We start from the raw sequence: 71112 nt of genomic DNA on the forward strand, positions 1-71112 counted from the left end.
TTTACCAATTCTAGGACGTTGTAAGGCAAACTAATGTATCCATGAAGCTATTTTCCTTTTCATGTCGATTTTTAAGAGGCAAAAAAGTAGCCTTTTACTGATTTGATAATCACTTCGACAGAAAGTAATCTTTATGGTGGACTTCATTATTAATATTGGGAAAACTTTGGGGAATTTTGGTATGATTTGAAAAATCTCCACCTTTTTGTGTTTTATTATTTTTTAGATAAATGGTTGGTCCCCTTCCGATAGACCTTATGAGTTAATATGCTCGAGCAATAGAGAAGTAATGGAGAAGAGAATTATTGCAACAATGAGAAAGCCCAAAAGGGACGTAAATCTCCGGGTACAAACCCGATAAAATGTAGAATGCAGCCTTCTTTCACTAATCATTCATGCATGAATCGAAACCCAATTCATTACAAATAGTTGACAATCAATATTCATGCAAAACCTACACATGCACGCGAGCAGCTGCTCAGTTTTTGTGAAGGATGCTATTGGTTAGTCCCCCCCTAAGATAGCGGTGTTGAGCTTCTAGATGCTTATCTGCCAACCAACAAAAGTGGAATTCACTTGGTATGTTCCTCAAGGTTGAATGTTAAGCTCGTTGTCCAAGGCATTCCTATATATTTCAAGGAGGTTTTACGTAGAATCTGTATTTGCTGTGAAAAAAAAAAAATTTAAATGTTATGACCAGTAAGTTATTGAAAGGCTCCATCTCATACATAATGGAAAGCTATTTGTTTGGCTATCTGCTTGTATTGAGAGCAACTGAAGTTGTCATGTTTATTATTTCTAGTGAAAGCAAGCATGTTCTAGGAAGCTTAGGTAGCATTTATTAGTTTATTGCCTTTATGCAATTCATGTATTATCTTTGTCTTAACAGTTCATTTTATTTGCATTAACTCCTGAATACTATTATTTTCAGTAAAGTTCTGGTTTTGGTTTTGAAAGAAAAAAAAAAATGCAGCCTATAATATGAGATGCTCGATAAATATGCCATCATAATCCGAAATTGTGGCAGCTATTTATGGGACAAATTGTGTTCAATCATAATATGTCCTGAAACCAAGGATGTAAATGGGTCGGTTGATCCAAGGTCGAGCCCAAATTGGGTCCATGTAGTTAGATCCGGCAACTCCTAAAGGATTTGAACCTGGGCCTGAATCCAAAATACGGTAAATGGCTTGGGGTCAATTATACATAAAATTTTTTATCTTAGATGCAGATTTGATTTTAAAATTTCAAGTATGAATGCGAACAGGTGGTATGACTTGAAATGGAAGGGCGTAAAAGGGCTATATGGATCTTTCCTTATACTGTTAGGAACAAGAACCCCAAAGATTAGAGCAGAATTTGAAGCTGTCATCGTTGGCTACCCATTACATCTTTCATCTATGAGTCATCATTAAGTGATTATTTTTAACATTAGTTTGCATGTCACTGTTTAAAAAAAAATGGTGAAAAGGGGTGTTCATATTTGATGCCTAATTAATATGTTAGCAAGTTTTTTGTGGTAGTTTTTAAATGACTGCCTGATTAGCACGTGAATCTGGAGGGGTAATCTACATAATTACCAGTATGAAAACAAAATATCTAAAGGAAAAAAGAAGAATAGAATAATAAAAAAAAAACCATCACTATCTTGCCAAACACAATTAAGGGTGGGCATCGGTCCGGGCCGTCAGTGGCCTGGCTTGGGCCAGCATTTTTCGGGCCTGGGCCAGGCTCGGGCCCGATAGGCCGGCCCGGTTCGTCCGGTTTTAGTTTTAAAAATATATATTTTTTAAATTTTTTATTTTAATAATATATATTTATTATTAATAAATATATTTTATAATTAAAATTTATTTTTTATTTTTAAACTTGTCAGGGGCCGAGACCCGGGGTATCATGACGGGTAGACCGAGGTTCATTGCAACTTCCAATGCCCGTCACTTGCTGCCAGCCCTTGCAGGACAAGGAGACTGGCTCTCTAGTGAGTGTTAAAATAATTTTGACATTTTTTTAATTTATAAATAACATGTTTTGGATTTGTAAGGAGAAGTCGGTAAATTATTCCATTAAAATTCGTGTTTTAAATACAGAAGCATCAATTCAAGAATTACAGTCAAAGCTTAACAACCTACTTTAGAAGGGGAGCGGTTTTTTGTAAATTTCTTTTTTAAACGACATTTATTCACTTGCATCTCTAGTTTTTCTTTTTCATTTTATTTCCTTTTTTACCATTTGGAAGTGCTGGGAGGTATGATCTCTACTTTTATTCACAGCAGATGGATGTGTACACTGACAGTGATTCGAGAATTGCGGTCAATAACTATACAACCTACATTAAAAAAGGTGGGCACCATTTTTGTAATTTTTTTTTCTTTTTTATTGTAAACCACATTCAATCACTTGCATCCCTAGTTTCTTTAAGCATTATGAACTATTTATTGAGTAAATAAGAATAGTTCAATGCTCTGCATATGTGGCAAAATGTTGTATGCATCTTCGAATCTATATACTGATGGTGACAACAGTAAAATGCCAACGTGAAGATATTCAACCAAGTGTCATTTTTATCCCTTTGTATATTTGCTTTTCATCTTATCTACTGCTAAACATGAGCCGTTTGTATGTTAATCTATAAGAGGGGGGAGGGCATGAAAGACCTCCCGCTATGGACGAGCCGGAGAAGATATTATCGAGAATTGTTTTTAACATTTAGCTGGTTTTTTGTGAAAACCTGCTTTAATATAGTCCAGAGGAAAAGTATTCCAACCGAAATGGTTGTTTCTTAAGGATATCCTCTCTTTCTAACAAGTCGGATTTAAAAGGATAAAACAGAGTAACTGACACGAATATGTTTCGAAAAGTCTTCGAACAATAATGAAGGCTTGTCGCCTCCCATTTCCACCCCCAAAAGTTGGGACCCGAGATGAATATTCTGCAAGTCAGAGATGAATTGCTATTGAAGAAATTTACCAATGAAGGTTCGACCTGTGGCGTTACTATTAATGTCAGTAAATACAAATAACTGCAGGAGTTTCTAAATTATTCTACAAACACATTCTTGATGAATAAAAATACTAAAATATACTCAGAAGATTAACTTATTCAAAAAAAATAGACAATCATAAATTATGCTTTTTTAAGTCACTTTTCTCTACAATTTTGCATTGCATCACATACTTCCTCTTCGCTTGCAAGCACATTAATAGAAAACCGAAATCGTGAAGAGACCTACCTAGAATTGTGAATTGCGAAGTACTTCTTATATTAAAAGTATTCTCTTGTGATTAGGAGTAAAATGATTTTTAATTCTTTTAATGTTTCCAAATTCTTTTAATTTCCAAAGATGAAAGCATTTACATGATTTTTGTATGATATTAAAGTAGTTTGTTCAAGCCTCAAAGGTTCTAGTTGGGATATTGCCGTCTTTACTTTGATTCCCGTGAGTGTTATTCCTTTGGGCCCTGTCGAGCTGAAAGAAGCCTGTTGATCACCTTGGCTCTTACACAACCCAGGATCCCAAATCAGGATTGGTTCACCCTGGCCCTTGCACAACCCAGGACCCTGATTTAGGAGAAACTAAGGGTTCTTCATGCTTCTTTTCTGCACAGTAGGGTGTTAACCTCTCACCCACTTGTAAAATTCAAAAAATGGTTTGTTCAAAATGAAGTGTCCATATACAGTTCGAATGGATTTTGTTGTGAATGCTTAGATGCGATTGAAATCAGTAGCAAAGATTTGGGAAATGCCCATGAGGTTAGTTTTTGCAGGTTTGATACAGAGTTGAAGTATCGTCTGCAGGGTGGGTTTCCACTGATGTTAAGATTTAATATGGGTTTGAGGATGCAACAACCGCTTCATGCAAGGGGCTTTAGGCCTCCAGGTTGCGATGTTAATTCGGTCTTTGACGTAATCCTGTAGCTTGGGTGTTTCACTGCTTAATTAGCTTTTGTTACTCATATTTCTGTCAATACTTTTCTTTGGTCAACAACTTACTCTTTGGTAGATAATAGAAGGGGATTTTTTTTTTGTCGAACCCTGCAATGCCATTCTAATGCATACGGATCACATATCTGAGACTTCGCCGAATCTGGGCCCACTTATATGACCCAGAACCAGTAGCTAGGTGAAAAAGGTTCAAAACAAATACAAACCAATAACATAACTGTAAGCAATGGTATCACAGTACTGACTCTTAAGGTTGAGTTTGGTTCCCCACATATCAAGGATGCAAGGGAATCTCAAATCTAGATAGTAGAAGTCTATAGTTGTATCAGATCTCAGATATGAGGGAATCTCAAATCCATGGTAGCTAAAATCTATAGTTGTAGCAAACTGTGGATCTCACTCCTAGCATGGATTTTAAATCCATACTTTAATGCAAAAAGCATGAATTTAGGGGGACTTGAAAACCTCATATTTCAAATCTTTATGGATTTGAGATGTGCGGTAATCAAACACAACCTAAGGAAAGAAGTTGACACGGTAGAAAGGAAGCATGTTGGAATCGAAGAGGCAGGTCCTACCAATCAATAAGGAGAGAGAGAGAGATATTGTCCCTGAACTTCTGATCTCATATACAGGGAATCCAGTGTGGCACCCCTTCTCTCTCTTCCCAATATTTCCAAAATATTCATGGGCACTTGCAGCGTTTGTTTTCCAAAGCTTGAATTAAAAGACCATTTAATAAAGAGCAATTACTAATGGGAATAAGAAAAGAGTAGTTATTGCTGTAGAGGTCAGGAATATATTGAAAGATTCACGCATTTCTTTTACCCATTTCACATGGATAGAAGATTGGTCAAATGTGACTTATTCTACGTTAATTTGACGAAGTGGATATTGCTCAGTTGTTCCTAGAGTCAGACTTCTATTCAGATATACAAAAAACCGAAGCAAGAGTGAATTAAATAAGCTTCACACTTAATCCGATTTAATATATGTAAATTTAAAACTGGCATTGAGAATTCGGTGGGAAAATCCTGTGCCGAATTCACATTCGTTTACAAGGTAGAGATAGTTTTTATTAATATCTGATATTACACGTAAGAAACAAGCTCTCTGATCATGCATATTTTCCCGAGAAAAACAAGCTTTCAGGGAAAACGTCACCATTCAAAACCTGAGAACTATTTTGTATCTTTGGTTCTCACAATCTATTGCATGTCCAGGCATCCTCCTCGTTTCAACACTTTGCGTATATAATATTATTCAGCTATACATTTTACTAATCTGAAGCTATTTATGGCATGCATAAAGCCGTGTTTGTGTTTCATATGTATATATATATATGAAAACCCAAAAACAAAAAACAAAAGAAAGAAAGAAAAGATGAAAAAGTATGTACTAAGCCAAGATTAAGAAGGTTCACAAATTGCACGAACGAAGAACGTAACTACAAAAGATGACATCACCAGTGCCTCGATTAAGCGAAGAAATTGAGACGGTAGACAGGTCGCATGTCGAAATGGAAGAAGCCCCACTCCAGCTTATCCGCCGGATCCTTCTCGGAACTGAACAGAGCAAACAGGTAAGCCTCGATCGGCGTTAGTGGATGCTTTCGGGTAGCCTTCCTCTTCGCCAGATGTCTCACCAGGTTCTGGCCGTAGGCCTACTCAATGGCAGTTGTGGTGACGTCGGGATCATCACCAGCGGACGGTAGGCCGGCATGGACAGGGCAGTCGCATGCGGACTCAAATTTTGTTTCAAAACCGCAACACCGTTCATGTCCCCGAGTTTACTACAGGAGAGAATGATTTGTTTGTTCTCTTCCTTTTTTTCCGTTTGAGCATTTGAGTTTGAAGGAAACTCCAGAGTTGAATGCGATGTGGTGACTCACTGGTTTGTTCACATAAAGTAAATGGCCGTATGTTTAGATGTTGATGGTGACCATTGGCGGAGATACATATGGAAAAATTTCAAAACCATATTGTGAATAAAAATTATATAGGATGTCTACATCATAGGGTTAGGGTTAGTAACTGGACTGCCTCTCAACCAAAAAAATCCCAGTTCCACCATTGATGGTGACTATTATTCTTCAAGAACAGCGATTCATGTCTTGCTCCTGCTAAGAACCCTAAGTCGGTTTTATTAACCTGTGGAAAAGACCGTGCCAGTAACTAAGAAATGCGAATGTTGAACAAGAATCTGGAACGTGTGCTCAAGCCATACACAACGCAGCACCCCAAAATTTGGTTTCAAATTAAATTTAATGTTCTGTAGAATGCACATTTTTGTAGATTACGATACTATCTTTGAAGGGGTAATTGCTTATTAGTTTCTCATGAAGGAAGGAAGGAACGCTTTTACAATCTCACTCAACCTGACTGCGGTTAACTAAAGAGGTTTTTTAAGACGTCCAATGGCAAGGACAGAACGAAGGCGCCAATTAATAAAATAAAAGAGAAAAAGCGTTACATGCATCTATCATGCAGATTTGCATGTCAACCAGATTTCAAATCCGAAAAAGAAACCTGTGAATTACAACCTGAATATGGTAGAACTTAACGATAGTTGGACTTGGAAACCACTTCTCAAAAATCATATTCCTAGTTAGTTAAATAAATGTAGTCTTATTTAGATCTTCTAAGGTCAAACTTGATAATGCCTAGATGGATTAGTGTAATCGAAAGAGGGACACACATATGGGCTGGTGTAGGCAGTTGCCCATGGAAGTCCTTCACTGTTTCTTTATTTCTATATTAATATTTTCAAATATTTGTTCTGTATACATAGTGCCCCTTTAAAAATAAAATCTATGAATGGTGTAGCCCGCTTAAACCCTTAAGCCATGTTAGTCAGGCTTGGAACTTAAATCTAATGATGTCAAAAGCTAGGCCAGAATTGAAACGTATGAGACACCATTTGGTCTCTCTATGTCTCTTAAATCTGCTTTCTTAATTGCTCATTGGTTTTTCCATTTGGAGAATGGATTGTATATATCCAAATCATTGATTGGATTTTGAATTGATTTAATTAGTTTTCTATAAAAAAAATCTAGATCTCAATTGTATAAAAATCCAACCCTTGTGGTGTGAATCCACGACATTCAAATTGCGCTCCCTCTTTCCTTGCTCATCGGAGTCCAAATCTCAGTTAGTCATGAAATCAAATCTCTCATCTCTCTCTTTCTTTTCCGGTATGCAACTGCACGGGGTTTGTCTCCCATATTTTCTTTTCATTACCTCCTCTCCTCTCGCTTTTTCCTTTTCAGTCTCTCTCTCTTTCCATTTTCCGTCAGGGCGACCATCCTCATATGCTCTATAAAGCCTGAAAGAACGTGCCTTCGGCTTCTTCCTTTTCCGTCTCATTCTCCCTCTCTGTTTCCTGCGAGAGACGAGTCTCAACCACCAAGATCAATGTCGACTCCGTCCGGCAAGAAGGGAGACAAGATCCTGCAGATTGTCCACCTAAAAAGGGTGCTGAAGAAATGGCGGACCTTCTCTTCCTCCTCGACCACCGCCGTCAGCGGCAGCAGCAGCCCCTCCACTCCTACTTGCAGCATGTCGCCCAAGAAGTTCAGGCGCCGTTCTTTCTCCTCACACGACGGCGACGAAGAGGATGACATCTACCGGGACGCCCACCGCCACCAACGTGAAGGCAAGATCCCTGCCGGCTGCCTTCCTGTCTACGTCGGGTCGGAGCACCGCCGCTTCGTGATCCCCACGCGCTACCTCAACCTCCCTGTCTTCGCCGCGCTTCTGAAGCAGGCGGAGGAGGAGTTCGGTTACCAGAGAAGCGGCGCCCTCGCCCTCCCCTGCGACGTCGGGTTCTTCGCCGCTCTCCTCCGCGCGCTCCAGAAGAAGGAGAAGGCATTCGTCTCCCTTCCTCTCGAGGACGCCCTCCGCTTCGTCGCCGACGCCGAGGCTGGCGGCTGCAGCAAGCAAGCCGGCGCCGTTTCCTCCTATCCTTCTCCAAACGACAAGGGTTTCCTCACCCCGTTGCTTCACAAAACCAGGGCCTAAACATAGGGCTCTCTTTGGCGCTCCTACCTTTTTCGGTTTGGGTTCAATAGCAGTGAAGGGAAAAACTATGATGCTTTCCTTCTAAAAGTCCTTTTTCCCTTTTCGTTTTCTTTTTCTGTAGATCTTCTTCGCAAGTATAGAAAGCAATGTACCATCCATGAGCCCGTTGTTTTAAGGGTTCACTGAGATGTAGTTTTCCTCTCATCTTGTTTTTTCTTTTCTTCACCACCATGAACCCTATAACTCACAGTAATGGAAGACAATGTTCTTGACTCTTTTGCTTTCGGCTATCACCGCTTTTCATGATTTCATGTGTATCAAAGGGGATCGATCCTTTCGTTTATTCTCTGCCCAAGATGGAATATGCAGTCTTGTGTTTTATTCATATAGTTTTCCTTGTTCTAGTGTTGGATTCTCTGCTTATTTTTGTATCTTAAGTCAGAGTGGTAACAGATATATTGGAGATTTTGCTTTGCAGGAACTATCTTTATAGATTTGCTCTGTAATTACGTTACGATTTTTTTTTCCACTGTCGGTCATTTGGAGAGGAGTCGTCGTTGTGTTCTGACAGGAAAGGCATCTTTCTAGTGGAAAAAGTAATGTACGAGAAGATTGGTTGTGGGTAGGTTGTGGCATTTCTTCTATTGTAATAGGAAAAAAAAAAAAAAAAAGAGGCCATGAGATGTAAAGGGGAATATGCTTAATTACGATGATCCTACCCTCTCCTTTGATTGGAAAACAAAAAAAGGATTTCCTGGTTCATGAATCGCAAAAAGAAGCAAAACTTTACCATTACCCGAAAAGTTGCAGTGTTGAGAGAGAGAGAAAAAAAAAAGAGGGAGAGGGAGGGAGAAGACTTCAAGTCTTCAACCACCATGCATGATGAGGATAACACCCTCTCTAGAAAGTAGAACTCTGCAGATCGATATGGTTAGAACTTGATTTTTATTTTTTCATCTTAACATCTTCTACGTTTCACCTCTTTACCATATGCAAATGAGTCAAAGTAAATTCATCCGAGACAAAACCTTGGTATCAAACCAGAACACTTGCATGCTAAGCTTCGTCTAGGGCTCCACGTCTCTGTGGATGAACCAATCCCAGCCTGTTGATCATTTCCTGGTGTCAAACTGAGCCAAACTCAAGCCGACTGCAGAGAGTGTTGTATATACTTTTCTTGAATGAACTGATAAAATAAAGGCAGTTGTGGAAGATCTCTTTCTAACAAACAATCGGTTGAAGATCAAGATGGAAGATCACTTCTTAAAATCAAGGTTGAAGATCAAGACGAAAGATCACTTCTTAAAATCAAGCAATCGGCAGAAGATAAAATTTAAGAGTTTCCTTGTTTATCTAAATCAACATCCATGGATCTTAGTAATAACTCCAACTATATATATCAGCAAAGAACTCTTTCTTTGCAGCATCGAGAAGAGAGAGAGTTTTCTCTTTTTAGGCTGAGTTTAGCCAAAGTTTATTGGAACACAATATTTTAGGGTTTCTTCGTCGATCCTTTGTCATGTCGATGAAGTTCACACGGTTGCTTAACAAGAGATGACCTCCAAACCGCAGGGTTTTAAGAATGTTTACATTCAATGAACCGCAACTACTTCCAAGGCCATGTGCTCCAACCAACCAAGCGAACCACTCAAGCCCTCCCACCCACATTTTTACGCAAGCTTTAGTTTTATTTACTCTAAAAGTTAACAGGCTCGCCTCACCAGCAGGCCATTCCATGGTCGGACCTAAAGGTGGGTCAGACTTCGGGCCAGGAACCAAAACCACGCAGGGGTAAAATGGTCATTCATAAAAGGGGCAGGATATGTCATTTGGGTAGTGGTCAAATGGACAAGGCCATGGTCAGTGGGGACTCGAGTGCCAAGGCGCAGGTCTCGTGGACTCCATTAATATTTTTGCTGCGGCTCCAATTTCCAGGCGAAAAAGTTTTTAACGGCAGAAACGGGAAACACTTGCAATTTTGAATGCGGGCATTTGGCACTGGGGAGGGGAGACTCTAGTTTAGAGAGAGAGAGAGAGGGGTATTATGGTAATATTATTATTTATTCAGTGGCAAGATTGTCCTGGCCCTCGCGGTTTCATACTTTTAAATATTGGGGCGTCGTAAGTACGGTTCCGGTATCCTTTCGGCCCCTCCGCCCGTACGGACCCAAACGACTTTTTATGATAAATATTTTCAGCCGTTTTATAATCCGACACAGGATCCGTAGTACAGAGGAGAGAGAGAGAGAGGGTGGTTCTTGTAAAATAATGGTACCCGGACGTCGGATCGGTCCCAACCCAGATTTTTCTTTCAAATGAACGGGTTAAGAAATCGAAAATGAGTGTTTTTTATTTTAAAAATTTATAATAAGAATATAAATATATATAAGTAAAATGATTTTTTTGTATTATGTTGAAATTAAGTAATTAATGACACATGACAACCTTGTTTTGGCGGGTGAAATTGAGGACTTACCACCGGTGAATTTGAATCGGTCATGCAAATTTTATGACGGTGGTGAATAGACAGATGCAGTTACAGTAAAACTGAAGAAGAAAGAAGCATAACTACACTTTGGCGTTCACATGAGTAACAAGAATCTGTACATGCTTTGCATAGATCAGGGGCGGAGTGAAGTGGGGGGCTGCCTAGGCCATGGCCCTACTGCCTAGGCACCACCTCAGTCAAGAATTTTTTTTTATATTAAAAAAATAATATTTTTTAATTAAGTAATATATTTTTTGTATTAGAATTCAATTTGACCCTAGACTGCCGACCAGCTCCTAAAAAAAATCATGGCTTCGCCCCTGGCCCAAACTAATAGACTAATGCAAAGGCCCAGGCATGGGAAAGAATGGTCCTCACTCTTGAAAAAGAGTTTTTTGCTGCTGGGGAGTGTTAAGTCTCCTTGTATTTCAACTTTTATATTAGTAATCTACTACCAAGATCAAGGGGGGGACTGTGCTTGATCTTAAATTTGTAGATGTTGCAATCCAGCATTCTTACATGACATCTGAGATGAAATTATGGAGTGTTTATATATATATATATATATATATATCCAGATTATGGTTGAGAGAAAAACAATGAAAAAAATATATGAACTAATACTATATAACAAAAATGTCACCTTCTTTTCTTTATTTTTTTCTTAATCATCCATCATATTAAATTGAACGGCCTTAATTAGATGGCTGAGTTGTCACCATTCAATTTTCCTCTCACTCTTTTATATATATATATATATATATATATGTATATATATTCACTAATACTACATATTTATTTATTTATACATTATAAGACGAACAGGTGGATAAAAGAAATGTTGAAAGTTTTTCCTTTTTCTGAAATATTAGAAATGCAGCAAATCACAGAATGAAGAATGTCCCACCCTAAGTCTGCAGTCGAATCTCAGTACACGGCTCATATTTGAGGTAATCTGAGAACTTGGCATTAAAAATAGATTTATGGTTTACTACATAAAGTTGTGAACATTGCATCTCCAATCCACACGAGAAAGTGATTAGTTTGCTGGATAAATGGGATCTCAGATCCCACGTTTTCCAGATCTGCTGTTCAACTGTAGATTTGAAGCCATCCCAGATCTCAATCCCAGGTAATCAAAGGCTACCAGAGGGTGTATTTTCCAGCAACTTTTCTACTTGGAAGGATATGAAATCACGGCAAGTATTTGATGATACGTACGAAGCGAAAGCTCCACAACGGGAAGCAAGTTTACGAACCAAATCACCAACGTTGTAAATTTTTGTATCAGCGTCCGGTATCGGCTGTATTGATTTTTACTTTGAACTATTTTAATTTATAAAAAAATTGAAAAATATTATGTAAGAGAGAGGGAGAGAGAGAGATGTAGAAGAGGAGCTAATGAAGCTGTCACAGTTTCAAACACATGAAGCATCTTAACTGTCGGTTTCCTATTTATTTTGCTACTTGAATGCCTTAATCGTCCAATAATGGCAGTCACATAACTTATGTTGTTGTCATTGTGTAATGTGCGAGATTGAGAGAGCTAGAGAGAGAAGCTTTGACAACAAAGATGCAAAGCCGGCTTGTTCATTTTGCAAAGTTTTAAATTGATTGAGCAAACTGTCGATATCCTCAAGGACGACAAATAAAGGAAACTGAGTTGGTTTGTGAAACTGATGGATCAGAATAGCTTTTCTAATTCACCTCCTCCTCCTCCCCTTTCTCTTATATTGAGTGCACTGAACACAAGCTCCGTTGGTTAACTTGTCACAAGACCACCTGCCCCATCACATTCTCTCTCTCTCTCTCTCTCTCTCTCTCTCTCTCTCTCTCTCTCTCTCTCTCTCTCTAAGTATTCTCTTTGCCTACCTAACGCCTTGTTGGTAGGAAGTTAATGTATTCTTTCCTTCTTTTTTAATGTTTACTTAGTAAAAACCCCCTTCGTGTAAAACCCTCAACTCAGAAGTTACGCTTGCTATCATTTTCAGCCCAAGAATAATACACCACCAACGTAATAGCAATCACATAATTCGAGCCTCGGATCCCTTGAGTGTGAATCGCCTTGCTGCCTCGCTGTACTATGCCCTTTGGGCGGCTATTTTTCTCCCTCTCTTGGTTTTTTTTGTGTTTCGGTTGTAGGGAGTTTCTGTTTTTTCTTGATCATGTATTGTGTCGGTGTCACTTGGTTCTCTCGCTGGTTGGGGCCTGTGTCACTCCTTGTCTTGTGGGTTTTTTGAGATGGTTCTCTTTTGGCACCTTTGATTGGGTTGCATGCAGGGGCGGAGCCAAGGTATGGTTCGCTTGGGCCTGGCCCCACCTCAATTTAAAAAAAAAAATACATGTAAATTTTATAAAAATTCACTTGTTCTATATAAAATTTTGAAAAATGATATTTCGGTCTTAGTTAAAATTTAGAAACTTTAATTTGACCCCTATCATCAAAAATTTATGGCTCCATCCCTGATTGCATATTTTTGCTTCTTTTTTGTTTGGTGTGCAACATAAAAAGATAAAGGCCAACTTTGTTCAACTGTCAAGTTCAATCATCTACTTATATATACAAAGGGAGAATCATTTCATCGAAAACCATTATTCTTTTATTAATGTAACAACTCCAGCCCTACTCCAAATGCCTTCCATTATTGTCTTAGAAAACTAAATTCATTGTCTCCTATATATGTTTTGAATTGACAACAACCCTTTTGGATGTTCCTACATAACCCATCGCTTCATGTAACTCCTTCGGTTCTTCATTTTCTCACATTTGCTTATAAACTTGGATGAATAATGTTCTAATTAGTTTTTAAATCACAAGTTGTGTATCCCTTTACATCTTTTGGGCAGATAAAGTGTTATTACATTGCTCAATGAGTCTACTCTATCCAGCCTCATCTTAATGCTTCAAGTTCTTATGTTTTTATGTGCATGAGCGTGCGGTGTGGTTAGAGGTGGCTTGAATTGAATGATTTGTACTTGAAGCTAGTTATGTGTGCCACCCCGTGCATGAATTTTTTGTGCACCAAGTGCAAAATAGTTGAAAATTTGAAAAGAGGAGAAGATAAAATTCTAAAAAATATCGATCCATTTTTTTCTAAAAAGACTAAAGTACCTGGTGATATATCATTTGTTGCATCAGGGTGGTGCATGCAACTCCATCTAATTTAAACTGACCAATCATTCGACAGATTGGCTTGAAAAAGGGTGTCACACATCACAGATTGTTTTCTTTTGTATCAGAAAACTGAACCTAATTCATAGCTATATGGCTTTGGAAACAACCCGTACACACAATGATGGTCTGCTACAAGGCCAGAGCCAGATATTTTTCATTAAGAGGGTCGAACTATAGTTTCAAAATTCTAATAGGAGTTGATATAAATTTTTTTTCAACATTTTTATAGAAGCTAAGTGAAATTTTTTTAAAATTACATGCAATTTTTTCCTTAATTTCCTTAGACAGCTAGTTAGCAAGAAAGTTGTTGCTGACTAAGATCCAAGCCCTTCCAAATTTTTTAGATGAGATTGTTCAAGGATTGCTACACTGTCTCCAGTCAGATGTTTTGTTTGCTCATAAGAAGATATACGGGACTTGATGATCATATGGACATTATGTAAAAATATTAATCTCTCAGGGTGTGATGCTCCTACGACATTCCTCCCAGGACCATTCATTCGTCGGATCTGCGCCAAATTCTTGTGAGAAGAGGCCAGGGTCCAAGCCACTTGCGGGCTTGTGCGGGCAGTTGCCTACACGGCCCAGTAAAATTCCTCTGTTTTACATATTGGATGGCCCCAGACATTTGCATATTGATATATAATTAAGGTGTGCCGTCAAGCGTTTACTTGGTGTTCTCAATCAATTTGCTGTATCTAATCACTTTCACAGTATGCCCGCCTCTTGGAAGGATATGTTGAATGCATGAAAGAGATCCGGTCAAATTCTGGGCAGCCGGGTACCATTTATTTTTTTATAGAGGTTAAACTGAACTTTTTTGAAGATTTACAAGTGCTTTACTATGAAATGAAAATGTAAATGGGAACATTTTTGTACATTTTGTGGCTTACAGCCATGATAGGCTCCCATTTTCTTTTTGTGTATAATATCTTTTTGTAGCATCTCATGGAAGTCTGGGCATTGGCCGGTTCGGCCCGACACCCAAAACTCGGGCTCAAGCCCAGCCCAATCATTAAAACCCAAACCCGAGCTCGGCTTGAGCTCTGTTTGGGCCCGACTAGATTAAATTAAAAAATATAATTTTTAATATAAAATAATATATAATTGTAATTAATTGTAATAAAATGTTATATATATATATATATATAATAAATATTAAAAAAGAAATTATGGAGCCCACCCGAGCTTTTCAAGCGCAACCAGGCCTTTTCGAGCCCGAGTCGGACCTTATACCAGGCACCTACCAGTGGCCCGATAAATTATCGGGCCGACCCAGTGCCCTTTTTTTCAGGCCCGAGTACCAGGTACCTGCCTGTGGCCCAGCTTGGTACCCAGCCTTAATGCCATGCTCACATTGTCATGACTCAAAAATTACATGTTATGCCCATACCAAACTTATGTCGCCAACTCAGGTGCCCCTTTGCAAAAAAATTCTTTCTCTACCGCTGGGCCGAGGCCTACTCCCAGCCGCTGATTGCCAAACAATTTACAAGTAATATTTTTTTCTCTACAAATCTAATGAGGGCCGATAGCCCCTCCCCGCCCCCGGGCCATCGGCAAGGGGACCCCGGTTGCAATCGTCTCAGGTTTGTTCGTCGAAATAGAACAGGCAAAGCGTTGTCAGTGGAGAAGACGACTTCTTCATATGGCAAAACAGCCCTACTCTCCAATGTTTGGCATCGAAGCATATGGCAGAACGTCAGAATCTCAAGTAACTATGAGGACGACAAGGTGAAGAAACTTGGACTTTGTTTGGCTTCAAGTGCTCGCTATGTTCAAAGGAGAGTGACAAATGAGAAACCACAATTTCTTTAAACATAGTTATGCAAGAACGTGGTAACCAATGTTGGTGTTAGCCGGAAACCTCCAACAGGGATGAAGTACCGATCAGGTGGGAACAGATTGATTCTGTGTTTGAGGGTTGTATCGTGTCTGTGTCTTATTCGAGTCCCGGACAATATGAATCTTAAATAGCCGGTCATCGTGATTGATCGTCTGTCTCGTCATGCCTGATTTGACAGAAGTTGTTTTTGTTCTTTCTGTTTGGTTCACCAAATATTATTCACTTCGATGTTTTTATTGATCAATCTCCTACTCGTTCACCAAAAATTAAACTCTTGTTAGGAAGCGAAATGTTAAAGTCACTGCTTATCTAAGTTTTCTCAATTTTCGTTACTGTTGCTAGGAGGAAAAGATCAGCTTAATTCTTCACTACCATAGCTTCACTTTTGCCTATAATTGGCACCCACAAGACAGCGAATGACCGATTCACGGAGCCAACTTCTTAAAAGTTGTGCAAAATTTGTCTGTAAGTTGTCACTTTACGTCAATCGTCATGACAAATTTGTCCCACTGTTTTATTGTGGACCAACCAAAGTTTAGAAATAAAATTCCATACTATCAAACATAAACGGAAATTAAGGTCCCTACTATGAAAATTAGCACTGGGAATTTTATTTCAACTAATTTAAGATATAATTTTGATTTTGGAGTCAAAATTCTAGGCCAGCAAATGGCTCCTGAGTGGAAACTTCAAGAGAAAATCAACCTTCGAGCCTTTAGAAAATCAATAGTTGGGGCACGAATATATAAATAAGTAAGCGAATTGGGCTGTGGAACACTAATATGTGAATAAATGTTTCTTGTGGATTTGTGTGGGCAAAACGCCCACATGAGCCCGAAGGTGCTTCTGCCACTTGGTATTTATCAGTTATAGGTTTCAGGAACTAGGCTAAACAATTCCATGACTTTCTTAAAATCATCGATCTTCCACTCTAATCAATTGTGAAAGGGCTTTGCTTGTGACGTGACGTTCACGGTTCCAGATGATTCACCTGCAACATTTATTAATAATATGATCTGAAACAAATGTAGTTATTATGGCTTATTTTACCTTTTCTACATTAAAAAAAGAAGCAAGAATATTCTTTATCCTCGATCAAGTATATATATATATATATATATATATATATATATATATATATATATATATATATATATATATATATATATATATATATATATATATATATATATATGAATTGCTTTTGAAAATTTCAAGTAGAGTTAAATAATCACATAGTAGCAAATGAAGTCAGCTACGCTTTGGACCAATATATATTTACAACATAATAAGTGATTATGCCAAAAAATTATCTTAACAAATTCTTGTTGCCCACTGCTTAAAGCATCTTTCACTTTTGAACTCACGCATAACCAATATGCTGTTTAGCTTTTCTTTTCCTTCTTACATTGGCTGCAAATCATCACTTTTTTCCTTTAACGCTATGTTTGGATGCAGAAAAAGAGAGGGAAAAGAATGGATAGAAGAGAATGGAGAAGGAATGAATATGAAAGGGAAGGGAAGGAGCGTCATTCATTTCTTACCCAACCTCTTTATTTCGAAGACATTTGAATTACATCAAAAAAAAAAAATCTTTTTTTCATTAGTCTCTCTTCCATCCAAAACTAATGTAAAAGAAACATGGCAGACAGATGGTTGTTAATATTTATGGCCATACGTGTAACTCCCGTGCACTTTTCCCTTTTTAAAAAATTTTAAAATACCCACTCCATTTATAAACAAATGACACATTCATCCCTATCCTAAGTTCATCAGGAACGCTTATATATATATATATATATATATATATATGTTCGCTCTTAATAAATTTGTTACTTAAAAAATACTTATATATATCATTTTAGCAAATCAATAACCTCTTTTCCTTTCGGGATAATTAGAAGATGAATAATTTTATTTAGTTAATAAGTTTAACTCCAAAGATTAGCTCGGAGCACTTGCATAAAACGGCAAGCTTGAATCGACGAATAAGAATGAAGGAGGTCGCCGACTCTCTGTTTATCAATTTCTTATAAGCCAAAGATGAATTTCGAAAACCCTTGGAAGAAGAAATGGAAATGGCTGTTTCTTCTATCGCAGGATTCGATTCAGACGTGGTGCTTTCGTGTTGATTTATCGTCTCGCTAGTGCCTCCGGTTTCAGGTAAAGCGACTCCATAGCTCCATAAGATCAACTTTCATTCAAAGTCCATTAAAAAAAAGAGAAGGCAACTTCACATGAACCCAATTTATATGCGCCCCCCAACATATATAACCTGCTCAGCTTTCGCATTAATGAATTTTTCATTGTGAGAAAGAATTTGGTGGACCATTAATTAACCGAGCAACGACCTGCTTTTATCAATCAAGTTGCTTAAAGCCACCCATTAATTCTTTTCTATTAGTGCACCAAAAAATTCAGCTTTTAATCGGGTCCATAGAAGAAGCATGCTCCCTTTTCAGAATTAAGGGTAAAGATTTGGATCTCCATGATATTTCTTTGTCCAATGTGGTAGAGAGAGTACGTGCAGATGTGACCCAGACGGTAGAGGTTTTGACAATTAAGTCACATCCTTTGAGACGTGAAAGCAACTCGTATATATTTTTTTAAACAACCAAAACTTTCGCATTTTCAAAATCATGCCGGGTATTTTGGTTGGTTGTCCTATTTCTGAATTTCATTTTGTTTTGACAAATAATTAAAATCGCAAGCACAAGCACGAGACATTCACCTCCAAGAAGTTACGGATGCAAAACACGCACATGCATGCACGCAAGCATGTCCCCACACATGTACAAATATTTGCATAGTGGATTCCGTTCCCAGCTTAAGTGACTACTTCGAGGCCAACAACCTCTGTCCTTTTCCTGTTTAGCTAAAGGGAAGAAGGATATAAACAGCATTTATACGATAAAGTCTATAAATAAATCTTGGGCTTATCCCAAAGTCCGCACCTGTCATTAAATCAGATGATGTTTTTAGCAGAATATGGGAAGCCATTGTTGGAAAGAAATTGGCCAACCTATTGAATATGGTTAACCATCTCTTTCCAATAGGCATCAGTCACAAAAAAGTGTCAAAATTGGTTTCAGTGGTCACTTTAATTAAGCAGACAGGACCCCTTTTCCTTGGGAGCGCATGAATTTGAAGGAAAATCCAGATTTAAATTCTTTAGGGGCCATTTATGCGAGTATTATATGAATCTACTACAAATATTAAAGTAGATTCGTGAACCACTTGAATAAATATTTCATGAATCTGCTTCCAATAACCAGCCGAGGCTTGATGTGGGTGTCTCTTATAATTTTTCGTGAACCACTTGAATAAATATTTCATGAATCTGCTTCCAATAACCAGCCGAGGCCTGATGTGAGCGTCTCTTATAATTTTTAAGTTGTTATGATACTATTGTGAGTTCTTCTATCATGGAACCTTCGATGGGCTGATGTGAGCAGTAGCCTACACTTTTCAAGTTGGATCTGTTGTTATTTAGAGTGCCAAATGAAGGGGTTAATTGCTTAGAGGAAGAGAGTTTTTTAAGATATCCAATGACAATAATATCAGGATAAATGTGTTAATGAATATGTAAAGCAAAAGAAAAAACTGCTAACCTGAATGCATTATGCAAGACAGCCATGCAGTAGAATCTGAATATGTTAGAAGTTAAAGATAGATGGGCTTGGACACCTTTAAGAAATAATATATCCCTAGTTAAATAAAATTAGTAATCTTAATTAAATCTTATTATATCACACTCAATAATGCGTAGATGAAACCCAAGTCTAACCTACTTAGACCCTTAGGGGTTATTTGGCATTAAGTTTGTGGTTATTTGGCATTAAAAACAAACTGCGAATGTTTTATAAATTTGTTTCAAAATAAAAGTAGATTTATATAACACTTGTACAAGTGTCAAGTGTCTTGTCTTGTGAATCTATCTACCTCAATTTTAAGGTCATATTCTTCTTAATATTAAACGGCCTCTTAGGTCGTGTTTGTTAGACTTGAATCTCTCCAATGTTGGTTAAGAGATCAGCAGCTGAAAAAATTGAAATAGATGTGGTAGATTTTCATCATTAAAACTAAACAATAGGCACTAAATGGAAATTTGCACAATTCAAGAGCGGCAATCCTGATGTTAAACATCAGATAAGGCGGCAAGATTATTTTGTTCTTTTCCAGGGAAAAAAAACATAAATATTTCAATTTGGAGATCTATACTTGACGATAATTCAGAAGGCACGAAGCTTTGCATTTTTCACAAAAGGCTTGTTTTTTGTTGATTTTGGTAGAAGCTTGCCAAAAGACCACAGTTAATTCAACGCCCACTTAGCAGGAAAACGATTATTGATTTTAGTATGGCAACTGATATTTTTTAGGACAAAAAGGAATACAGAAAATGTGTGGAACCCAATGACGATTGTTCTTTGGCTCAAGTTAAAAAAAAATAATAATAATAACAATATAATGAAGTGGAGCAATTTTTGTTGTAGGATTGAATGCTTTCCGGCTTGAAAACGACAAAGGCATGAGGCTTCACATGCTTCAAAATGGCGATACTTCATGCCCAGGACTAAAGTGAACACAAGTGGAGTCAAGCTTGAGTTCAGTATGCACGAAACCTTCAGTTTGACTCAGCTCAAACTCAAGAATAACTCGGTGGAGTAGCTCGAGCTTGACTCGGCCGAAGTAGCTCGAGCTTGTCTCAGCAGCTATGTGTTGGGATAGAGCTCAACTCGATTAATGCTCGACAAACTCATTTGAATAAAATTGATATTCATCATTACGTGTTGAGTTGGATCTCGACTCGATTAAGGCTCGACAAACTCATTTGAATAAAATTGACATTCATCATTACGTGTTGAGTTTGATCTCGACTCGATTAAGGCTCGACAAAGTCGTTTGAATAGAATTGATGAGCTCAACTTGATTAAGGCTCGACAAACTCGTAAACTCGTTTGAATGTATAGACTTGATTAAAGCTCGATAAACTCGATTAAGACTAGAGCTCGACTTGGCAATTACATGTTGAGCTCAAACTCAATTCAATTATTTAAAAAAATTAATTCATAAACTCGAATTCAACTTGTTAAACAAATGACTCGGCTCAAACTTATTCACGAGGTGAGATTTAACGAGTCTACCCATGTTGTTCAGCCCTACCTAAGACCATGATCTCGTTCGTTGGTTTTCAAAAATATTGGTCAAAGGTTGTGAGGCCCCTTTATTTATGACATTATGGTAAAAATAGTAACACTAGACGGTGAATTTCCTTTGAAGGGAAAAGCTACAAATACGACAGAAAAGGAGGTGCCGGGGGTTCAAATCGTCGCAGTGGCGAAGCGGGAACTTTTACAGATAGAGGGACGATCGACGAAGCACCACGTTCCTGCTTCTTCCCGTGCCCGATCCCTCTCCTCCCTCTCCCTTCCCTGCGTTCCTCCGTCGAAGACAAGAATCCTCGAAATTCTTGCCCCCTTTTCGAGGGAGGTTCTAAGTGTCGCTGGCTTCTTTATCTTCTCGTGAGTTCCCCTTCTCATCTTCCTCCAAGCTCCTGTGCGGCAGATCTCCCGCATTCTCGGATTCGTTCGTCGCGAACCGGAGATCGACTTGTCTTTTCTGGCGGATGCGATTGAGGAGCTTTTCCTGCTTGATCGAGAGTCATAGCGGAAGTGAACTTCAATTTTTTGTCGAAATCTCCCGGGTTTCGTTTGAAGGCGACGGTGGGGATGATGCTTGGGGTTTTGGGCGTTCCGGTTTTTCTTTTTAGTCGATGGGACTTGGTTCGAGTGTTCACGAGCTAACTGCTTCCGTGTTTAGTGCTCCACGGCCTGTTCTTTGAGCCTTTCTGTAATTTTACTGTGACCTTGGGGTTCTTTGGCGGTTTCGGAGGTGCTTAACTTCTTTTCCTTCTTATTTTTTTAATGCTTGAGTTACAGACATACGCGAGTATACATGCGCACAAGTACGCTGGCACTTTCGTGTGCCTGTGCTCGCACGTACGAACGCTCTCATTTTTCATGTACCTTTTCTAACCTTATTTTTCCTTCCCTCTTGCTTCTTTCCCTTTACCTTTGCTCCTGTGCTCAAGCTGGGCATGGTCCCCAGGGCATTTAAATGCGAGATCCCTTCGTTGGGAAAGTCCTAAAATTTATACGCAGATTATGCATTCCGCCACCACGGGCACGTGCAGATTGGTCTATCTCTTTGGTATCATTGGCGAGGACACCCCAACGTCTTGAATTATTCTTTTAAATCTTCTGCATTCACGCTGTCGCTTGATTTTTTCTTTGCTGCTTATATGGTTTGGCGCTTCTCTGATAAGAGTCCCGTCGATGTTTTCCTCCTAATGCTCGAGTGGAGTTTTATCTTAATATCAGTGCTATGAATTGGATGTTTATCCATGGCTTGTGCTTCAGCTCCGCAAGTGAGCGTTAATTGTCCGTCTGATTCCTTTTTGCCCGTTTTCCTCCAGTTAGGTGCTCGTGGGAGAGTTTAATCGCTGAGTTTCTTGAACATGGAATTCGCTAAAAGTTTATCATGCACAGCGAATCTCTCGTTTTACAAAGAAGAAAGATGGAAAAATCCTTTCACCAGTCGTCCCAATTGTCATCCGCTGGTCGTCGACAGAAAACAAGGACTAACTTGGAAAAGAAGGGGAAGACCGCTGATGCCAAGAGCTACAGGAGAGAATTCTGAGAATGCACAAGTTCTTGTCACAACTACATCAGATAGAGTACAAACAGAAACAGAGGCAGGTGGGGATTCCAGAACCATCGTAATTGAGCGTCCAAAACTGAAAGCTTTTGAAGTGCTTGCTGGAACTCCTTTTCCATTTGGTGCTACCGGTAGAGATGGGGGAGTAAATTTTGCAATTATTTCTGGTAGTGCCACTTCGGTGACTTTGTGTTTGATCAGTGTGTCTGACTTAAAGGAGGTGGGTGTGGGATTAACGCCAGTTTTGTTTGCTTCTTATATAAAAACTAAAAAATTATTCTCTTGACTTTTCATTGCATTGTAAATTGGTGTCCTAAGAACCTTTTGTGATAATTTTCAGAACAGAATCACCGAGCAGATCACCCTTGATCCGGTGGTCAACAAGACTGGAGATGTATGGCATGCATTTGTGTTGGGAAATTTCAAAGATATGCTGTATGGGTATCAGGTCGACGGGAAATTCTGCCCTGAAGAAGGCCACTTTTTTGACTCTTCTCGCATATTATTGGACCCCTATGCAAAGGTTACTTGTTGATTATGTCCTAATAGTTGTTTCTTATTTGTACCTGAAAGTGATGATTATATTTCTCGTTTTCGTCTTGCCTAGTTCAACTTTTAAATGGATCTGGCTAAGATAGATAAAGCGAAATGATGGAGAATATCTATTACGTACACTAAGTGATCATTATTTCTCTATTGGTTGTTTATTTGTACAGGCTGTTGTTAGCAGAGGGGAGTATGGTGTCCTGGGATCTGATGGCAGTTGTTGGCCACAGATGGCTGGTTCGGTGCTTTCTTCAGAGGTTGAGGTATTTAAACGTTCTGTAAGAATGATATTTTTTTTCAATCTAGCACTTGTTATAGCAAATGCACGACATAGGTTTGGCCATTTCTTTTATTCTTAGAGGTTGTCTTCTCTTAGGATAAGAACTAGATCTTTAATATGTGAAAATCATTTCGAGAAAGCTACTTTTAGATGCTACTATTTTAACATGGTTGATGTTTGTATTCAGATAAACTCCTCGTTATGATTTTTGCTCATCATGTCTATGTGCCAGTATCTAACTTTGTCTTCAGTTGATTTCGTTATGAGGTAAAACTGCTGAATCAAGTGGAAAATTAGTTAATATTTCTTCTTTGAAGGTGGAATAATCCTCGGGTATTCATCTTAAAAAAATATATAGGTCTACTCCCTCTTATGTTTCATCTGTAAAACTCTAATCTAAATAAAATTGTTCAGTTATGATATTTCTCAAGCAAAATTTTTATATTTTGAAAGCAATAGTAGTTTACTATTTATAATTCCATAATTTTGATGCTTAAGTGTGTGGATATTTTTTATATTTTATGGATGTAGTTGTTTCCATTTTTCTGATGTCAGTGATTTATCTCTAATGTGATAGAATATCATCTAGTTAACATTCCTTTTCTCATGTCTTACAACTTTGTGAAATTTATATTTTATTATAGAAATTGCAGGACAGTAACCTGTTTAAATTTGATGAATGTTTTGTGTGTGCAAGGAAGCAATTTAAGCCTGACATCTCTCTGCAGTTTGACTGGGAGGGGGATCTACCACTACGGCGTCCCCAAAAGGACCTTGTTATCTACGAAATGCACATCCGTGGATTTACAAGGCATGAATCAAGTAAGACTGAATTTCCTGGGACTTATCTTGGTGTTGTTGAGAAACTTGACCACCTACAGGTACCCCTTTACAGTTACATTTCCAGTAATATTTGTGCTTCAACTTAAAAATATTTCTTAGCTAGAAAACAAAAGTACAGCCACGTATTAGTTTAAATATTGTATATCCAAAGATGGGCAAATATAGCATGGAGAGAACCAAGAGATCATAGTGGTAGATCAATCGGATTCTGTTGCTTGGTTTATCATCTTTATTTGCGGATAAGTTTTTATGAAAAGTTTGTCAATTAAGCAAATGTTTCATTTGCTATGTGCTGAATGAAATGCTGTAAAATTACTTTTTAGTTTTTACTAGACTTACTGACATATTATGATTGATCCTTTTCTCTATTGTTCTTTTAGTAGAGGACATGTTGCTGCTTCTTTTTTGTTGCTTTTATGATGTCATGCTTTCACAGATGGTCAGATATTATCTGGAGGCATTTATTTGCATATTGAGTGGATAGATTTGCGTCTTCCCTTCACAGATTTACATTTTGAAATTGTTACTAATTCAATATGAAAAGTAGTTTTGTAAGGGTTATTCTTTCACCATTTGAAATGTTAATGCGAGTTTTCAGGAAGTAGAGGTTGCAATACTATGATACTGTAAATGCTAGATGATGTACAGATTTGTAACTATGCCCTCAAAAAAGTGTAGTTAGAAATAAAGTCCATAAGGAAACCTACAGGATGTTGCATATATTACTGACATGAATTTGACATATTGAACTGTATTTTTCTTCCTCCGGAAGCAGGAACTCGGTGTTAACTGTATAGAGCTTATGCCATGTCATGAATTCAATGAGCTGGAGTATTTCGGCTACAACCCTGTCTTAGGTGATCACAAGTAAGTCGGTCACTTGTCATGGTTCTGTATTTTTATGTGTCACCTAAAAACTCATATGCTTCTTGTTTTATTTGATTCTCCTTGTTTGCTACTGCATGCTTTGGCATATGCACAATTTGCTTACTACTGATACATATATGTGAAGAAAGGTCATCTCAGTTAAATCCATCCAAAAAATGCTGACAGATATGTTTATGGATCACTCTTTTGAGCTGAATGGGATAATGTCTTGGATTATCATGCTTATATGGTGAACAGAAATGTTTCCTAGGAGCCGCACAAAGTATGCATGAATTGCTTGTTCAGGTGTCAATTTTTTCTTGTTAAAGATGCCAACAAATTCATGGATTTTTTATGGATTTCTTAGAAGATTGAAAATTTGATAATTATTGTCTTTTGTCTCCTCGGTTGTGCCAAATGCATGCTAATCTACACTACAGTTGGGTCAACTGCTGATCCAGACTTCTTGCTTCAGGGTCAATTTCTGGGGATATTCAACTGTCAACTTTTTCTCACCTATGATGAGATATTCTGCCTCAGGCATAAAAAACGGTGGTCATGATGCAATTAACGAATTTAAATTTCTTGTTCGAGAGGCTCATAAACGAGGCATTGAGGTGAAAGCTAGAATTTGTTGTCACCTGTCTCCTGTTGAGTGACTCATTATTCAAATTTGAAGAATAGTTGTTTCGTTTCTGTGTTGGCTTCTTCAGGTGCTTATGGATGTCGTTTTCAACCACACAGCTGAAGGAAATGAGAATGGACCCATTTTATCATTCAGGGGTGTTGGTAACAGTGTTTATTACATGCTTGCACCAAAGGTATCCTCTATGATATTATATTCTTTTCTACAATTTGTTTCTTGCTTCTTGTTAGTGAAAGTTGAATGTTTGTGTTGTGCTTGTGCAGGGTGAGTTCTACAATTATTCTGGTTGTGGGAACACCTTCAATTGCAACCATCCTGTTGTGCGCCAGTTTATTGTGGATTGCCTGAGGTATATTGATCTTATGGTCATAAAGCCCTTATCTAGCCTGCAATCTAGCTTTTTTTTAAATGTGGGGCAAACATCCTCAAGAAATTGGGCCACAGCTAAGTAATTGAGCCATATGCATTCCTGACCTATTTATATACTATATGTGTATATCCCCATCTTGAGGTACACTAAAGCAAGATAAAGATAGTTAGAACATGTAACTAATTTCTCCATATAGCATAATGGGAAAAAGTTGGACTAAGCAATCCTGTTCCTGAGAGTAATGACTTTGATGCCCTTACTGTAAAACTTCTCTGCAAGCTTAAGAACATTTATCATTTAGGTGAGGTATCAAGAGGGTAGAGAGCTATGATCAGCATGTCCAATCTAATAGAACAGCCGAAAAGAGTGGTCCATAAGCAAGCTACGAATTGTGCATAACCTTTTGCAACTAAAAAGGCTGGTATATTGTGAGGATTTGATTTAAGTGTAAGTTTGGGCATGAAAAAATGCATTCTTTGTTGTTCCACATATGAAGGTGGATGTGTGCTCATGTGAAGGATTTAACTTGGATACTTGTACTAAATTTTTCTTTTTGTCCAACAGATACTGGGTTTTGGAAATGCATGTTGATGGTTTTCGCTTTGATCTTGCTTCAATCTTGACCAGGGCATCCAGGTTTGTTTATTTTCTTTGTTCAATCATTTGTTGATTTTCTATCCCATTTTTTCACTGCTGAAGTAGACTTTTGAAGCCTGTGGGATCCAGTAAATGTCTACGGAATTTCCTCGGATGTTGATTATGTGACAACTGGCACCCCTTTAAGAAATCCTCCGATCATTGATATGATTAGTAATGATCCTATCCTCTGTGGGGTCAAGGTATGTACTTGATAGGATTCTTCCTCCTTTTCAGAAGCTGTTCATTTTCATGACATTTTGATTGCCATCATTTGTAAGAAGATACCTTTGCAAAAATTTTGGTGTCATATACGCAAAATGATCCAAGGATATCTTTTCATGCAGCAATTTTAAGCCCTTAACGTTCGTCTACGATTTAACAGATAGAAGAAAGAATTGATAAGAGAAAACTTTCATGTTTCTTCAATATGTCAATTATATTTTCTGTACTTGATGTTGTTCCCAAAATGCGTAGAACATTCATTTTGTTTCATGACTGTGTCTGGTAGATTATGCTCATGTTTTGAGTTCTGGTGTGATTCTTAATCTTTTACTTTTTCCATTTGATCAGCTTGTAGCTGAAGCTTGGGACGCTGGAGGCCTGTATCAAGTTGGTCAATTTCCTCATTGGGGCATTTGGTCAGAATGGAATGGGCAGGTGAATCTAAAAGTTTTTTTTTTTCATTTTGTTGAAAGGACATGTAAATGTGGATCTGTAATTGCTTTCTTATATAGATTATATCTTATTCTTCACGTGCAACTAGTGTCATCATTACTGGTTCTAAGAACCTAAAGAGAAAATGAGGGAACATGTGAAATTATTGGTTTTCATTTCTCACTTGTCATTTGGACAGACCATATATTAATGGAGCTTATGACTTAAACGATTAGTATATCTATATGACATGCATGTAAACTGATGAATATAGATGTATTGCTGTGAAATGGTCCACACACTCTCTAAAGTAGATCTTTGTGCAAGCAAAGATATTTTCTGTGACTGCTACACATTCTTATGTGAGCCTGCAGTGAGTGCTAATAACTTTCTGCTACAAGATGTTCTGTTTATATACTAGTGAAACATTTTTTTTTTATCTGTTAGCCGAGTTAGAATATTGAGAGATTGAGAGTTTCTTGGTTCACACCTTCACAATATATCTCACTTTCAGGATATAATTTCTGATGAAAGATAATTTTCAGCAGCTGGTTTGGGTAACTGACCTGTGCAACTGTGCAATTCTCTTTTTGTGGAACGTCATATTTTAGACATTTTTGCTTTTCCTAATACTATATAGTGCTGCAAGCCCAACTGCATAGAGAAAAAAAAAAGGCTGGGCTACGGATATGAAGTTCATTTGGTGAAGTGAGAATTTTGCTCGGTAGCACTAAGTTTCATTTTCATGGTGTTAATGTACCAAGTTTTTTTCCAAATAGGGTGCCTGAGTTGTGGTAATGAAAGACTGATGCTATCTTAGTTAATTGGTTGGCCTATTCGCAGAAGTGCTCCACTGAAGTTTCTGTATTTGTTCCATTGTAGCATCCAGCATATGGTATAAATGTTCACTAAAAAATTGTCCTCTGGCCAAGCATGCATATCTACATATGAATGACTATTTCGATGAGTCAAGGACTCATTGGTAATCTCTTAGTTCTCAAACCAATCTCTTAACAGCATCAATCAAGTTGATGTTGTGTCAACCAGTGAAACAATTTGAGCAGTTCCAGAATTGAGCAGGTTATTGGTCAGAAGCTGATCTTATGTTAACAACAGACTACGCTATCTCTACATTATAATTTATGCTAACATGTTTATATTCAGCGCACCTTTTTCTTCATAAAAATGTCGCATAAGGTTAATATTATGTCCAATTTTGACCTCATTCTTATCTGGTCAATTTTCAGTTTCGTGATGTAGTTCGTCAGTTCATTAAGGGAACTGACGGATTCTCAGGTGCTTTTGCCCAATGCATTTGTGGAAGTCCAAATTTATACCAGGTAATTGTCAACTTTTCAAGTACTTTAAGCCTTCATGCTTGTCACTTTCATAGAAATTGCCTGCACGGCTCAGATTGCAGTATTAAACTTCTCTCATAGTCCATGGGCAATGCATAGGTTTTAACTACCATCTGCTTTTGACACCTTTCTGTAGGTGCATGAGTTGACACATTTAATATTTCAATAAGAATGTCTTAGGAGTTAGGATCACCATTTGGCAAAATAGAGCAGGAGTGCTCAAAAAGTGAAACGTACAGATGAACAGTATTTGCTGTTGATTGAAGCATATGTTTGGATGTTACTAAAAAACAAGATTGTGTCTGAATGTCACTGGTTCCTGATAATCAGGAATCTCATTGCTGAATACTAGCCAAAACAGTTGTTTAGAAGATGTAGTCACTTGCGACTGGAAAACCATGCAGCATAGGCATCCATGTGAGAGTTACAACTGTTTCTTCTACATGAAGACATAATACAACACAAAAATGTTGATGGAAACAAGAAATATTTTTGTGCTTTTGGCATGCAGATTTAAACTTTCTGGGCTGATACCTCAAACAATGTGTTTCTTAGTGGCCAATGCTGAAGTGAAGATTGAAGCCTGCCTTATAAAAACATTAACTATTTGATTTTCCTGAACAAAAATATACGTATTTTATTGTTCCTTCATGTATGTTTGTATAGTTCGGTATGCAATTAACCCTTGGTCTTGACAATAAAAAATAGATCCTTGTCATAAATCATAAATGAACTTGCTTTGTGATATGCATGTTCCACCAAGTCCTAAAATGTAAATGCTACCGTAGTTTGCAAACTTGTGGATTGGACTCTTGGCTGGGATCAGTAAATTAACTCAGTGACTTATTCCAGTTAGGACATAAATTTCTATTGTGTATTTTTACTGGATATTGGTGAAGAAGTTAACATATCTATCAAATGACAAGTAACTATCAAGTAAAATATAATGAAATAACTATACTTTATGAATACAACTAAAAAACAATAACTAATAAACAATGTGTTACATTAGTTTATTTCTAATGAACAAGTATAATTTATCGCTCAGTAATGTTAGTAATATCTAATATGGTGCTGAAAGAAACAGTTTAGAATCAAGCTATCTCGAGATGGTTCAACTGATTCAGCTGATCAAGAACCCAGTCCTCTAGGATTCAGTTGCATTTAGGTCAGTACTTATCTCTTGATCTAGGTCCTTGGTGATCGAGGTTGACTCTGGTGATTCCAAGTTGACTCTCTGGGACTTCGGCTTCCTCTTATCCAGCTAGCCATAAACTAGGGGCACCACCAGTGATCAGACAGATCATGACTCAGAATGGGCCATGTTTTCTTACTCAACCATCAGGAAAACTGTGTTTGTGCTTGGTGTGGACTTGGCTTCTTTTCCTCTTCATGTACTTCATTGTGGGGTTGTGGAGGACTGGACAGGATGACAGCGCAAGGAGTTTAGGCGATAGGCCACTGGGTCTGGTATATGCAATTTATGCATGAACACCATGCTGACACTGTACACCACTCATTTTAGATTAGTAAGTAGAGACCCATGCACACATGAGATGTATTCGCTCATCGGCCTTGTGCTGGATTTGGATTTCCCTGCCTTTCTAGATTATCGTTTAGTCCAGGTTCTGCGACGCTTGCACATTGCCTCCATTGAAGAGTGATCCAACTTGTTTGATATGTCATCATGTAGAACAGCCCTTTGGCTGACCTGAGCTGGGCGAGCTCATTGCCTTGTCTTATACTTTGGATGAAATGGCACTTATTGTGATCATATACTTCAAACAAGATGCTGACAGCTGTTTTCCTACTAAAACTTCGTTTTATTCAGAAGGGTGGAAGGAAGCCATGGAACAGTGTCAACTTTGTCTGTGCACACGATGGCTTTACTCTGGCTGATCTTGTATCATACAATAATAAGCATAACCTGGCTAATGGAGAAAACAACAAGGATGGTGAGGACCATAATAATAGCTGGAACTGTGGACAGGTATTGCTTGCTTTTTCTAAATTTGCTTCAACTTCTGCTTTATTCTCTAATGACCACAAGAATGGACTGTAAGTTGTGATCATGAAAATGTTGGCATAAGAATTGCCCTTTTGTTTTCTGCCTTATTTCTGGTAAAGTTTAAACCATATAATTCTTTTCTGTAATTTATTGGTCCTTGTTATGTTTCATGGTATGGGTATTCTCATGTCTATCTGTCGTTATTAAGCGTTGTCTTTTTTTCCTGTCCGTCATTATTGTTTTCTTGCACTCATGCAGCCACTGAATCTCTTGTTCCACTTTCTAGGAAGGAGAATTCGTAGGCCTCCATGTGAAGAGATTGAGGAAGCGGCAAATAAGGAACTTCTTCCTTTCTCTCATGGTTTCACAAGTATGATATGTTTTCTTGTGTTCAGTATTGCCATATTAATGTATCTTAAGACCTTAGATGGAGGCAAGTTACTTCTTGGAGGTAACAATTTATTAATAAAGTCAGCGCACCTGCATATTATTACCTGTTTATATTAACCTTTAGAATCTGTTGCATTGGTCATTACCCATTTCTCTTGCAATTCCTTGTAAGGTTCTGCTAATAGTTTCATGTCTTTGATTAGGGTGTTCCAATGATATACATGGGCGATGAATATGGACACACAAAAGGGGGGAATAATAATACATACTGCCATGATAATTACGTAAGCTTATACCTCCAGTGTTGCAATGTTGCAATTTTTGTTTGCCAAAGACAATCCAGGCCTTTCTTGCCAAATGTAGGTCTTTTAACATAATGGCCATTGTTTTACAGGTCAATTATTTCAGATGGGATAAGAAGAAAACTAGTGGAGCTGATTTTTTCAGATTTTGTTGCCTTATGACAAAGTTCCGCAGGTATATGACTACTGAAAAGCAAAGCTTTTCTCCTATATAGGCAATTAAACACACATTTTAACATTCTAAAGAACCTGATTTTTTAATGCAGAGAATGTGAATCCCTTGGTCTAGATGATTTTCCCACAGCAGAACGTCTTCAGTGGCATGGCCATGTTCCTGGAAATCCTGACTGGTCTGAATCTAGCCGCTTTGTGGCTTTTTCATTGGTAAGTAGCCCAGATTTCTGTTGTTTCCTTGGTTTTGCAAGTATGTCATTAGTGAACTGAGAACTATGTCAGTTGGGTTACATGAGAAAGAAGATGTCTGTCAACTTTGCCTAGCTCTCTCTCTCTTTTTCTTTCTCTAGCTTATTAATCCATAGCTTTGACTAGCAGAGTTGTATTAGTTTTGGCGTTATCAGTGCTAAATCTTTGTTCAACAGATTGATAAAGAGAAAAAAGAGATATATATCGCCTTCAACGCAAGCCATCTACCAGTCACAGTCTTGCTCCCTGACCGGCCAGGCCATCGATGGGAGCCACTCGTCGACACCAGCAAGCCTGCACCATATGACTTCCTATCAGAAGATTTACCAGATAGAGAAGTTGCTATTCAACAATATTCTCATTTCCTTGACAATAATATCTATCCAATGCTCAGTTACTCTTCCATCATCCTCTTGTTGGTTTCTGACGCTGCTACTAATGGTTAGTTCCACTACCAAGTTTTAAATTATTCTTTGCCATGTCGTGTAAGTTTACATGCGATGTGGCTAAATAATGTGCATAGGAAAGCGTTGTATCATAGCCTAAATATGAGACAAGGTAATTATGAGAAGAAAAATAAAGGGCGACTTCCCTCTTGTTCCTTTCAATTTTTTGCGGATATATTAAGCATCTATTTGTCGAGGATTTTCTTTTTGATTGCAAAAGTCGGACATTTAATCCTCCTAAACGTTCCGTGCTTTGCCCCGAGTTTATAGGCGACGCCGCCTACGTGAAAAAGTCAGAGGCTGGTGCAAACACAGGACATCTGAATGAATGACATAAATACTTCATTGGGACCATTGATCCATTTCTTATGCTTGTCTGGAACGCAAATTCTGAAGTCAGGCCAGAGGCCGTTGGGGTCGTTGGAGTTGTCAAAACTCAAAAAACTTCACGGGGCCCTGAGGGGTGTAGTGTGTAGCATGTGGTTGGTTGGGTTAGCAGACCAGAGAGGACTAGAGAAAAACTGGTCATCGGTTCGATTTTTGTGGATGTCACTCATGTGGATTGCGAATTCGATTTTTGTGGATGTCACTCATGTGGATTGCGAATTTGTTGCATGGCTGCAAATTTTTATAGGCATTATCACCAACATGACTACCGTATGTTTCTCTCTCTGAGATATTCCACGAATTTGGTGTATGTCATGAGGAGTACACTGGTCAATTTTGGAGCTTCATCATTAACAATACCAAGCTGGAATTCGAAATAATTTCTGAAACTGATTGTAAATGCCACCATTTGGAAACCACATTGTACGTAAGCTTGGATTATGGTTTCACCGTTGAGAATCTCACTCTTAATTGTTATTTTTCTTCTGAGGTTCGTCGGGAGACTTAATAGTCTCAAATCCAAGGCTCCTCAAGAGCATCCACGAGCGGCCTTTGGTGTGACCAAAGAGTGCCAGGATTTTGGTTACTCCTGCTAAAGCTGCTTTATGCCTGGTTTTCCAATTGAGTAGCTATTTTGTTTGATTAATGATTAATCCACTTGGGCAGCTACTGGCTCTTGCATCTCTCTCTCTTTCTTTCTCTCTCTCGTTCTCTCTCTCGCTCGCTCGCTCGCTCTCGCACACACAAAATTACACGGACTAACTGGCCTTAGATAACATGAATTCCTATAGTGAGCGAAGTTTAGCGGAAATGGACTTCAAGACGAGCAGAAGCTCATGAATTAACTAGACAACGTGAAAGATGAAGATATGTCGCCTCTTCCAATATCCATAGTGGGATAAAATACGCAGATCCACATTTGCAAACAAAGTTCAATGGTTATTACCTCACTATGGCAATTTCAGAATGCATTTCACCATATCCATTGCAACATTATTCTTCTCATAAGTTCCATGATCATGCTCTGCAGGAAGGGAAGGATTAGTGTACGAAGCACGAGAGAATTATTAGCTTCTTTTCACTTTCATTGAGTGTGATGCTTTTGGTGGCTTGCCTCATGACATGATAGACGTTACTAATGTTTAATTTGAATATATGAATTGTTGTAATGTGCCTTCTGATGGTCCGTTAATCCATACAACGCCACCTTACACCGTGTCAATGGTGCAAGTAAATGAAGAACTGTGCCCAAAACCGTTTAATTTTTCATCCTTGTACCTTTCATGTTTTCCAGTCGACCATTAATGGCACATGCTCATGCAAGAGCTCAGCCATTGGAGAAATTGGAAAATGGGGCAGTTACCGTGGCCGCTAGAGTTCAACCCGATCTGTCATTATGGGCCACCGTAATGGAATTTCAAGGACTGTTTAGTGTGATTGCGGCTCACCCATGATTTTGTCCATAAACTCACTTTCGTTTTAGCACTCGGACTCTGAATTTCTCGTCATTAGTGAACTTCAATTTTTCTTTTTTATGCCTTTCCTCCCAGGAAGCATTTTTTATGCCTTTCCTCATCTTCCTTCATGAAGGATGGAAATAATCTTACGGTTGAAGCAGTGTGCACAGACACCCACAACCTTAAGCAAGCGATGTTGGCAGAACATCGGAGAAAGACTCCAACTCATGGATTCAATCTTTCAAATGCAGGTGATTCTCAAAGAAAAAAAGCGTTCATGTTGGCAATTTGGTATATGTGATTGTACAGAAAATGAACTGAAATTGGCAAATGAACGCAAGGAATCGATCATGTATGCCGGACAGGCAAACCCACGGGAAGCATGATAACATGCACTCAATTGATCAGAACAGCACTCATAAACCAGCGCTCTCGTAACAGATAGAAAAGTACTCTCTTAACAGATAGAAAGAGAAGAATGGAACCATGCAAGCCAGGGGGAACTTGAGTTTTAAAAGAAGAAACAAAATGCATGAGTGCCATTCGTGGGTTCACTTTTACACATTTTCTAGACAACTTCAAAGCTTCAGCCTCGAGCAGTTCTCAACCCTCACACCCTGCATCACTGAAAATTGGTGCCTCGATGCCAGAATTCATATTCCTTAAACCTGTATTTCAGAGTGATGCCACCTCAGTAGCTCTGGGTATGGGCCTTGTATGCATTCTCTCTCTCTCTCTCTCTCTCTCTCTCTCTCTCCCAACCGACCCTTTTCACTTGTGACCATCCATGTGACGTAATACTACAAGGTAATTCATCCATAGAAAAGATCATTACATGTTTTTCTTTCGTGAAAAACATATAAGAGAACAATAACTGAGAATAGAACAATTAGACACCGGAGGCGTGAACAACGTTATTTATGAACAAACTGCCTATTAATTCAGGCATCTTTCTCCATCTCATGCAGCCCATTTTGCTTCTGCAAGCCTCCGATATAAGTTGAAGAAAACCAACATCCTAGAAACAGGAAGAATCTTCACGGTGATTGTTATGCACTACTTAAAAGTTAAAAGCACCCTTAGACATTCATGTTCCCTTCTATCATATACTTGGCCAAGACAATGACAATTGGTAAAGGAAAGAGAATAAAAATGGAAAAGGATACAACAGTTCTACTAGAAACTAATTGGAAAGAAATTCACTCTCCCGTAGATACAGAGAGCTAGGCCCTGTTCTTTTTTGCAGGTTTTAAGTTATTTTATCTTGACAGGTCACTAAGCGCAGGCACTGTGGTACTCTTACTGTTGGTCTTTCACAAAAGAACTTGAGAAGGCAAGACAGGAACTCCAGGAACAGAGAGCGATTACTCATTGTCGGCTCATATTAACATAACCAAGGTGTGGAAGGGTCTGAGTTCCATGGGGGCGACCTCCAATAGCTTACCTGACAAACGAGAAAAATAGATTCATCTTTACTGGTCAGATAGGTCCCTGTACAGGCAACTTGCGTCGTTGAAATCTAAGCCCCGTTTCTATCTAAGGGCCCAAATGCCCTAAGGGATAACATAATGAAACTCGGAGAAAAGAACGGCGATGCTGATAACGAGATAAGGTTAAGGCAACCATTTCTATGCCTCCACCAAAAGCTTGTTTTCAATACATGGAGCTCAATTCATATACCTCCTACAGGGGAATCTGTAGGCGATCATCTGCTTTAGCAAGATAAAATTCCCGCTAAAGAAACAAGATTTTGTTTCGCAAATAACCATAAAAAGTAACTTAAAGAAACAAAAACACCCAGGAAGATGTGAAACATAACATATAGCTCATCGTTCTCACTGAAAAAAAAAGAAAAGAAAGACTGAGACCCTAAAAGATGGCAAAAAATCTTGGAAGGGGGATCGAAGGGGTCGGCCGGGGAGCAAATAAGGCAAAATTCAAGTCCTTGTGGAGTTCTTAACACTGGACCACATCTGGGAGAAAGCCGTCATGACGTGGGGAGCGGCGTTCCCTATCCCGCGCAGCAACCCGCCGGCGGCGACCCCAATTGCCAGCGTCTCTGCGAACCCCGGCTTCGAATCGACCTTCATCTCCAGAATGGCGAGGCGGGTGTTGACGGTGTCGAGCTTCCTCGCTGTCTCTACCATGAACTTGTCCTTTTTGTTCCTTCCCGTCCCTGTAACTCTGTACAGAATGGTCTGCAGATCTCGAATCACCTTCAACGAGGCCTCCTTGTGGTCTAGACCCTCTGCCTCATACATGGCCACGAGTTCTTGAGGGGTTGGTGGTTTCCTTTTCTGCGACTCCTCCTTCTGCATAGGCGGAGGAGAAGGGGTGGGAGGTGAGGGAAGGGGCGGTGGCGGAGGTGGCGTGGCAGAGGAAGAATTCGCCGGTTCCATTTCTCGTCTCTGGTAAACCCTAAAACCTCTTTCTCTGAAGGGCTTCCCACACAGAATGCAAGAGGGCTAAACCAGTTTGGCTCTCAATGGATAGGGAAGATGAGCATCTTTTATACTTAACCCCACACATTAAAATTACTTTTATAAGAGCATCTTTTATGCTTTACACACGCTATAATCATGATCCCTGACCGCCCGTCGAATTTAAAATAAGTTCTCATTCTTCTTATGTCCTTCCAAAAAATCTTAAACTTAAAAGATCGAGAGAAAGAGATTTAATAAACTTACGTCCTTTGTTGGATAAATCTCTTTTTTTTTTTTGTCATTTCACTTTAAAATGGATGTTTTCCTTTTATTTCTAATTCTGCGTTTGAGACATGTGTGGGTGGCTGCCCAAACGAGATTTACAAAAAAAAAAAATTATCAAAGCAAACTTTTTTTGTAAGGGCGTAAGTAACTTGTCTTCCCCCAAATTCTTCTCTAGAACAATTGTTTTAATCTTGTCTTCTAAAAATGTAAATTTATGTTTTTTGGTTGAGCAACAAGTTAACAACCCATGGCTTGAAAAAGAGGTCAGTTAATTTTCCATGTCTACAGGATCTTAAGTTGCATTACCATTCAAGTTAAGTACTCCACCTCACCACTTTAAAACATAAATATAATGTCCATAAAAATAGAACTAGAGACATACACTTTAACATGCTCCTAACCCTATCAAACTATGATATGTCCCTTGAAACTCACGCAAACTATGTTTTAACAATTGGAAAAGAAACATAACTTTCACAAATCTGATTTTCAGAAAGACTTTTTTTGTGTTGTCATCTAAACTCAACCTAACAATTGCTCAATGAAAATGAAACCATTGTTTTAATAGGTCGCAATATAGATTATATGTTGTGTGTTTGTGATGTTATATTAATACAGAAATGACTACAGTTTATGACATTTTGTTAACTAAAAAAACTGAGTGAGAGATCCAACAATGTACTTCCAACCTCACTAGGACAAGCACCATAAAATTTGCTTCATAGGAAGTAGGGCTGCAGAACGAGTCCAGCCAACTAGGGCTCGACTTGAACTCGCTCGACAAAGCTCGGCTAGAGCTCGACTCATTTATAAATGAGTCGAGTTCGAGCCGAAAGTTAAACTCGAATCAATAAACGAGTCGAGTTCGAGTTACAAGAACTCGACTCGACTCGGTATAAAATAAATCAATTGAATTGAACCGGTGACCGGTTCATGGGTTTAGGGTTAAAATTTTTTCCTTCCACTGGACTGCTGCTCTCACTCTCAACCTCTCACCCCTTCCACTGGACTGTCGTTGCTGCCCTCTCTCGCCGCTTCTGCTGGACCGCCGTTGCTGTGCTCTCTCACCGCTTCCGCTGGACCGCCGTCTGCTCTCTCTCTTTCGCTAGATTGCTGCTCTCGCCGCTTCCGCTGGAGTCTGGACCACCGTTGCTGTCCTCGCTCGCCGTTTGCTTTCTCTCTTTCGCTGGACTGCTACTCTTGCCGCTTCTGTTGGACCACCATTGCTGCCCTCTCTCGCTACTGCTGCCTTAGACGCTGCGACGCACCTGCTCCCTTCATGCTAGGAACCAAGTAAGATGTTTTTATTGTAGTGTCGATATTTTGAGAGTTTTTTTGGTGGATTTGTAGATTTTCTTACGGTTGTCTGTTCTTCTTTTGGGCATTATATTGTTTAGAATCGTGCTTCTTGCTACCTTTCCCCTTCTCTCGCTGCTGCTGCCTCACAGCCTCAGAAGCGTCCCTCTCGCTCTTGCTGGACTCATGCTCCCGCCTTCACCGCTTCACGCCAGGTACCCCTTCAGCCTTTCTTTCTTCTTCTCCTTGGTTGTTCTTCTTCTTCCTCCTCCTCCCAACTGATTTTGCCCAAATGCCGCCAGAAATCACTACTGCTGCCTTCTCTTGCCGTTGTTGCCTCAGACGCCATCAACGCTTTCATTTCATATCCAGTATGTTTTGATTTCTTCCTTTATATCATATATGTGGAGGCTTAAGAGGTTTACTCTTTCATATCCAGTACGTTTTTCATATGTTTACTCTTTTAAGAGGTTTACTATATATGCATATTAAGTGTTTGTTTAATTTCTTATGAAATTCATGTGGCGGTGAAGTCTACCTCACATTTTGTTCCCGTCAACAGAACTTTTCCCTTCTATATGCAAGCACAGTAGAAGTAATCTAACCTGCCTGTCTTATAGCCACTTTCACTTGTTGGTATGACTATTGTGAGTATGTGAATGCACATATGATGTTATTCTCTACTGCACCATCACACGTGAGTAAAACATCATCATAGCATGTCCAAGTTGATGCTTCTTTATTGTGAATATGTAAAAACAAAATAATAGTTCAGAACAGTAATGTCCAACCATCTCTGCCCTATCTACAAGAGGCAGCAACGTCTTCTCTGCTTGATCAAAGTGAATGCTAAACCAACGATAGGAAGGGGGAGAGAGAGAGAAGGCATATGGGTTTCAGCTGGCGTGTGCCGCCAGTGGCTTGGCTGGTAGACAGATGTGGCATGAGAAGGGGACTGCATCTTTTGTCAACCCAAAACATTAAACCTCTAAAGACAAGATAACAGGTTGGGTTTGATGGGTGGCTGGACCATTTCTCAGAAACTAGGAACGATATAAAGGTAACTACCCAAATGCATGTATATTTAAGTTTATCATGTTTATTTATGCTTATATGTTATAGAAGTTGTTTACTTATCAACTATTGTTGGTTTTTTTGTAAGGTACTGCTGAAGATGAGATTGCATGACATGATTCAACATCAATTCCAACATATTATGCAGTAACAACCTGTCAAAATATTAGGTATTGTTCTAAGTTCAGTTGTTGTTTTGTTCTTAGATGCTTGATTTTACCTTGAGGCAACATTATAGCTGAATTTCTAACATTAATTCGAACATATTATGTTGTTTAGTCACTCTAACTTTAAATAAGCATCTCGCAATCCTGAAAGTTGGAAAGTACTTGACCTTGAAACAAGCAAGTATTGTTATTTTCTTTTTCTTTCTTAAATGTAAGTGCTTGATGTTGTATATGAAATCAATTAGCTTATTATTGTCTTATGGGTTGGTTCAAATGTTGAAAGCACTTTATCTTCTTTAGTATAGACATGAGGATGATATATAGTCCATTTTATTTCAGGTAAATTTGAGGATCTATTGAATTGTGCTTTTACTTTGTTCGTGTCAGAAGCATTTATGTTTTAAGTTTTTAACAATTTCACTGTCATGATCTATTGAATTGTTCCCTCATGTAATGCTATTACGTAGGTGCACATGGTGTTTTTGAATGTTGGTGCATCTGAAATTCTTGATAGGCCTAAAATTCTTGAAAAGTTAGCGTTGTATTTATTTTCCAGCCTTACTACTCAAATAAATTGTTTGCCCTGATGGTGTTCTTATGGAAGTGCGGTGATCAACTGCAGAAGTTCATTTCCTTAAGCAGCATTATGCATGAATCAAGAATCATATGGTTTTCTCAGTATGGTTTTCTCAGTGTCAACAAAGTGTTGTTGTTCTACATAAGGTGTCCACTTCTTGATTGCTAGACAACAGTCTAAGCGTTTGTTCCTATAATTTTTAGCACTGAAAAGTTGATAAGGAGAAGTTTTTATATTTACTTTTTAATTGGGATTTATTTTTCTTCATTATTTAGCAATTAGCATTATAAAGTATTCTTTGAGCCTTTGCTTCAGATAATCAGCTTATTAATTTATCAATCCTGTATTTTGCAGATGATGATGATGATGAATATGAAGAAGGCAATGGAGGGAACCGACTCCTGGGGTTTATGTTTGGAAATGTTGATGGTTTCGGTGATCTTGATGTGGACTATCTTGATGAAGCAAATAACTTCATCTTATATTTTGATCTACTTGTGTATATGCTAGAGCCTAGAAGTTTTTCTAAAGCTTGATGGAATGATTAGTGCTACGGTAACAATATGAAGAACTTTTACACTAGTCCTGCTATTTGTCAATTGCCTTGTAGGCTTAGGTTTCCACGCTTGTAGTTCTTAAGACCATTAGAGTTTTATGGTCATTGTTTGGAAGATAAGACTGCTGCCAATACTAATTCTAGAACATGGACATTGAAATTGTTGATTTGCTTTGGGTACTAACAGTCAGCTTTGCGTGCTCCCGTCTTGTGATGGATATGACTCCGGCGACGCCGAGCACTTTGGACCGAGAAACAAAAATATCTGTGCAATTCTAATGGAAACTAATTAACAGAAAACTTCCCAACTTTACAATTATTTAATGAAACTCAAGTTAATCGACTTAATTGTGTACTCGAGTTAAGCGAGTCGAGCTCGCTCGACTTTGTTAATTGAGTCGAGCTCGAGCTTGTGTTAGGCAGCTCGACTCGGCTAGTGTGCAGCCCTAATAGGAAAGAACGATGAGGTTTGGTATCTCATCTGATTCTTACGGGCCTTTCTGAGTTCAAAAGAACCGAGTGACTTGGTAATTTGAACTTAAGAGAATTATTCTCACCCTTCAAATAAAATAAGCTGTGAAAGAGTAAAACACACGCTACCAACTAAACAACCTAGAATGAGAATTCTCCTCAATATGCAATCAATTGAGCTTACAAAAGGCAAATGCCTAATTATTTTTTAGTCACATCTTGGCTCAAGTTTGACTCATTTAATGAACAAGTCGTGTTCAACTTAAAAAGCTAAAGAGGTTCTCTTCATAGAGAGTCGGGTTCGATGGCCTATCCAGTCTCAACCTGCCGGAGCAGCGACCTCAAAAAAATTTATTCAACAAACAATGAAAAACAGAATGAGAAAGAATCAACGAGAGAAAAACACAGGAATAGGCAAAGCTGAACCTCTCCCTGCAGCTAAACCGACATAAACAAATGGGAGAAAAACAGATTATAAAAAGAAGCTCCATTAAGAACATTGTCTGGCCAAAAGCCATACTGGGTAGGTTCTAAGAATGGCTTTAGCCATCTCCAAAGAAAGCTCCCTTTTCTCATTGACAGTTTTCTGTAAACATCTACCAGCCCACAGCAAGATCTAAGAAACGGCTTTTCATCCTTCAATATAATCTCTCAATGTCTTAAGCCAGCCTTTCTGATTAGAAAATACTCCAATCCTTGAGCTCTCCAGCATTGGAACTGACTGAAGATCTCCTCCAATAACTTTCAGATTAGAAAATACTCCAATCCTTGAGCTCTCCAGCATTGGAACTGACTGAAGATCTCCTCCAATAACGACAACTTAGTATATGGCCCTTTCTGCCTAAAATCCACCACCTCAGATATGAACTTGGAGATTTCCTTCATCTTGAATACCCAAGGGCCAAGACAGCATTTCTGCTAACCTTCTTGTCAACAGATATGATTTGAATGAGGAACCTCCCCTTCACTCCATGCTCGATCTCAGGGATAAAGCCTAAGGAGAGCCAAATGTTACATTAACCAGCCAGTCTTGCATGAACTTACAGGAGTACCAATGTCTAAGTTCGTGCACAAAATTGGAATGGGGAATTCTCCTTTCTAAATTCCTCACCACAAAACTACAAACTTCAACAGCCAGAAACATTTGAACAATATATGATCAGAAGACTCCTCATCCTTTGGACAAATTGCACACCAATTAGCCAGCGATACACCCCTCTTCTTCACCAGTTGACCGAATATCATAAATGTCATAAATGACAATATTAGTGTACTGAATGTGGAGTCAGTTCGCCTAAGCGATCGAGTTTAAACATAGAACATAACTAATCTTAGTGCATAGTACTTGTCAAATGTTTGCAAAAACACTGGCAACTAGGAAATTAAGCATGAGATTGCAACACCGTTCAGTTTCCAAGCAAAATAAAGGAGAAAATATCTCCAATTCTTTGGCAAGAAAAGATGAATACCTGGTTATGACGCAAAAAGTATATATGGCGAAGAAAAAGAAGGACTATGTGTGCCGTAGGGTACATCTTTCTAAAGCATACGAGCGAGTTACCATCCAAAAACTCTCTCGTAAAGTCCATAATGCTCAATGTGTAAGGTCCACCATATTAGATATCTATCTTCCTTGAACCTCTCTTTATTACGAAATGGTCGAAATCCTATCGTGAGATTTTTTGTGACGACCAATAGCTAAAATTTTCAATTTTAATAGCTTCATAAAACATTCACTGAACTCGTAAGATATTCAATAGTTCCTATTGGAAAAATTCAACTACTTTTATAGCATCAGATTTTTGGAATTAAAGCAGTAGCCAGGGTCCGGCCCTAGAGCCTGATGGCTACTGGCTCACTATATCATAGTGGATGTCCAAATCGTCGAATGCGAATGCGCGTGTGTGCAGCCACAAAGGGCATACGACATTAAGGCTATTAGCCATGACCGGTTATATCTGAATTAAACTGGGAAAGAATGTTGCTCTCAAAAAATTAATTACGGCGGACACATGCCAGCCAAAACAAAGAATAAAAGCTATGTCCTATATCATCACCAATCAAATTAGTGATCATCACATATGGCATGGAGTATGATAAGGTTAAAAGAAAGTGTATAGAAGAGATAACACACAGTTTACGTGGTTCGGATCTAAAGATCCTACATCCACGGAAGAAACATCACGCAGGGCTGGTTTTCTTCTTATTTTTCATCAACGAGTACAAGAGCATATATAACATTGAGAGAGAAAACTGAAGCGAGGAAGGAAGTCGCTCCACTCTCAATGGTACATCCAACGTCCACAGACGTTTACATATGATGATGACCACCATGGAAGGATGTCCTAGACAAAAGCTTTCCTGCGTGACGTTAGGAGGATGTCTCAACACAGTAGAGGCAAGTCAAGAGAAACTCCATAGATCAATATCCCAGCTGGTTGTGAACTGTTCATCATCCAGATATGATCCGGCAGATTTCTCATATTCGGCGTCTGTCCTTGGGCCTACCTCCAATATTCCAAATGGGACTGACTCTTCCAGTGGCACCAGTTTCATCCAATCGGCCCACTCATGGGCATAAGCAGATGGACTGACAGCCGAGCCATTGGTACTAATGAAGTCGCAGCGTGGTTGATGTTTTTGTGGAACTGAGCTCAACATCGTGGAACCCATACTATTTGGTGTATCAGCAGCGAGGTTAGAGATCATGGTCGGCCTTTGATCGGTTGACGCCATTAAGGAATTGATATGCTTAGGAGTAATGGAGGATGCAACCACTGGTTGAAGTAGTCCTGTTGTAGGTGAGCTCGGTTGATGATTTTGTGGTGCAAAAGGACCATCCCTTTCTGGTTCAGGTGCAAGTAGTCTATAATGTTCCAGCATTGATGTCGAATTCAGCCTTTTCGTTTTGATTGTCTGCCCATGGCCAGCAAGATCATCTGTTTCTCCTTTGGGTGTCCGTAGTTCATAATGCTTCTCCATTAACGTCGCCGTCTGGAGACATTCCAGAGCTAAAGGAATGAATATTCTTGAAGGCATGCGGGAGGTATTGTCGCAAGACGTTGTTTGTAGTTCTTCAGTACATTGCCTCTTCGCTGGTGGATCTACTACTTCTTTGCTCACGACAACATCGACGTACTCGTTATTACTCATTTTGCAACCTTCCTCCATTTCATTCGGCACATGCACATCTGAGTTTCCCTTCGCACTCTGTTTCTTCTGCTTATAAGCACATCGTTGGTACACTTTGCACAACACACATTCATCCAACTGCAGAGTATTCCAGTTTTGTCAATAAAAAAGGAGAGGCAAACCAACGAGTTGAACGCATGAGAGACAAAGAGAAAGAGAAATGACCATGTAATTATCGCCACGACTAACGCTACTTTTGTTTTCAGAATCTACTAATCGGTATTCATGCATGATCCAACTGGTTTTGAAGCCACGGTTGGGTTCTCCCTCATAATAGTTGAGTACCATCTTTGTCCCAATCTTGTGCATCTGATCGTCAACAATGCTCACTTCTCCGTTGACAGCCTTCCAGTAGCCCTTTTTGGTCGATCGGCTCGGTCGACTACCATGCGGATACTTCTTTTTCCTCGGAGTGAAAAAATAGCATGCTTCTTCTGCATGTCCAGGAGCCATTGCTGCAGACCATCGTGACGCCATAACATCTGTAAGCTCACATGACTAGGGTAAAGAAAATGATAAAAGATGGGTAGTGACATAAGCACAGGCGATCCTGGCTCTCTCACGCTTACCTTTCAGCTGGTCCGGCTCTTTGGAGTAGAGGTCGGTGGAGAGGATGAAGTCGCCCCACTGATAGTTTTCAGGGTGCAGAACCTTCCTTCTCAAATGGTAAGCCAGCAGCTGTTGATCGGTGGGGTCGAACTTGAACCCAGCTTCTCTGCCACCTTCAAACCGCCTGCCTGAACTTTCCATGACCGCCGGTGTTAAAAAACCAGAGAGACAAAGGATGCAGCGGCAGCAATATGGCCAGAGAACGATTCTTGAAGGAAGATAACAGAACAATGGGTGGGGATATTCGTATACAGAAAATGGAAAATAACTACCGCAGTTGACTCAACCAGAAATAACTACCGCAGTTGACTTTACCAAGATCGGGTAAATATCTAAACTCATCTCTTGTTAGTCTAGATAAACATTTCTCAAGGCCATCTTTAGCTAAACTTATACCGTTGGATGTCACAACGAGAATCGGTATTGATAAACGCTTTTACATGAAAGAGTCCCAAAAGTGAAAATTAAATAGATCCATGAACACAGAATGTTAAGACAACATTAAGACCACCTTCCTGTTTATCCCTAAGAATCAGAGGGACGGAGTAGCAGGGCTATCCTGCACATTCCTCATATCTTTGTTAATTTGTAATGATCTGCTTCTAAGCTGTGACGACTTCCTGCTTTTTTCTTCTGGACAATGTTTGGTTCCAAGAGAAGGACGTATTTTCTAATTTACGGCCTTTGCCAAGTAAGATTTGAAGGAATGCAAGTGGATATTCCTCTTTCTTTCTCCCGTTTCTAGTGCTTTTAAGTTTCTAACAGAAATTGATCATGCTTTGGAAGTCTTCCCACTTTTGTTATGTTCTCTCTAAAATGTAAAAATTATAGTCAAGTGTCTGTTCTGCTTTTTCTTTTACATCAACTGTTCTCTGGACCAAGCACAACTACCTTACATGCAGCAGCATCAAGGGATGATTTGGCTGTCGTTCCCTTGGTGCCGCCATCTCACCCTCCTGCACCAGCTGAAGCAGCTGAGGGAGCCAGTGCATCTGATCCAATGGAATCTGAAGAGATGGGAACGCAAATGGAGGAAGACAACCCAAAGATGATGTCCTGAAACTGCAGCCGCAGCCTGCTGCCATCGGGGTTGAAGGTGCACAGTGGCAACAACACCGCATGGGTTCCCATCTTCCACAGATGACCCCAGTGATGCGGTCTTGTTAGGAGCCTGTCTTGGTTTCTTCATTACAGTGGCTCTGCAGTTGCTTGCACTTCCGTACTAGGGAGAATTTAACATAAAAAGGAAGATAGGGATGGTCACTTGCGCTCTGCTATTGAAAGTTCTTAGAGGAAGCTTACCACTTCCCTGTGGACGTCTTTCTGAATCTTGTGGCTGAGGAGCAACAATCCATACACGCTTATCTAGGAGGTTGCACTTATTGTAGGACTGCTTCCTTACAGTCTTGAAAACTTTGGTAGTTTGTGAATTGTACAGGGAAGAGAACCACAAACTCTATCAAGGCTAAAATAGAAGTTGTTATATGTTTTGGTTCTTTCGTTTATTCTGCAGTGTGGTAAATTTCAAATGTGCGTTTATAAGGGCATGGTTGTCTAATCGTTTTTGGAAGTGCTATTGTGCGTTTATAATCGCTTTCTGCCAAGTCTAACGTGCTTCAAAATTGATTTTAGTAATGTTCTTTCTAATTTAAGAAAGCAAATTTTATGGTCTGGAAACTTAAACTTGGCCCCTGGAACAATGAAAATGTGGAGAAAGAAAAGGAATGGTTATCACCTCCTTTTTGGGAATCAAAATGAAATCTATTTTAAAGCCACCCCCATGTATGAGCATTGTCACTCCATATTTGTTGACAAGATCTTCCTTCCAAACATGAACCATTTCATATGCCGAGGAATTCATATTTGCAGCCTCTGATGGTGCATTATCCAGATGAAAGCGATTGAAACAGTTCGGACAATGTTCGGTCGATGGTAGTTTGGTTCTGGTGCTGAAAACACTTTCATGGTAAAGTTGCTAAATCTTGTTGGAAAGTTGTCGAGATAAAAAGATTGTCCAATCTAGACAACTTGTTCTTCCTTTTAGGCGGTTCGATATACTTGCACTTGCGTTAGCAGAACGGGTTAAAGTCACGACCTGCAATTCCCTGAAGAACGCGTAACCATATCTTTGGGTTGTTACATATCGTGTTTGGTCAGGGGAATTAATCTCGAACACACGATAAAATTTGAATCGAATTTTTTTTTTTTTTAATGGGCTCTAAAACTTGAACACACGGATCAAGACTTGTCGGTTCGAACACTCAAAAAGGTAACATCTAGCACGTACACTGTCCAAATGGACAAGTCAGGCTTAGGAATTCAAGAACCTGCGACAATAATTCACTAAAAGCCCTAAAAACTCTATGTCGGCTTATCAATTCTCAACTCCTCTCTTAGCTTGTTACCTTGAGGCTCGAAATATTCAGAACCCAACAAAACATGGAACATACGGTCCCAAAGACGCACAAATCTTCAATAGACTGTTACTTGAAAAAAGTAGGGGAAACTAGATAAGGCCTGATGATAGAGCTGGGCCGGGAGGCGATATTAGTTCTCAGGAAGGTCGATGTGCAATACTTTACTTGATGGGAAACCACTCCCATATGAAGCGGCTATGGATCTGAAAGCAAGAGAAAGGGAAAGGCACCTCCATCTATTTTGAAGTATCCTCTTCTCCTTTAACCATCACCTCACCCCCAAACCAAGAAACACGATTCACTCTTCGCATTTCTAATTTAGCGTCGCATGCATGTCAAAATCAGATCAGGCATCTACAAGGAAATCACAACTTTCCAGAAAAAAACATTAGATGGGAAGAAAGAATGGTGAAGCCACGCAAATGAGTGAGTTGATATCTGAAAAGGCCAGGCTGCCCGTCCAAGGCCCATGGCTAGCCTGCCAAAAAAAATTAAATGAAATGTCCTAAGCTTCGGTTTAGGCTCGCCGGTCAACAAACCTGGCACGCCCCTGCTGCCAACTAGCCGATAATGTACCCTCAAATTGCAGTACAATATAAACATGACACTAACAAGACGGACCGAGTTGATGCAATAAAACTGCTCGAATCAGCAACCAGATATTAACGATCAACTGCAAAATACTCGAATGGGCTATACTCCGACTATTATTCTTTATCAGTTGAAATGAAGGTGATATGGTTACAAGAAAGAAGAGGAAAATAAAAAATGGGCTTCCTAAGCACTAAGCCATATAAAACCATTTCCTCTCTCTTTTGGAGGATATTCTCCAAACCCCTCAATCATGTCAGCTCCCTCTCTTCAATTGGTTCCCGCACGCAGTGGGCATCAAAGTTCTGGAAAGGCATCACAGCTAGAATCACAGGAAAATTGGGGCCATCACCAGTGTTATGGTTGCAAGCATCTTGATGAGAACATGAAGTGAAGGTCCAGCAGTATCTTTGAACGGGTCTCCAACACTGAATCATTGCCAAAATAAAGATGAAGTTAGATCATATCTGTCGTTAAGCCTATTTCCAAGGCACGAACCATCATATATTCAATGTAAAACGTCGATAAATTCATGATTTGTGAAACTACATTATTCTATTGCATACTAGAACTACCACCATCAGAGACTGGAAGCGTCTGCAACATAGACAACCAGGATGTATAACATGGGTATAATATAGAAACACTACAATTCTTTTAGACATGAAAACTGCAAAGATGACACTGAAATTTCATATTGAAAGCAATATTCTAGACTTACGTATCTCCAGTAACTGCTGCTTTATGGCAATCACTGCCCTTCCCTCCAAGAGCACCAGTTTCTATGAACTTCTTTGCATTATCCCATGCGCCGCCAGCAGTATTCAAAAAGAGTGCCATCAGTATACCAGAAACAGTAGCAAACATTAGCATGGCAGCCACCACTTTGGCTCCAAGTAATGGATGACCTGTATGATGCCCTATGAACCGGAAAATAACCCCTGCAAAAGGAAGAAATTTCAGAACAAGAAAAACCTGACAGTCCACACTATGAAGTTCCCTTATTTTATCTTCTATAACATGCTTCAGCTTACGAAGGCACCAAAGGTCGGCAAATTAAAGGCCATCATAAACTTCATCCTATTTGAAGACACCAATCATCTGCAAACATCGGTGGCATGAATGAAGTCTCACCGACAACAATGGGAGACACAATTGCCAAAGCTCCAGGCTTAATCATTTCTCTGAGTGATGCTGATGCGACAATAGCTACACAACGCCCATAATCTGGTTTTTCTTTATATTCCTGAGAAACAGAAATTTTAGGAAGCCAGTCCATAAGCTGTGCAGAAGAAACTTCAAAAAGACAACTCAGAAAACCACACACCATTATGCCAGGTCTTTCAATAAACTGCCTCCTAACTTCATTAACAACTTCTTGGGCAGTCCGACCAACAGCAGCACAGGCCCATGCACTGAACAGGAAGATCAGCATCGAACCCAACAAGCCTCCAACAAAAACTTCTGGTATTGCAATATCAACCTGAAATGCATTAAGCATTAGCTAATTCAGCTATTGCACCACCATCATAAAATCACAAACCCATCCTAAGACTATGTGTTTTCAGGTTAGTGGCAAAGGGCAAGCAGGACTGGTGTCAAGCTTGGCAGAAAGGGAGGACATATAAACCAGATCCTAAGCTTTAATACGACCTTTATCAGTTAAACAATGTTAAGGTTCTAATAGGTGAAACTCTGAGCTACACACATCATGCCCCCACTGAAAGTAGAAAACCCAGGTACTAAAATCTAAAAGATAGTTGCTGGTGAAATGAAATCAAGATGGTTGCTGGTGAAATGAAATCAGATTCACAAGCATACCTGCTTAAAAGGTGAATGAGCAAAAGCAGCTACTTCATCCATGTAAGCACTAAACAAAAGGAAAGATGCAAGTGCTGCAGATCCAATAGCAAACCCCTTGGTGGTAGCTTTGGTCGTGTTCCCCACTGCATCTAAAAGATCAGTGATCTCCCGGACGCTTTCAGGCTGAAATAAAAAATACATGTCATTAATAATTGTAGAATGATTACTTGCACAATTATTTGAAATATTGGAACTTTATCCTTTTTCCTTTACCAGGCATGAATCTATATTTACAAGAGAATGAGTGAATGACATAAAATTTTATGAACCTCAAGCCAACTGGGAAGAAGCATCAACTTCTCTGGATATATTGACCATAAGTTCTAAAGCTTAGGGAAGCATGTGCAGGACGAATCTGCCTAACATTAGCCACTAGCCATAAAGTTCAATATAATTCTGTCCCTCCATCATATCCAAACTTCAAGTAATATTTCAAGAATAAGCATGTTCTACAAGCATGCATGCTTGAAGATAATGTACTGTCAACTAACAATATCATTGTAAGTGGTGCACAAAAAAATTAAACAAAGTGAAAAAATATGCTATTGGTTTGACAATTACTCACCTGTTGACTCATTTCCACAATTCCACCAGCATTGTCTGCTATGGGGCCAAACATGTCCATGGTTAGCACATATGCTGCAGTACTGAGCATCCCCATTGTAGCAACAGCAGTTCCAAACAAACCACCAGTTGGATGTCCATTCTCATCCACCAGGCCTGAGGTGTGTCCTAGCCAGAAGGCTGACAATACAGATACGCTGATGACAAGAACTGGCAAGGCAGTTGACTCGAGACCCAAACTGACACCAGCAATGATATTGGTACCATGGCCTGTTGAGCTTGAGAGAGCTAATGAACGCACTGGTTCGTGCTTATAATCAGTGTAATATTTTGTGATCCACACAAAAACATAGGCTGTGATGATGCCCACCAAACCACACAAAGCAAAGTTTAGCCACGCTGAAGGAGCTTGCTCAGTATAAAGTAGCCACCGTGTTGACTGCCAATTACGTTCAAAGGTAAAACATACATGTATCTATGTGGATAAAGTTTTCAAACTAAATAAAAAAAATTGATAAAGAGACAAGAAAAAACTTATAGAACACAAAGTAAATTACCAATTTAGTACTCCAATATTGCAGATTAATGTAAACCATGTAAATAACAAATCTGACTTATGTTAAAAAATGGGACTGCATCGCTTGTAACTGAAATATTACCCCAGCAAATGCTAGAACAGCCAAGAATATTGTAACTGAATAACCCTTCTGAAGTATTGCCATTGGATCCTCTATAGGTGTCTTGAGACCTGAATCACGTGTGCCCCTGATGGAAAGAATCCCAGCTGATGATACCACCAAGTCAAAGGAATGGACAACAAGAGGGAAAAGGATAAAACCAGAAGGATCTGCAATTTTTCAAAATCATTGCAACCGAGTCCAATGTCAGCAACTACCAAATGCTAGACAATATTTACACAAACATAATAGCTTAACGCTTATGTTCACGGACCAGGCCTGCCCAACAGGATAAAGCCCAAAAAGGCATACAAGCTTTGCATTAGCACAGACTGAATACCTTTATTCCACTAAATAAACTAAAAACATACACGAAGCAGGACTTCATTGTTGGCAATGTTTGTGGCTATTCAAATGATATAGACAGCATAATCCAATATAAAGAATCACAAAACAAAGGTGCCAAAAGAATAACAGAAAATACATGCTAATATAAGTAATGTTACAAAATAGAATCTTCACGAAATTGTTTTATGGGAAGACACTACTACTTTCCCGCTCTTAAGTGCCTTTTAGGGTTCGATACATCAATACAAGTTAATACCAAACAATAACAATACAAAATGCTAGAACCCCATCCAGTTACTGGCACATCTTTGTTTTATGGACATCACAGAAGAAAATGAACATTGGATCTAAAAAGACGTGTGAGACCAGAACATTGGACAAGTTATTCTTTCAAAAACAAATTTCACACTAGGAAGTATTATTAGTCAATACATGGCTGCTAAAAGAATAGAACGTTAAGACTAGGACGGTAGCCAATCATCTTCAAGCTCCCAACTTTTACTAAAAGAACAGCTGACGACCAGGAAGAACAATGATAAAAGCAGTTCGAAGTCACACTACTGGGGCAGTGACCATAACTAAAAACCAAAACACTATCAGATATCCTTCATACTTGCCTTCAATCTTGCAATGCTTGGCCATTGTTCCGCCAAGTATCATGGCGCTGATTACTTCTGCAGCTATACTTTCAAAAAGATCAGCACCACGAGCTGCACAATCACCAACATTATCTCCTACCTTCAAGATAAGAAAGACTACCAGTTATGCAATTATCTTAAAACAATATGTTCTACCGCACAAAGACAACTGACGTCCATAAGAAACATTCTCTTCTCAACAATCTTACTAAAGCAATAACATTAGAGCGTATAGTTCAACCATTTCATTGCCATCACCATTCTCTCAATATATAGATATTTCTTTAAAATACATAAATACATGTTCTTTATTCCCTTAACACCAAATAATGCATGATTATGAAGGCCAGTACAAATTCTTTTGTGTTTTTATATGAAGCCTATCAAGAGGCAAGGAAGGAAGTACCAAATCCGCAATGACAGCAGGGTTACGTGGGTCATCTTCAGGAATGCCTTGCTCTACTTTACCAACAAGATCAGCTCCTACATCAGCTGCTTTAGTGTAAATACCACCACCAAGTTGCGCAAAGAGTGCCACAAATGAGGCTCCAAATCCATAACCAACCAGGAGAAGAGGTACTGGGAAAAAATTGATAAATGTAAACAAACCATCAACTGAGATAATCAGTATCCATGCCTATCTGAAACTGCAGCCTAGCGATCATCTTCATGGACTAATAAAAAACTCCAAATGTCAACAATGTTGTGGTTCATTTATATCTGAAGCAAACAGTACAGAACATTGAACACAAATAAGAGCTAATAACTGCAATTTCTATAGCTCTGGAACAATCATGATGGGATAAAGGAATTTTTTGAAAGTAGTACACAGAAAGCACTAACCCATTCAGATAAGTATATCTGAAATGGAAGCTTGTGAACAAATTGCTATCAACTAGTAAACAACTTTAAGAATAAAGGTCATTGATGTATTAATATCATCCACTGTAGAGAATCCACAAGCTTCCACCCAGATGAAGTAACCGAAGAGCAAACCTAGTTAATATATTGTGGAAGAATTTGGTAAACTAAACGCTCCAACTGCACACAGCTGCTTTTCATAAAAATCATTCCACATATTTGAGAGAGACAGAATCAAAAGGAATAGAAGCATATGTAACTGCATAACACCACAAACATAAACTCTTGTGCACAAGTATGAAGACAAATTTAATCATGGATGTGATGATCAGAAGAAAACTTATTTTAACATAACAATCACTCCTTAAACCACTAAAATTTACCCTAAGACCTAGAATAAAAACTGCCTGATAAAAATTTGGCAATACATGTCTTACAGTCACTGGTAGCCCAGAGCAAGAACATACCCTCATTAGCAAGAAACTCTAAAAAGAAATTGGCAATTGCAATGGACAACTACCAAGAACTAAGGATTAAACTAGTTAAGGAACATCAACTGCTAAATAAAATGGCAACATTGAAGAGGATCAACACTCACATTCTGTCACCTTCATTGAACCTGGCAAGTCCACCTCTAACCAAATGTAGAATGTTGAATAAAGAATGGCTACCCCTATGACCGCCATCCCAACAACAACAAGAGCAGAAAATCCACCTGCACGGACAGCAACCTGCGTAAAGAAGCTGAATCAATAGTCTCAAACCTTGAATAGCTTTTCTAATTATAGAAGATTTAAGGCATCAGGAAACCTGTAATGCTTCTCTTGCTGAGCGTCTAGCAGCACTAGAAACCCGAACATTTGCACGCACTGATACCCACATTCCAACATAACCAGCAATACCTGAACATAAAGCTCCCAGAAGGAATGCTATCACAGTAACATATGCAGAAGTTGACCTGAAAAAATCTCATAAGAAATAAAAAACATTAGATCATTGTGAGGTTACTGAAGAAACGCTTACTTAATGAAGAACTAATAAAGTACCTCCCAAGCCCAGATGATTCTTGTTGAGGCGTAGTACTACGAAACAGATATATACAAAGAATCACAAATGCCAGTAAAGTTGCCATTTTGGAAATTGTTCCGTATTGGGTTCTGAAGAAACCTTCTGCTCCATCACGAATGGCATCAGATATCTACAATATGATCAACAGCTCCAAGTCACGTAACACATAAGTCCACAAAAACGTAAGCATCCTTCTAGTGAGTAAAGTACTCAAGAAGCCATATGTTTGCACGTTTCTGAAAATATCTGCTATTTTATTAACACAAACCAAGTTTTTTTTGCAGGATATAGATCAAAGGATAATGGAGTAACAAGAAGTAGAGCATATATGTTAAAAAAAGGACATCTTGAACAATTGAACATGGAGAAATTTCACATGCACATGCTGTTGACTTAAATACTCTTACATAATCCTTTCACTAACACATTTGATTTGACCTTCCCATGAACATAAAAAAAATGTTAAGATAACCACCTCAATTGACAATAATATATTAATATAAAGAACTAAATGCCATAACTACTTCATACATGATGCAGGAACAAAAACGCATGAATGAATAGGATTATACCCAAGACGAAGGAGAAGAACTGAAACATGTTGGTCCCAAGAAAAACCCAAGGATGGAGGAGGAACAATCAATTATTTGCATAATTTTTCAGCATACACATAAACATGCAAACACATGCACACAAAATAAAATAACTTCACTGCTTGTGAAAGAAATAGTAGTGACAGTTTGGCATGCTTCATCATAGCACTAAAAGACATGAAATCATTAGAATGAATGCCTTCTTTCGAGGGCTTCCTCATCTTATTCTAATCACCCTTTCCAATGTCTCAAAGTATATCCACCACATCACACACCCATATTGATTACCTAGCTGGTAGATTTGTTCGAGTCACAGCATAGAGCAAGCATAGACCCAGCCAGAAAATGAAAATCCCTTAGCAAAGAATCTTGTGGCACAGGCAACACTCAACAGCGTACATATAGATCATCAAAGACAGAAAAATGATAGACAGACACGTAACTAGACAACAATTAGCAGTCATAATTGAGCACACAATTTCCTATCTTTTATAAAACCATGTGAACAACCTAGAAAATAAAAATTCAAATTTAACAGGCTAGCAAAATAGGGAATAACAAAGCCTCAACATAGGAAGACAAAGCAAGCAAACAAAAATATCCAAAATACCTGAGCCATCTCTGGTGGTCCCTCATCCTTTGCCAGTACCCATTTCGTGAGATATAACGCGAAAATGAAACTGGCAGTACAAATAGAAAACACAAGCACAATAATAGGAGAAGTACTTGCGCCAATGTAAAATACGGCTACAAGGGTGCATAGCAGGAGAACCAGTAAGAGACGAGAATTCATGCCCATGAATATCCTTATTATCTGCACAATCCAATTATAGAGAAAAGGTTAACATTCAATAACCAAGAAACAGCAACAGCTTTGGATTAAAATTCCAATGAGGATTTGATTGACAAGAAAAAATATTCTCAAGTGTCCAGGCCAACATCATACTTAGCCCTAAACATTAATTAGCTCAATCAGTTAAAAACAGAAAAAAAAAATGAGGAGAACAAACATTTCATCCTGTTTCCTTGTTACATGGGCCAGAGCCATGCAAATTTAAAATTTAAAATGGGATGCTCCAAAGTACAACGAACATCATGCTCATTAATCTTAGCTCGAAGCAGTGACTTATGGTACACCTGCTCCTCTTCCATGATGCAGTATATTATCATCCTAAACATCGGTCTGCCAAATTGATAAGTTCTGCTGCAGCATTGTCCTTGTCAGAAAGGGTGTTGCTTGTCTGCATTCAATTGAGTAGAGACCAGTTGCAACTGATTATAGAGGAGCAAATCCGCTACGGCATCACTCTATGAATATGTAGAATGTTGAGTTGTATGTCATTTTAATTTAATTGGCCTTGGATTCCTTTCTAAATTCATGTCTTCACTTAGAAAAAGGTCTATTTATTATACAATTCATTAGTATCTAAATGGTCATTTAACATGCTTCTTAACTGGTTACACATGCCCTTCCCTTTATCATTTCCTGGTATGGCAGCGACAAGTAAAAGTGACAAAATACGCATGTTTCTTTCAATTGTAGTAGTTCTGACTCAGGGACCATACTGTTCAGAAATAGGACATACATGCAATGGTATGCCCTGTGACAAGGAAATGCGTCCCCAATGTGAGCTATATCCCTGGCAGAGAGACTCCTTTTTTTATTGGACAGAGATCATACATACATGGTGTGCATACAACTAAATTTATCATGAAATGTCAAAGTTATGATTCCCATATGTTGGGCACATATCTGACAATGCTTCAGCTAGAACAGGAAGGAAATGAAGATAGAGAATTATCTGGTTAACAGTTGTAAACACTTCACATAGAAAAAAAACAGATACTGATGACATAGAATCCTAGTACTTTTTGGTGCCATTGGCATCCTGTGGCAAAAGGCAATACCGAAGGCTTGACTCAACAATTTTTTATTTAAAAAATCAATCCTGCAATTAAATGTTAGATTTGCTGTACATATACTAATACTGCCTGACACAATTTCCCCTTGACTAGTTTCTTTCTTTTTTTCAAAACCATTTTCCTCCACAAGAATAAGAAAGAAAATTCATTCCCAACACATACAATATGTCCCATACAAAAAAGCAAGACATCCTTGCAACATGTCAGTTATTAAAGACCAAATATGAACCAGGCACCCATTATTTTCCTTTTCTAGCAACTAACATTGCACATCGTTTTATTTAATATGCAAAAACAACACAAAAAAAAAATTGCATTAACTGCCTCACGTAATTGGTCATCATGGCCCTCAAATTTCCTAGTCATCATATTCCAAACACCCTATGTGTATCTATCCATTTATTTTCCAGTGTCATATGGATCATATGACACGGAGTTGTATCGTATGATACATATCATCTCTTTTTGCATTTGCAATATGATACGACACCTGCATCTTAAATGGGTGGTATATTGCACTTATATCATATGTATCATATGATACATACCCTGCATCATAGGGATACTGTATCATGAGGGAGAGTTTCTGCACTTCTAAGAGTTGAACAAGGGAGAGTTTCTGCCAGTTGCAAGGAAAAATCAATCAATTTAAGGAAGAAATGAAGATGATGAAAACTATGAATGACTATATTTTCATTTGTTATTTGCATTGAAACTGAAGTTTTGAACAATTTCATGATATCATGTGATGTATCATGTTTCTTGAAGTGTTACAGCTTATGAGCTATGACATTAGATTATGTTATGTCATTGTTATGTTTCTGGATGTGTTAGATCATGTTGTGTTATCATATGAATGAATATCCATAACTTTGTAGCTACATAAGCCTATATTTATGTATAATATGTTTTTAAAAATATGTATATTTTTTCTTTATTCTTCTGATTTTTTCTATTCGTCTAATTTTTGAATTAAAAAATAATGTTATGATACGTTTATGATCCGATGTGATTCTTTATGATTCAGCATATCTATTGGCCTGATCTATACGGGCTACGACATGCCTTTTACAACATTGATTTTAGCATATGCATATTATGTACATATGAATATATAAACATGCATGGAAAATCATTTCCAGAGCATGTTAAAGCACAAAAATGAGAATCACTTGTAGCATTCGAGAAAACAGTAAGTTAAAATTGCTCAAGATGTCATATAAGAATCCATTATAATCAAGATGTTTACTGAAATGGATACAAATTTCAGGAACCGCACTCAGATGCAGAGCCATGCCGCAAATACAGATCAAAGTAATGAAAAACCAAAAGCAGAAGTTATAGTGTACCATTGGTGTATAAGTTTTGCTCCGCATGGATGGAAAGGTTCTAGGCCGATCCTGGTAAGAGCCAACATTTCCCTCCTCCATGTCATTGTCCATCATCATGAAGGCATGTGCAGAGTTAACTCTCCGTGTCACAGGAAGACCGTAGTCAATGCCGCTGCCTTGCGGCAGGTCACCCCCAGACCCTGGTCGCTGAATTTTGACTGATTCTGTTTTCAAAACTGCAGCCCAAATGTGAACCACTGATTCAGCCGAAACACTATTACACTTGGATGTAAGAGACTTCCTCCTCAATACTTCTCATTGCCAAAGTTGTCATGCAGGTCAACACCAGTTCGACAAATTCAAATGATAACCAACCAAATCTATAACAAAAACAGAAGAGAGAATACTTCCTTCAACGGGGGTTTCTGCAAAGTCCAGAACAGAGTAAGAACATTAAAGAAAACAGAAAAGACAAAACACATTATTCAATGCCAAGTAAAGCCTCAAAACCAACACTCCGACCAGCATGAGAATTTTAAAAAAAAAGTTGAACCTTTGGCGCCATACACTATGGAAACTGCAACTTTGTAACTAAAGAATGCCAAGTAAAAAAAAAAAACGAAAGAAAAAGGGAAATTAAGATTCAGGCATGTAAATTTATTTTGAAGTATTCTACTTGAGCTAACATATTGAAGCCTCGATATTGGAAAAGGCTGAAGAGACTAAAAGTGATAGTCCAATGCATGCAAGATCTTCCAAAAATGTTTTATTTTTCTGCATGCAAACGAAAAAAATACTTAATGCATTGCATGATGACTAAGTTCAGTAAATAAGAATAACATATCATCAATCAATTGATAATTTACAATCAACTTATGCTCAAGAGGAGTACAAATTGCGCAAAGTCAAACATTGTATAACGAATTTCAGCGTCTTACAAAGAAATCCATTCCCAGATATTACAATTTCACATCCAAAAGAAGTTCCAAGATGCAAACTTATCAGCATCTCCAAGTCCACATTCGGATTAAAATAAAGTCAAAAGAGAAGAAAAAGTGAAATCCAAATAAGGCTGGAATTGACACGCCATGAAAAAAAAAACAACCGAATCGTGTTCAAGGAAAAAATGAAAATCTAAAATCTGAATTCCGTCCAGACTACTCAACAGAACGAAAGCTAAGAAAGGATAGAAAGTTTTATTTTTCGACCGAAGCAATCTGAGATCTGGCTTCTTGAACCCTGGATTTCCACATATCCACTCCAAAACCCCTCCAAAAACGGGGAAAAAGAAATTAGACAAACACCACAAGACGCATACACAATTAGTTTTCGCACCTTCGGAGCAGAGCACATGACAACCCGGCACAGTGCTGAGAGGATCAGAAGAACAAAGAATCCAAACAAACACCTACTACCACCAAACCGAGATTTACCGTCCTCTAACCCAAAAAGAGAAAGTAATGAAAATAACTTCATCGAATTTCAAATCATTACCTCAGAAAAGGTCGGGACGTCCGCTCAGAACAACGCGGGACGAAATCAGAAAGTAGAGAGCCCGAATCTCCAGCGAAAGGAACAGGGATCTCGACAGACAACCCTATGAAAATGGAGGAAGAAACTCCCCCCGACCCAGAGGAGGAGAGTCGTGGGCGCCCTCTTAAGGAATCAAGGGAAGGCAGGGAGTAGGGGGGCTCCGTCCGCGGGGAACAGTCAGGTTGCGGGGGCTCCTTTTTTCTTCTTGAAGATATTTTTTAAACGCACTATACTTTTGAAGATAATAAAAAAGAGGCTTTAAGTTTTGGTATTTTTAAAAGAGCTGGCCTGACTTTTCCAATGGTCGATTAAACCGCTTCGGCAGCTTCTTAAATCGTTTCATTTCAGACTTACGACATACCTCCAACGAAAGCACTTAGTTTTTGAAAATACAGAAAATTCTATTTTTAAAATATTTTAATCGTTTATAAAGACATGGCCGTTATTTCTTGCTTTTGTCAAAAGCCAAACCGCGTTTCTCTTATTTTTTTATTTATTTTTATTTAAAAATATTAATTCTTGAAAAAGAAAAACAGTTAAACGACGGCAGAGGGGGTCGGTGCGATCTCGGGCAGCAACAAAGACGTTTACCAAAATAGCCTCCACGCTTCACTGTAGCTTTCACGAATACCCCTGAGGAGTGAGGAGGGAACCGGGTAGACCGCATTCGGGGGTCAGACTTGATCGGATCTTACTTAATCGCTTCCGGATCAAGTTCGAACTAGAAGATCCTTTATCGCCGAGGGACGTAAACTCTTTAGATTCGGGTTGGATCTACCCTTTATCAAATTTGATTTAATTGAAGTGGGAACTGTAAGTAGCTAGACTTGAACTTGGACCCGGATTCGGACTTCTTGTAGAGGGATCAAACAGATAGGATATAGTTTTGAGTAAGCAAATTCAATCAAACCCAAGTATGGAATTCAAGCTTACTATAGTGAGAGCAGCAGCACATGGAATAGGTCTAGATCATGGCTACTTGGATCCAAAGTAGTTAAAGACAAGGATATGTATGAGGGGAATGATCCAAGAAGACCTAGATATGCATTTTGAATACAAGTTTCTTCATTATGTTATAGGTGGGGTCCTAAAATCGTGAGTCCGTGACTGCCGTTCAACTTGAAGGTCTTAAGGCGACAAGGCGGTCCAGGACGCGGAGCCCTTGTCCGCAAGTGTGTTTGATTTTGTGGTCCTCTAATTATTTGGAGTGCAGTATTGGCATGACTCGCTACCGAACACCACATGGTGTAGGATTTTTGTAGTTGTTCTTAACTGGTCAGTTGATGGCAACTGCCCTCGAGTACGCCACAAATTATGTCTCCAGAATATGCCATTTTGGTACTGTGTCCTGTTTGATAATTGGCACCTGCAAACACTTGGTTTCAAATCATCAAATGTCAGAATTTACTGATATTGATTTGATGATTTCGCTTTTTTTCGAATTTCTTAATGTTCACGTGATGTTTTTTTTTTTCTTTACAAATTATAAGAAAAATTATTCTCAACTGTTCACAAATTCTTTAGAAACAGTTTGGGCCGTAATAACTTTCCAAATAATTTAAGAAGTGAAGTCAACATCACTGTCCTCATGTCCATGTAAATACAAGTGCCAGTGAGCCAATTGAACACACTGTCGCCCGACCCGAGGCTTGAAACGATGGCAGTTGCGTTATATGTGCCTTTGTGAAGCCTCATTGGATAACGAAACGAAGGTTTTTCAGGCTGACGCCCACTTCTTTTAACCCCCGTTTGCAGAAAACAATGGGTAACCAGAGGAGGCTCTAGCAAGACCGTGGGAAATCCATAAAACAATCTATAGCTTTGAATATTCAGAAATGTTCCGCAATGCCTCAAATTTTGCCATTTTACAGCCGGCTGTAAATTACGACATAATAAGGGAGGGTGTAGAAGCTGCCCTTATGCTTTGTTTGTTTGTTTGGATGGAGAGAAATGAGCTTTGTTGGGAGGGAGGGAAAGGAAAAAAGAGGGAGGAAAAGAATGGAAAAAGAATTAAATAAAAATAAAGGAGGTAATTATAAACAATTGTTTGGATAAAAATAAAAGGAAATGATATAATTTATAATACTTTAGAATAATACTTTTAACAATTAAAATGTTTAAAAAATTAAAATGAGTATAGATGGTAGAAAGAGGCATAGGTTTCCTTTCTTTCTCAATCGTCTATCGTTTACTTTCCTTTTTCTCTTTTTCCTTTTTTCTTTTTACAACCAAACAAACTTTCTAATTTTTTATAATTAATTAACCAAACAAATGATTAATTATGCAATTATTCTCTTTTCCTCCAACCAAATAGGGCTTTAATTTCTTAACAAATAACCTCCTCCTTAGAAAAATCTAGTGAACTAAAAATATAAAAGATCCCATGCTTGTTTTAGAATTAAAAACAAAAGTTGGCCTTACTTAGCAATTTCATAACTTTTTTTCAATCAACTCGTTGGTTGGAGATAAAGCAACCGTTACTAGTGACAAAGAAAGCAAAAGACGAGGTGGGAAATACCTTAAGCATCTTTAAGACTTTTTCCTGTGCTTTTCCTAATTAGTTTAATGGGTGCAAAGACAAGAAAAGGCAAACCTAGAAATCCTGCTGGTTTTTAAGCTTATTGTTCAAAAGGTTTGAGAATAATTTATTTTCAGATTTCACTTTTTTTTTTATGACAAAGAATCTTCCAACAACAAGACCAGCAACTTTTTCTATTTATTACACAGTGCTTAGATTTGACCGTGTGACGTTTTTAAGCATTCTTTTCAAAAACTTAACCATACAAAAAGATGTAGAAATCCCCAGATGTAAGAATAAAATGTGGGTTAGATTTGTGAGGAAAGATAATAGTCAATCTAATTGTGATTTAAGATAAGCAACACTCTTGATTTTTGTATTGAAAAGAATGGAGCCCGACCTAAACCTTCAACTTGTGATCCAATGGTGAAATTGTTTCAAGAAAGAAAGCTCCATATATAAGTCCTTTCTTGGTCACGAGAAGCACTAAGATTCAACTAATTACACAAAAATGAGGCCGCTTTCATGATTATGGGCAAAACGCATGCTCCAAGATGGAAAAAATCTATAAATGATTGTTTGAAGTGGCCTCTGAGTAGGCATGAGAGGAATCACATGCTTTATTTTAGTTCTAAAGGCAATTGCTTAACTTTAAAAAGAACGATTAAGATGCATCTTAAGCACCAAACACACTAATTCACTACGATTTACTATGATTTTTCATAGATGAATTATATGCATAAAACGCATCAAGGAGTGTAGCATAACCGGTTTGAGTGGGGTCGTGTAAATAGTGTGTCCGTGATTCGATTCTCGTGAGTGCTATATTACATAGTACCTACGAAAACTGTTGAAAGTTTATTGCATATAAGGTATTATATAGTAACATGATATGATTATACGTTGGTCTGATATTACAACTATGTATGAGGTATCAAGAATACTGTTTTGTTGAGCCACGTCGAGGCATCTAGAATAGGAACGGTAAGAAACATTTATAGGTGTGTAAATGTTTGCAACGGTTAGACTGCACGAATACCAATATGCACCGACACTAACGGTTAGATACTTTCTGGTCAAACGGTTGCGATGGGACTTATTTGTATATTGATTAAATGCATTGATACCATTTAACTTCTTGAGTAATGGCAATAGTCGTTTCTTATTGCCAAATAGCTTCGGCCATTTCGTGCATTTGACGGGGTGTTCTGGTTGCCTTTGATCTACTCTAATATATGTTACCAAGATTTGAGTTATATGCATTAGAGATTAGACATTCGAATTTACCATTTTACAAAGTAGAATTAGCTTCTACATTTATAACTTTAGATATTAGTTTTTATATTTATAACTTAATCTTCAGCTTTCCTTCTAATTAAAACATATTAGCTTCTATATTTATAACTTAATCTTCGACTTTTCTTCTAATTAAAACCAATGACCCATATGATTTCCATCAAAGTTTGGTATATTTTTGGAATCATGTTTGAAAGACATTAGTTACAGTTGTGTGATTATGGTTGTGGTTCTTAGATCTAACAATCTAACATTAGATAGAGTTGCACTTTGTTTCCTGAAAAAAACAACATAGTAATTCTAGAACATGTCTCCTAAGAACAATTTGTTTTGTTATCAGCTCGAAGAGTAAAACAAAAATTCCAAAAGCGGATCTTAAGTCCAACTTAAGGTTCTTTGTTTGATTGATGAACTAACAGTTTTGGTGTGGCTTTGTTGTCACATGTACAAAAAGCTTTCTGCAATAAATCGATAGATTTAAACACAAAAGTAATCAAGCTCTCTTAGAATGCATTCAAGACACCCCTACGTGATTACTACATATATATGTACTGCTTGACTCTGATGGGTTAATATAGGCACATTAGCCTATGGTATACATATAGTATATGTATAAAGAAAATCAGATGGCCTATCATGATTTCAATTTTATACATATTACTGACTAATCTAATACAGTTTGTTGTCATTAAGATTATGTCTCCGATCACGTTCTTGTAAATAAATCATGAGCTTTTGATCCATTAAAGCAGCATTATGAGTTAATGTTGTTTTTTTTTTCTTACATGCCAGAATAATGTCATTCATGACTCATCCATTATTAAATTAACAAGTGATGTGAATCATATCTATGAAAATTAAGTCTCTTGATCCAATGGTTGTGAAATTGGGAAAAGGGATAAGAGAGGCCATATGATGAGCAAAAATATAGGGCAAACTTCCTCGTGAGCGGATCCATTGCTCATAATCTGGTTACACCAGGGGTGCCTCAAAAAAGTTGGTCATAGTCAAGAGACTCAAGACTTGTCCGAGTTTGTTGTAAATCCAACAAGTTCAAACCTTTTGGGTGGTTTGGTAGTATGGATATTTTGTGAGCGTCTCATGAATCTACCCTAAAGATTGGAGTAGGTTTACAAAACAATAGTTCTAGTATCCTGTTGAAGTTGCCCTAATCTTTATAATAGATTCATGGGAGACTCTCAAAGTATCTTTACTACCAAACCACCCCGCAGCTCCGAGCCAAAAAATTTGAAGAGAATAATATATACTCTCAGATCAAGAATGATTTGTGTGGCCATTTTCTCTTGGCCCCTCACTAGAACTATTCTCTAGCACTTATTAGTGAATTATTCTAACAAACCTTCACTTTTGAGAAACAAGCAGGGGAAAGAGATGCGGTTTCAACCGCTCATCCAATCGCCAACAAACATCCACTTTTGTCATCAACATAAGCATAAGTAAGGCTGCTGAAAGATAAATGCGTGTGATTAATTAGTTTTTTTGTGTTCTTTGCAACTCGAAAGCTTGAAATCACAGCATGGTCGTTCAGATTCTGATTCTCATGAGAAAATAGATCAAATAAGGGGCGTGTTTTCATGAGTCATTTTAGAGGCTGGCAAACATATGATCCCATGTCTCCGATTAACAATTTAGTCCATTTCGTGGAGCTTTAGCAAGTTAAGGTGTCTGCTCACGAACTTTTTTGCGGCGGAGAACATTTAACAAAGAATAAATCACTTGATGGGCAATTAACAAGAGCTTTGATCACTGGATCCGAGCCATGTTTTCAGGCTTCCGAACTCAAAGCCTAGGCGAATTAAGACCTTTGGAGCTTGAAATCTCAGCATGTCCATGAATTTTCTTAAATCCCTTAAAAGTTGCACGAATCACAACAATATTTAACTACAACTCATTCATCTTTGATTCATGCAAACTCTACTACCCCTTCCCTTGGACTGGAAACCCATGTATTTTGTGAAGAAAAGGAAAAGGGCTTTTAAATCCACCCGTGAACTTAACATGGCTTCACATTAAAGATATTCAAGTTGAAAGAAGTCAAGCGTTTAATATTTGGAGTACCTTTGCTTGGCTTAGTATAAATTAGTTGAAGTCTACTTATTAAAGGATTAAAAACAAATGTGTCCACCAGTAATGATGAATGAAGCAAGAAGTTCCCATTTGAGATCTACGCCACTCTAAAGTTGTTTTTCTATACAGGCATTTTTTTTTATTTTTCTTGATTATCTTATTATTTTTTAACCGGAGGGTGTTCTTTGAGAATTATGGTGAAAGGTTGACCGCCTAACTGTTGAAACAGAATTGCTAGGCGGTTCGTTGTTATTCGATCATTACTTAGGCGGTAGAGTGTAATTTTTTCTTTATTAAATAAAGAGCAGAGCCGAGAATGAGTGCTTCTCGGCATATTCCTTGATAAAGTCCAACGCAGTTCGAATGATTCCTTAGCCACATGCTCACTTTCTGACTTACTTTTGGCTTTAGCAGTGGCTTAACAAAAACTCTTTCTCCATGTGACCCAAGAAAAAGAAAAAATTGTTTGCTAAACCCCAGCTTGTAGATAAATAAGGAACAAAAAAAGTTTAACGCATGCTAAGGCAAATGCAGTAAGTATGAAAATCATATATAGATTTTCAATTGTAAATGAGCTAAAAATCAAATTATTAAACAGAGGAGCCTGATATACACCTCTAGCGTACGTGCCTGCATGTCACTTACATGCTTGATATTCATAATGTAAATACCACATGAACATTTTTTCGTTCTTCCCAACAGAAATTGATTCTTGCAGAATAAATAAAATATTTCGGTCGCTGAAGGTGTAAAATCAAAATAGAAACCAGGCAACTCTTTGCAGAAGTAGGTCTCACATCTAGTGTTGTGGCAATTCGTGAAAGCCGTCTTTCCTCTATCTTTCGGATTGAGGGTTGTTTCAAGACCTCACTGGTCCTATAGAACAATCATTCAACTCGAGTGTCGTGCATACTACCATTTAAGAGTGGTAATATTATACTGATAAAAGTATATTGTGGTTAGTGTAATTATGCGAGTGCCGGACAATGCCAAGACATCTGATAACTGGGTCAAGTAAGGTTATGCAGATTAAGCAGTTGACTGCTTTTAATCTCAGGAATGGTCTACTTAAATTATTAGCTATACCCACTTCAAGCTGTAGTAACACGAAATCCAGTTCGTAGGGTCAATGTAATAAATATTATATATTACCTACCACTACGTCTGGCGACCAAGAGGGTATTAAATCAAAGATTTTAAGTTCACAGACTGTTAAGTCAAGTCCCAACCTTACAATCTCAAACCAGAGAGGTTGCCATACCTGGAGAAACCAATGCTTAGCACAAGAAGGAAAGCTTTGGATTAGATAAAGGATTAAGGACTAGCATTACTAGAGCTCCGGCCACCGGCTTAAGGGAAAAAATGGATTAAATAGTGAGCAAGGAGAAAAGCAGGCTAAATGTTTGGATCTGAACACCCAGTAAGCGACCTAGGCATGCACAGAAACAGCTTTTCTTTTAACGACGGGGAACTCTTCAAGGCCAAGACTACTAAGGGAGCTAAACTCGTGATATGCATACCAATACAAAAGAAAAGTTATGCAGAGTGAACAATGGCCAAAATATCGTCAGTTTAAAGCTTAAAAGGTGACTTTTTAAATGGATAAAGAATGGTTATAAAAAAGTTAACTAAAAATGTACATTTTTTTTATAAATAACTTAAAAAATACTTCAACCCCCATCTTTTTCCCTTCGGTGTATATTTATGTGGTACACTCCTGTGCATGCAACTCAAGTAAACAATGACCTCACAACCTGAAAGGATAACACCCTAAAAAAAAAAAAAACTCAGGGCTTTTCTCTTCGCAAATTTAGTGAAACATTTCTATATATCTACGGGCACCAATCGCCGTGCCATAAGCGGACAAATGCCAAAGCTAAGTCTCCCTTAGAAAGAGGGAGATACCTCAAAGAGACTGAAACCTCTCTTTCCTTCCTATTGCCACTGCACTGCTTGGAGACATGGATGAACTTACCATCACTCTCTTCAATCCTAGAGTGCCTTTTACCACCATTTATAGTAAAAAAACAGCACACACAAGAATCTTACTTGGCTTTCATAGGCTTATCAGCCTAACCAGATACACAACGCCCAAAGCTAAGCGTTTGTTGGGCCGTTTCTTATCCAATATATTTATCAACTCAGGATTGCCAAATTTGCGAGATATTTTGTATTTCAGACCGGCACAATCACAAGCATCAGTGACACCATTGTTAAGATTGTGTGTGATACATATCTATATATATATATATACATGCTACAAATGCACCATTTAATTTAATAGTTCATTTTTTTTCCAGCAATCTTAGCCTTTCCAATTGAGAGTATGTGGAGATCAGGAAGGCAGATTCAATGCCGGGCGCCAAAGCCAAGAACTCAATGTTCGGTGCCAAAATATCGGGGAGAATGAAAGGGTGAAGCCCTCCTAAGTGGACAAAGATAGAAAAGTGAAAAAGTCACGGATTTCACAAGGACGCAAAAGCCCTCCATTTTTTTAGAGAAAGACAATAAGGTCCCCCACAGTGTCACGTGGTGGCTTATATCAATCCACCAATGTCAGTGGTCGACTCCAGCATCGACCGCTCTCTAGGAGATTCCTTTATGCAATAAAGGTTGATGAATAATCATACAGGAAAGGAAATGATAGCCATGCTTAAAACTTATTCAAGCCTGTCCAAAGTTCAGTAAAGATGTATTTCACGACTGCCAGAGTTGTTTCCTAATTTTTGTGCCTATTTCCTTCATGAACATAATTAGCTGAAGATCCGAAAAAGTGCTCGGGAACGTGTTCAGACATTCCAGCGCCTGAATTATATTATATACCATGATCGTCAAACGAAAGACTTCTAGGGTTTGACAGGCAGTTCAGATTGAATATGACAGCTGAACTTAAGTCGTGATCGAGTTGCAGCACCTTAGGCTTATCAGCTAGAGCCAACAAAGACAAATCTTCAAGCAAGCTACTAGGGGATCCGCTCTTTCCTTTCAAACTCCACAGCCTAGAGCTTAATCCGATGAATTTTGCAATATTACAAAATCCAAAATACAAGTCACTCGAATGTTCGATTGGATGAAATGTGGACAGATCAAAAGTGAATAGAGAAGACAAAATCTTCAAATCTAATGAGAACTAATAGCACTGCAGTAGGGGTAATTCGAAGAGCTTAATGGATCTGCAGGTTGTTGAGGTCCTTGCATAAACTCAACGGTGCCTGCTGCCTGCCATCTGGGATGGCAATCAGAACTATTGGCTTTGAAGGCCTAACATAAGGAGCATCGCACCGGTAATAGCCTTTTCTTTCGAGCTGCAGTATCTCCCCGCGTTTCAAGTTCCGCATATTAGAGTCGCCAAGAGCTGGTGTCTCCCGCTTCGTGCAGGGGTTAAGCACATCAAGGAAGTCCTCCCCTTCTTCCAACTGCAGCAACACAATAGTCAGCATAGGCTAGTTTTAGGATTCATCAATACTGAACAATTTTTTATTTGGAAAAGCAAGGTTTAGAATAGCATATTCTAAGATGCAGAAAGCAGTGAAAATCTGCAACAGAAGGTCTGGGTTTTCAAGGAACATTAGAGTAAGCACTGGAGAAAGAAACAAGAACAAAATTAACTGTTCTAAAATTGGAGAAGCATTATACTCATTATAATAGACAATGAAAAAATATAAGATGACAAACACTAACTGGTAATACAAGTCAATAATGTACGAAGTCCCTAGTTTGAGCGTGCTTTACTCTTTCACGCTACACGTTCAGCAACTACAAAAGGTACATTAAACTTTTTTGCTTTAGGGTTCAATCAGAGAATTTGACCCAATTGAATCTAGAAACAATAAGTTGAAGACAGAAGGAAAGAAGCATGTGCTAGTATAAAATAAATGAAGCTTGCTTAATCAGGAAAAGTGCCCTCCTGCCATCTGTCATGCAACTCTCGGTAGTAAATCATAATAATTCAGTTCAAAGTATGCTTTTTCTTCCTACATCAGTACATGAACAAAGGTGCTTAGCTGCTGCCATGCAAACCCTCATGTAATACCACAAAGACACTACTGTTCATGCCAGAATGTTATGAGGAACTCCATTGATATATGGACCCTTTAGTGCAGTCATAATGTGGAGAGATAGTAGTAGTAAAGCTATTATTTTCAGTATTTCCACTTTAGCCAAATTTTGGTGAACCTATCTCCACATCTCAGCTCCAGTAATATACCATACAAGTAAGCTCAAGCTCACGCAAGCCTTTTCACAAGAACCTCAGCACATTACCCAGAGCCTTGCAATAGGTGAAATACAAAGCTTTCTCCAATATAAAATAGGATGGAAATTAAAAAAACAGAACAGGTAGCAAGGAACATACAACATACCTTTTTCTTTGTGATCAGGTAATCAAGATCAACCAAAGAAAGATTGACCAGTTCTGTTGTCTCAGGCAACCATGTAAGTTTCAATTTTGTTGTTTTAACAGATCCCTCGAGATGCAAAACTCCTGTCATGAGGGTGACATTTTCATCCTGATCTTTCTGGATTTCATTTATAATGGCATTTCCCCAGTCCATCAAAGTTACTTCCTCTCCTGCAGACATAGCAGAAGCATCAGCTTTTTCTACCCAAATCCGCTTTGTATATGTGGTAGCTTTTTGTCCAGCACCCTCATATTTCTTATGCCGAGGTAAGATTCGAACAAATGGCGTCTCAGGACCATTAGTTAAAGTCAATAGTACCCGTCCTTCTTCAACAACAGCAGTATGCCTTGGGCATACTGGATCAACTAATTTCTTGTTGATAGTCCACAATTTGTCCCACTCCATGAGGTTGAGATTTTTTGAAGCACCCTATAAGAGTTTGTAGGTAAGAATTTGATATCAGCAAATTGAGTAAAATAATATGATTATGCTACATAAAGCAAGACATAAGAGCAAATAAGGTTACCTGCGAAAGGATGAACTGGAGAAGAGCCTCAACTGTTAAACCCCTGCGAACCATTCCTTGCACAGTGGGGAACCTAGGATCATCCCAGCCATCAACTTTCCCATGCTCAACAAACCACAAAAGTTTACGTTTGCTCAAAAGAGTATAAACAAGATTCAACCGGCTGAACTCATAAATCTGCACTTTCCGCACTCCCATGTCCTCTAAAATCCTGTAGTATTGCTCATTTCGATCATGATATTCACTTGAACGGAGTGCATGTGTTACGCCTTCATGTACATCAACAAAAGGGCAGGCAAAGTCATATGTTGGGTACACTTTATACATTTTCCCTATGCGATGATGAGCAATAGGATTGGAGCGGTAGTAAACTGGATCTCGAAGGGATTTATTTAGTGCCTGCATGTCCAGTTTACCACGCAAACAGCATTGCAGACCCCTCTCTGTCCCAGCTATCATTTCTTTCCACAATGCCAAATTAGTTTCGATACTGTTGTTTCTGCATTTTGATTCAATGCCATCCATTCTCTCTTTCTGCATTTGTTCCCTTGGTGTATCATCAACATATGCTTTTCCACTGATTATCATCTTCTCAGCCATTTCCATCAAATTTGGGAAGTAATCAGAAGTATAAGTCACCTTTTCATATTTGATCCCCAACGTCTCGACATCTGCCAAGATATTCTCCACAAACTCATTGCTCTCTTTAGCAGGATTTGTATCATCAAAACGCAGAATTAGCCTCCCTTGGTACTTTTGAGCAAAGTATTGATTCAGAAGTGCAGCCTTGGAATGGCCAATGTGAAGGTAACCACTAGGCTCTGGGGCAAATCGTAAGACAACCTTTCCAACTTCTGCACCAGGAAGTTCCACATCAAAAGGGCACATGGACTTCTCCCTGTCACTATTTTCTGCATTTGTAGTATTCTCCTCCTTTTCCTTTGGTTTTGCAGATTTTGGTTTGCCTAAGCCTCTTTTGCCAACATATGTCTCGGTAAGCTCGTTTAAAACAGAAGCATATTCTAATGCTATGGAGTTATACCAGCGAACCAGATTCTGATATTTCTTGGACTTTCTCAAACTATCCCATCTTTGACCAGTGCCTTCAGAAACAATCCCATAAGTAAATAAAATATGAATTGTTAACTAAAATTTTCAACATATAGTGAAAATGTAAAATACCTGCAAGACCTGACCAAATGGCTATGTCTGCAACTGACAAGCTATAACCTACCAAGAAAGTCCGCTTCAAAAGATAAGTGTCCACACATTCACACGCATTCTCAAACTCTGCTCCCGACGAAAGACTAGGTGCGTACTCCAGCCATTTCTCAATCTACAAAAAAAATATATTTGCAGCTACTCAGGAAAGAATTTTTTTTTTAGATATCTGTTTAAGTGGGGAAGAAAAGCAGGACCAG

General features: G+C 38.5%; 5 protein-coding genes and 2 long non-coding RNA genes across 14 annotated transcripts in view; 4 read left to right on the top strand and 3 right to left on the bottom strand.

The window, feature by feature from the left end:
* Positions 1 to 2577, top strand: part of LOC116264094 (uncharacterized) — a 12705-nt gene extending 10128 nt beyond the window's left edge. For all 3 annotated transcript variants that reach the window (XR_004174792.2, XR_007574691.1, XR_007574690.1), the window contains exon 5: positions 1 to 2577. This exon is cut by the window's left edge and continues 2332 nt beyond it. This is a non-coding gene — a long non-coding RNA (uncharacterized LOC116264094).
* A 4629-nt stretch (positions 2578 to 7206) lies between these two features.
* On the top strand, positions 7207 to 8349 carry LOC116264706 (protein SMALL AUXIN UP-REGULATED RNA 10-like). The gene has a single exon (XM_031645059.2). The coding sequence runs from the start codon at positions 7359 to 7361 to the stop codon at positions 7962 to 7964; it is 606 nt and encodes a 201-aa protein (XP_031500919.1). The 5' UTR covers positions 7207 to 7358; the 3' UTR covers positions 7965 to 8349.
* A 13187-nt stretch (positions 8350 to 21536) lies between these two features.
* Positions 21537 to 32124, top strand: LOC116264118 (isoamylase 1, chloroplastic). 2 transcript variants are annotated; one of them, XM_031644126.2, is made up of 18 exons: positions 21537 to 22410; positions 22531 to 22713; positions 22907 to 22999; positions 23718 to 23897; positions 24635 to 24726; positions 25202 to 25343; positions 25440 to 25547; positions 25636 to 25721; positions 26307 to 26378; positions 26455 to 26581; positions 26952 to 27038; positions 28283 to 28375; positions 30225 to 30383; positions 30688 to 30771; positions 30995 to 31075; positions 31186 to 31268; positions 31360 to 31477; positions 31693 to 32124. In XM_031644126.2, exons 1-18 carry the CDS (start codon positions 21991 to 21993, stop codon positions 31960 to 31962), a joined length of 2478 nt encoding a protein of 825 aa, XP_031499986.1. In that variant the 5' UTR covers positions 21537 to 21990; the 3' UTR covers positions 31963 to 32124. The 2 variants fall into 2 exon arrangements, with proteins under 2 accessions (XP_031499986.1, XP_031499987.1); XM_031644127.2 differs by having other exon boundaries at positions 21538 to 22410; positions 23745 to 23897.
* A 3444-nt stretch (positions 32125 to 35568) lies between these two features.
* LOC116264538 (uncharacterized) lies at positions 35569 to 36301 on the bottom strand. Its single transcript, XM_031644828.2, has one exon. The coding sequence runs from the start codon at positions 36203 to 36205 to the stop codon at positions 35744 to 35746; it is 462 nt and encodes a 153-aa protein (XP_031500688.1). The 5' UTR covers positions 36206 to 36301; the 3' UTR covers positions 35569 to 35743.
* A 1136-nt stretch (positions 36302 to 37437) lies between these two features.
* Positions 37438 to 40344, top strand: LOC116263880 (uncharacterized). Of its 4 annotated transcripts, none has more exons than XR_007574590.1 (6): positions 37438 to 37807; positions 37912 to 38025; positions 38113 to 38181; positions 38623 to 38870; positions 38973 to 39054; positions 39983 to 40344. It is a non-coding gene; the product is annotated as an uncharacterized LOC116263880 (long non-coding RNA). The 4 variants fall into 4 exon arrangements; XR_007574591.1 differs by having other exon boundaries at positions 38629 to 38870; XR_007574592.1 differs by having other exon boundaries at positions 38675 to 38870.
* A 7210-nt stretch (positions 40345 to 47554) lies between these two features.
* LOC116264291 (pyrophosphate-energized membrane proton pump 2) lies at positions 47555 to 59045 on the bottom strand. The gene is made up of 15 exons (XM_031644426.2): positions 58825 to 59045; positions 57349 to 57755; positions 54687 to 54890; positions 53462 to 53613; positions 53226 to 53373; positions 53014 to 53146; positions 51961 to 52133; positions 51534 to 51654; positions 50551 to 50738; positions 49893 to 50330; positions 49286 to 49450; positions 48792 to 48947; positions 48599 to 48710; positions 48186 to 48405; positions 47555 to 47892 (listed from the first exon to the last, which is right to left on the bottom strand). Exons 2-15 carry the CDS (start codon positions 57445 to 57447, stop codon positions 47793 to 47795), a joined length of 2409 nt encoding a protein of 802 aa, XP_031500286.1. The 5' UTR covers positions 57448 to 57755; positions 58825 to 59045; the 3' UTR covers positions 47555 to 47792.
* Positions 59046 to 67743: 8698 nt separating this feature from the next.
* LOC116264730 (glutamate--tRNA ligase, cytoplasmic) overlaps positions 67744 to 71112 on the bottom strand; it is a 4952-nt gene continuing 1583 nt past the window's right edge. For both annotated transcript variants that reach the window (XM_031645091.2, XM_031645092.2), the window contains exons 4-7: positions 70874 to 71027; positions 69692 to 70794; positions 69127 to 69594; positions 67744 to 68181 (exon numbers count right to left, since the gene is read on the bottom strand). In XM_031645091.2, coding sequence (XP_031500951.1) covers positions 67930 to 68181; positions 69127 to 69594; positions 69692 to 70794; positions 70874 to 71027 — 1977 coding nt within the window. In that variant the 3' untranslated portion in view covers positions 67744 to 67929. The remainder of the gene's footprint in view (positions 68182 to 69126; positions 69595 to 69691; positions 70795 to 70873; positions 71028 to 71112) is intronic.

Source organism: Nymphaea colorata, chromosome 11, assembly GCF_008831285.2.
Source record: "Nymphaea colorata isolate Beijing-Zhang1983 chromosome 11, ASM883128v2, whole genome shotgun sequence".
NCBI classification, from domain to species: domain Eukaryota; kingdom Viridiplantae; phylum Streptophyta; class Magnoliopsida; order Nymphaeales; family Nymphaeaceae; genus Nymphaea; species Nymphaea colorata.

What these genes read in the sequence shown, in the direction of transcription:
- LOC116264706 (XM_031645059.2), top strand. Translation starts at nt 7,359, where the DNA reads ATGTCGACTCCGTCCGGCAAGAAGGGAGACAAGATCCTGCAGATTGTC.
- LOC116264118 (XM_031644126.2), top strand. Translation starts at nt 21,991, where the DNA reads ATGGAATTCGCTAAAAGTTTATCATGCACAGCGAATCTCTCGTTTTAC. An exon ending in CTCATAAACGAGGCATTGAG is followed by an intron (nt 25,344 to 25,439) that starts GTGAAAGCTAGA and finishes TGGCTTCTTCAG; the next exon opens with GTGCTTATGGATGTCGTTTT. An exon ending in CTTATGACAAAGTTCCGCAG is followed by an intron (nt 31,269 to 31,359) that starts GTATATGACTAC and finishes TTTTTAATGCAG; the next exon opens with AGAATGTGAATCCCTTGGTC.
- LOC116264538 (XM_031644828.2), bottom strand. Translation starts at nt 36,205, where the DNA reads ATGGAACCGGCGAATTCTTCCTCTGCCACGCCACCTCCGCCACCGCCC.
- LOC116264291 (XM_031644426.2), bottom strand. Translation starts at nt 57,447, where the DNA reads ATGATGATGGACAATGACATGGAGGAGGGAAATGTTGGCTCTTACCAG. An exon ending in GAATCATCTGGGCTTGGGAG is followed by an intron (nt 53,374 to 53,461) that starts GTACTTTATTAG and finishes AGATTTTTTCAG; the next exon opens with GTCAACTTCTGCATATGTTA. An exon ending in CAGCAAGAGAAGCATTACAG is followed by an intron (nt 53,147 to 53,225) that starts GTTTCCTGATGC and finishes TTCTTTACGCAG; the next exon opens with GTTGCTGTCCGTGCAGGTGG.